We start from the raw sequence: 72,089 nt of genomic DNA on the forward strand, positions 1-72,089 counted from the left end.
CCGCTGAATGGTCCCAATTAAGGCTACATAAGTAGAAACTATACCATAGGCAAGCGTCCAATGGAATGCAACGATCGAGTCCATTTTGGTCGAACCAACGTCCGTGGGAAATTGTTCAAGTGAAGACCATCTGAGTGACCCGAAGGATCATTGACTCTTTATGTCTCGATCACTCGCAAGACACTCAGCGGTTGTTCCACTCAGTGACAGGTTCACTCTACCACCGAGCAGTACCGATCATAATCCAGGGAAAAGCATCCACAAAGTGGACCCGACAAAGTCCATGTCAATAGATGCCAAACCATAATCCAATGAATGCAGCAATCGAGACCATTTCAGCAGACTTAAATCTGTGGAGTGGAGATGCCAAACCACATCAGTAGAAGCCAGACCCAGAATAAATACGTAGATCATAATACAATGATGATATATTCTTCATATATGAATAACAGAAAAGTGTATCACCGCATTAAAATACTCTGGATTAAATAGAGATATTCAAAGTTCTTTTTTTTTATTTGTTACAAAGTAAATTGAATTTACCAAGAATATTTGTTTAGCTTTCCAACTAATCCACATCCAGCCTTTTCTATGCTCCCTCCCCAATATTAACTATTATACTCTTTTCCTCTTGATGATATGCCATGAGAAATCGATTGTTCAATAACTCAAACTACTTTATCTTCTGCAGAAGTCACTATGATCGTCATCTGTACCAATCGAAGATATTTTTCCATTATGCATTTGCTCTTTACCAACAAAGTGACGAAAGAGCTCCTTCTTAAGATTTCTTTTGAAATCACTCATAATACTGTTTCGCATTCCTTCTCATAATTTTGACCAGTCTATTAAATTTCATATTTTCTTTGCGTTTTTGGTTTATACCTTCTCTACATTCATAACTCAGATTAGTTTATACATCTTCTTCTTCTGTACATGCAGTCCACCATTGCTCGTTTCAAATAGCCTTTGATTGCTGAGCAACAACCAAAGGCTTTGATATCGCTTCAGGTTGCTTTCTAAGTTTGGTAAATTTGCAATGAATTCCTATTTATCTGCAGTTTTTTCGTGCATTATTTCCTAAGAAATATAATAATATCAAGGATCACCTCTTTGTAGAGACTGCGTAGTCGCTTTCCCGAAATCAAAGTAGGATTATAACCACATTTTAGTCACATCATTTCGTGCTATTTCAAGCTTCAGCAACCCCGATATTCGAGTCCTCTCTTTTAAAAGTTGTCGGATTCATATCGCGAGTATTTTTTCTCTCACTAAAGGACAACGTTTATATTGACTGGGATAAGAATGGTTTTCTTCATCAGTGAAAATATAATAGAATATTCTAATATGCCATATCTGTCTTCTAATTTCTGCACATCGTTTCATAGAGTTCGATGAAATTGATTCCTAGTGTATGTATGAATATACAAAGATAGAACTATGCATCAAGTTATATTATAAATAAGTAATAATCGTGTCGGATATTATAATTTAATATGGAGGATTACGATCTCGCGTTATATAGGTTCTTTCTGCCATACATAGGATTCGAATCCTGGTGGTTCCGAATATTACGAATGTATAATATTACTTCGTATGACAATTCGATGAACATTTCTCATGAGAGTATATTAAAATTTGTCACCAATCATTTGAAATCCGCAGAGTCAAACAAACGAATATGCCTTTATAACGAGCTTCGTTTGAAGAAAATTCTATAAAGATATTCAAAATTAAAAGGATATTGAATACCACATTATTTCTTAGCCGAATAAGAAACTCAAAGATAGGAAATCTAATCTAAGAGTTTCATGCCGAATATAGAAAATAGAAAACTATATAAAGTTCGTCGAGTCCAAGCGTAAGCCAACACCTGGTAGTACAAATCGAGCAAGCTCCGATCACTGTTTTTAGTATTTTCCCATAATGTAAAACACAGCTCCTAGGAGATGTATTACTGTTCTACGTTATGAGAGAGGGTCATTACCCAGGCCATTTCGACCTTTGTATAGGTGAAGCGGGCTCTAAAAATAAGACGATCCCGAAAGATCGCCCAACTCAGCGTTGTTCCACTCAGTGACAGGCTCACCCCGTCACCGAGAAGAACTTCTCAGCATTGTCTCTACCCAGTAACAGGCTCACCTCCACCACCAGACAGAGCCATAATCTCAGCGGTGGTCCTACTCAGAGACAAGCAAAAGCCTACCCCCCCCCCCCAAGTAGAACCTTTCATATATCTAGTATCCAACCCTCATCAGCGAGTTGGTAGACCTAGATCTAATATTAAGGTTTCAATAGTCAGAGCTTATTTGTTTAATGTACGAGTTGCCAAAAGGTGCATAAATACAATTACTGAAAATAAAAGCCAACAGGCTTCACTTCGACGAAATAAAATTATTCAAAATTAAGTGGATATTGAATACCACATTATTTCTTAGCCGAATAAGAATTCTATAAAGATTTTTTCACAACGTTTTTATAATGGCTTTTCACAGAAGTGTATTAAAAAGAAAATAGATTTGATATGCTTGCGTACACTTTCATATCCTAGTTTGTTGTGATTCCTAGTGGACAGGGGTATTAATTTGTATACCAAGATACATGCAATGTACTAATTATGGACAGCGTAAATGTTTGGTACAGGTAGCGCCTCGTTGCTAGTAAATGAAATAAATTGGCCGAGGTGAATTTTGTTAGCTTTCCTTCCTCACTGAAATAAAAAAATATTACTGAAAAAGTATTTGAACAATGCCAAAACTACCTCAGTACTAACAAAACTACCTACATTCATCAGCAACTGAATTTATAATTTCTTTGTACTCCCCATTTTTTATACATCTAGTATCAATTACTGGATTCAACTAATCAAGAACATTTTATTTATTTTTTCTTTCACGGCAGATTGATAAACATTCCCAAATATATTTTATATAATTTAAGTGATATATTTTAGACGAATCCACTCATTCATCCATGCAATCAATTGAGAGATCTCCTAAGAGACTAAAGTGCAATTTACATGCGACTTCACCTTCCGAGGATAGTTCAAAAGAAACATTACACATCATATGTGCTTTTCTTCCTTGTTTCTGTTCACTAGTAAATTCTTCTCTCTCTCTCCCTCCCTCCCTGCATACCTCTTTCCATCGCGCGAGCACACAGCTATAGCCACAATATCTTACCTCCGAAACAGTCATCTGTTTTTTCATCCCTCTTCAAAGTATCTCTATTTTCCGAGTAATAATTTTCAACCTATCTCTTTGTGGATTTCTCTAGTGTCCCAGAATTCTTCTCTCTTCCCTATATATTACCATTAATGCTATAAGCAAACTCATTTCCTGACATTTATTCTCGACATAAATTTTTATTTTTATTTTTTTAAATTCTCACTTGTCAATTGTGATAATGAATTATAGATAAATCAGTGATGATATTCCATGTATCAACAAACTCGATGCAATTACCCTTCTTGTTCTGCGATTTTATTCTTTTCACATATCCACTAGATTATTCTCAGCTCTTCTTCATATTGTTCGCGAGGTTTTCTCAATTTAATGCATTTTCCCCGAACAACCTATTACATAATTCACGAAGATTCAAATGATACGCAACACAACAAAGAAAATTAAGTATGAAACAGGCAATCACGTAAAACATGATCTTATTAGTCTGGAGGCTGTATAAAACCTGAGGTGTTTTTATAAAATACACAAACGGATACTGTCTTGGAATGCAACTTTCTAGTCTTGGAGTTCTACCCAAGCAAAATTCGAGAAATATTTATTCCTAAATTAAAACTCGCTACACTGCCATATTTTATTAAATTTTCTTTAAGTATTTGCTACACAGAATTACATTTTATATTCACATTTTAAAATAATCGAGTTTCGAAATAAACGAATCGAAAAATTATTATTCCTTCTTGGAAAGAGAATCATCCTGTCTATTATTAATTGCTTTTGAATAAGTAATAAGAATAAATCCGTCTGCTTGATACAAATATCATTTTTCTTTCAAAACCTACATCAATTACATCATTAGATCACTATTACTAATACATCATTATCATCAACATTGTTATCTCTTACAAACCTTTGATCATTTAGAGACAGACTTTAGCTAATCACAGATTGACTTCATAGTTAAGCTATATTAAATAACTATAAATCTCATCTCATTATGTTCAGAAAACTCTGAATGTAATAGATCTCTTATACGTTTGCCATACTTCGTACTGCCAGAAGAGGACAAAAATATATCTTCTTTTTTGACAATCCTGAAAGTAACGCAACTCAAATATTTAGGCCTGTACTTTGAATACACACTCGCATTTACTACATATGAAACAAAACAACGTACATCACTGGACAAAAATTACTATCCACATGACGTATTGCCGTAAAATAATTGGAAAATCATTTATAAATCTCTGAATGTTTCCTAATTATATATAATATATCATGCTTTGTTGGCCTAGTTAACCGAGTGTTTAGCATCCGCTCTCCACCCAAAAAAAAACAAAAAACTGTGGATTCGAATCTCGTTGTTATTATGGATTTTTATGATGTCCTTAATTTATTCATACGCATTCATAGAAACAAAATACATACAGTAGCGAACAAATTAATCCGAACAAATCAAGGTTTTGGTTTGGTTTTTGTTTCCATTTACTATTTTCTGTTTTTGTTTTAGTATAATATTTAGGTGTTGAGTACTGCATGTTTAACTGTCTCTACGATGTTTATTAATAGCATTGTGAGATTTTAATAGTATAAACAAATTGACATTCGAGTGTTTTATTCATTTTTGAAGCATACATAGATGACTCAAATACAAATTACCAGTGAGTGTGGTATTGGTTTCGGTACTGTTAATGCGATTTTAAAGACGTTTATGGAGACAGGCGCATTTTCTCCTGACAGAAAAGGAAAATAAAAGCAAAAAAAGGAAAAATGCACTTACTCAAGATCGTTTCCAATTCCTATTCAAGTGCCATCTCTTGTCTAGGAGGTTGAGTGCCATGATTTGAATTATGGTTAACTACGAACGTTACGACATATGGAGAGGATTCTATCTCTTTCACATATTGTTCTAAGTATTCATTGCTGTAAATTCGTGTGTTCACGGGGGCGGTTTGGCTGTTCTGGTGGACGAAAAATCCTCTTGTTACCATTGTTATCTTCATTAGATTCGTCTAGTTTTCGATACTAGATTATCTGGATTTTTCCTGTATTGAGTTGTTTAATTCGTCGTCAAGAACCTTAGCATATCGCTACAGAATTAAAATATCAAGGGAACTATGGCAGAAATGTTATTTTCTAAGTAACTCAAGAAATCTGGTGACGCATAACATCGTGACGAAATGTGATTGACAGAGAGTGGTTTTGGACAGTTAAGTACACTTTCACTTTGCTTACTGAAGTAGTTCATGTCTGGAAAGTTGCCAATGAAAACCTCACTTGAAAGACTGCGTTTAAATATTCTCTCTCTCTCTCTCCTCTCTCTCTCTCTCTCTCGCTCTCTCTCTCTCTTGTGTGTGTGTGTAACTGAGTGACAGAGAAAGAGAGAGCTAATTCGAGCAACTCATTTATGATCGGTGTCTTTTATTTTACCAAGAGAATTTAATGACGTCTTACATATAAAACGACATATTTTAACATCCGTTTGCTTGTTATTATCAAACGGGTGGAATTCTTGTTTTTAAAAATTCCTCCTTAAGGATACTTCGTTCTATATCTTTAACATAATGCATTCCTAAGTTTTAATAAACCATACAGTTCATAAACTCCCAAAGCTATAAGCAGAAGAGATATTACAACGTAAAATATTCTCTGACATCGCTAAGAGACTTGAAACGATGGTGCAGTCATTAAAGGAAATTACTGAATATTAAATGACGTGAAGATGAAACAGGTTCAACAACAGATTTAATTTCCTGCAATATTTTTTGACGGATAAATAAACCATATTGTTTATTTACTTTGTTGTGTGCTTATGTTTAAATCTTTATGAACAAATACATATATTAGATTTCAGTTTGAAATTTAATTCAGTAGAATCGTGGTTTCCAAAACGTCTGTTGGGATCTTTTTGGACTTAAAGTAATTTTAAGTAAATAGATAATAAATTGCCAGATAAATATGCAATCATCCTTCTTATACTAATAGGCTATGAATTTTTATACATGTATTCTGTTTCTGGAAACTTCTTATTCTTATATTGTGAATCATCTCATAAGTCAATCAGGATATTATTCTGAGATTATTAGGAAAATTACGAAGAAAAATATTCCTCCTTCTCTGTTTTATGTCAAAGGCGATTATAGCTTTATCCTTCAAGATACGGTATTCATGATAAATAATTCCACACTTGACGTGCGGAATTTTCGAAAAATGTGCTTAATATTTATACGCTCGTATAAGCGGATAACATTTTTCCTGATGTGATGCTGGAGATTAACTGCGCAGGCGTTATTGAAATTGGTTTCGTATGAAAGATAATTGCCTATACGTCACAAGACCTAATCGAAAGTTTTATAACGGCTTTCTAACCTCTTTGCAGTTATACATATAAGACACCACTACTGGTAATTGTAGTCTAACGTCTGGTTATTATTTTATTGTACGCTATTCCTGACGAAGACCATCAATCAATACTCATTTTGATATATTAATATGGATAATGAAATCTTTCCTGACAATGTTCTGAATATTGGCTTAGCTGACTTTTATTGGAAGTGATTTCATATGTAAATTTGAGTTGACTGTGTTTGTCTAGACATGAAAAATAAGTATGATGTATCCTTGAGGATCTGTCATAAAATGGCTATGAAGGATGCGTAAGGTTGTTTATGTATTAGCTCAGACAGAAGGCCATTCACACTTCATGATCAAATTGCATGTTCAATTCAGATAATGTTCAGTAATAATTTATTTAATAAAAAGTAGATTAAAGGTATACTTATCCAAATAAATATTGTAATTTTTATATTTAGTAGTTTATGAAATGTGGTCTCCAAAATTGCTACTCCAAGTCATCCATTGTGTCTGTATTGTGATTTTTATCTGTCACTGTTTTGAATATCAGTACACCAAAAGTCCAATACAGCATGTATCATCAGTTTGGTATCTTTTAAGTTCAGTCGAATTTCTTCGAGTAGCTGAGAGTATATTGGTAAGCATTATTCATGTAAGTACATTGTCGGAAATTGCCAATAAGTGTTTTCAAATGAAAGTGAGTTGGTTTCAAATGAGACAGTCGTATCTTTCCCCTCGTAGAAATAGGATTGTAGGAGGAATAATAATGCTAACTGAGAAATGACTGCTGGTTGGTGATTAAGTCACGATATCCAAATGCCTCTGTATAGTACGCCCACACTTTTCAGAGCTTCGCTTGGCGACTTGCCAAGAATAGTCGATTCATGCTGAAGGGGAGAAAGAAATAAAGGATGTACGAATTGGTCGCTAACACGCGAAATCACGTGCTTTATAGGTAAAAGTTTCCATCTGTTATACAAGCAAAATAGTTGCCACCTTAAAAACAACAATGATCATAAAAGAGAAGTTACTTTTCCGACATGTAATAATAAACAACTCATCCCACAATACGGATTGATTACCCTATTATTGGAATGGATTCTCCTTCTGTTGACATGCGCAGAAGTGTCGAAGGGTCTCGTATCTGTGGGCATACTTGTAGTTGGTTGATTTATAGTTTATTTGGCACAAAAACTACAAAAGTCATACTGTGCCATACTAAATGTTACAACATTAGCATTTACAGAGAAAATTGTAAACAATATGTCTGTACAAGAATCTAGTTTCACAAAGCAGCATCTCTAGGTAAACAGAGTTTCTGCAGAGGGCACAGCAACACACAAGGTCAGAGGTTATTACAGTAGTGCAAAAATCATTAACAGTATGAGTTAATACATAATATATAAACCACTAAGCCAAGGAATGCAGTATCTACATATATGTAAAATTATAATAGATGCCTTTATAGCAGTACAAAAATAGGCAAAAAGGGGATTATTACACAATATGCATCAATGAAAATGAAATTTAGCAGTGCAGTAGAAACAGAATTTAGAATACATATAAACAGAATTACTAGAAAGTACACAAATAGGTAAGATGTCCTACAGCACTACATGATTATTCGAGAAATAAAATAGTAAATAAAATGCATACAAAAAATGTATGTAAATGATGCAGTATCTACATATAAACAAAATTACTGCAGAGATTTCAGCAGTACATAAATAGATAACTGTAGGTCAACATATGTATATGCAAAACAAGTCAAGGAAAGCAGTGTCTACATCTAGTAAGATTACAACAAACATTATTATACTAATACTTAAAGAGTCAGAAAGGAATTATTATACAACACTGATGCATAAAATTTAAGTTTGGCATTATGGTATTTACATGTTAACAAAATTACAGCAGGGTGATACAAATATACAAGATCAAGGCCCATGGTAATACATAATTGATCAGAGTTAACCTAATTAATAATACATAGATATAAAAGTTAAGCAAAAAAAGGTATTTACATATAAACAAATTTATGGTCAAATGTGTTTGTACAAATTAATTCTTTGCAAAAAATTAAAAACATCATTCAGTTTGCCTGAGTCGGCTCGGCTAGCATTTCCCTGAGTGTATATGGCTTGGTTAGATAGGTGAAAATTTCATTCCTCTCTCGTGTAAAGTTTTATCAGTCTATCAGAATATGATGAATAGTGAGAAGTGTGTTGCATTTTTCACATATGGGAGGGTCATCAGCTCTCAGTAAATGAGAATGCGTAAGGTGACTGTGACCTATGCGGAGCCTAGCAAGGACAACCTCCTCCCTTCCCTTTGTACGTTGACTAGAATGCCAGTGTTTAATTTCAGGTTTAATGTTAAGTAATTTGTTTGTTGATGTTTCTTGCCATGTTAATTTCCACTGAGAAATTAGCTTTGATCTTAGAAGTTGTCTGTAGTCTGTATATAGAACTGTCAAATAGTATGTGGAGAAGGTATGCGCTGATTTAGCAGTTGCAGTCTCATTTCCTTCGATTCCAATGTGGCTGGGAATCCAGCAGAACTGAACATTATACCAAAAAAAACTTAATTATACCAAAAGTGTATAATTAAGTATTTTCATTTTGTGAAGCAGGTGTAGCACTTAATAAAGTACTGGATGAGGATTATACATAGGAGAGGAGATAGTCTGTAAAGAGCTCAATAAGTCTATATGAATTATACACTTTTGGTAGCAGTTTTCTTTTATATGCGCAAGTGCAAGCTGAATGGCATGTAACTCTGCTGTGTAATTACTGCAGTTTGGTGGGATCTGATTTGAGATAATAATGTCAGGAAACACAGCAGCACAGCAAAACAGAGGTGTTAGTTCTTGAACCATCAGTATAGATGGGTAAGAAATCAACATGTGCTCCTCTGTGTGCATTAAACAATTGCAGGTAAATGGATGATGGGGTATAAGATTTCTGTAGCTGACAAAGTGAAAGGTTGCAGGATGGTGTGCAAACCTGCCATGGAGGAATGCTGTTATGCTTAGTGTAGCTAATGTTGTCAACATTTATACTAACAGCTTGCGCAGTTTCTTTAATACGCATACCAAAAGGATGTATAGCAGTTTGATGTGTGTGATATTGAGCTTCCCAATGCAGAGAGAAGGTACTATTCCATGTAGGGTGATCTGGGAGAGATTTTATTTTTAGGGCTTAATTAAGAGACAACTGTTTCCGTCGAAGTGATAGAGCCGGTTCATTTGCTTCTACATAGAGACTTGGAGTGGGTGAGGTGCGAAAAGCACCAGTAGCTATCCGTATACCCTGATGATGGATGAATCCAACCATCGTAGGTTACTCTGTCTTGCCGAACCATAGACGTGGGACCTATAATCCAGATTTGAACGTATAAGTGCACGATAAAGATGGAGCAATGAAGCTCGATCAGCACCTCAACCAGTAGAGGATAGAGTGCGAAGGAGGTTCAAAGTTCTTTTGCACTTCTCTCTTAGTTGACGAATATGTGCTAGAAATGTGTTTTCTGTCAAAGATGAGTCCCAAGAACTTGGTTTCTGTAGTTGCTGGAATAACAGTAGGTCCCATTCTTAGTTCAGGATCTGGGCGATGAGTGCGTTTTCGACAGAAGTGTACACAGACACTTTTTCTGTTGAAAACCTAAACCCATTATTAAAAGCCCACAGAGCGACATGATGAATTGCTTGCTGAAGGTCTTTCAATTTCCCTCATGTTACGTGAGTGACAGTAAATTGTGAAGTCATCAACATATGAACATTGTCTACAGTGGGAGGAAGCTGTTCAATGATTGAGTTGATTTTAATAGCAAAAAGGGTTACACTTAAGACAGAGCCTTGTGGAACACCTTGTCCTTGAGGATATGGTGGAGATAGCGTACTTCCCACTCTGACTTGGAAAGTTCTGGACAGAAAGTTTTTGATAAATATAGGGAGGTGTCCTTTGAGACGAAGGTTATAGAGGTCTTTTAATATGCCATATCTCCAGGTTGTGTCATAAACTTTTTCCATGTCAAAAAAAAAAAAACGAGACAAGATGTTCTCGCTTCAGACATGCATCTCTTATACAAGTTTATAACCGAACTAAATGGTCTAAAGTTGATCGATGTCTACGGAAACCACATTGTGTATTGGAAATAAGACTGTTACTTTCTAAATACCAGAGAAGTCTGGCATTAACCATTTTCTCCAGTATCTTAGAAAGACAGCTGGTCAGAGCAATGGGTCAATAATTATTTGCTTGCGTTGGAGCTTTTCTTGGTTTTGGGATAGCAATGATAATTGACTTTTGCCAAGAATTTGGAAACTATTCCTCTGCGAGTATTCTATTGTATAATAAGAGAAGAGGATCCATAGAAGATGATGGTAGATGTTTTATCATTTCATAAAGGATGTCATCAGGTCCTACTGCACTAGGGTGAGATTGTAGGAGAGCTCTTTTTAGTTCCTCCTTGACAAATAGCTGACTATATGTCTGAAGAATGTTGGTAGAAAATTGCTGCTCTTTCAGTATTAAAAATTCCGGAGAATATGAAGCTGTTGCTGAGATTTTAGCAAACGTTTCTCCCAAAGTATCTGCAATAGCTTTGGGGTCAGCAAGAACACTTCCATTATAGTCTAAGGTGGACGAACAATGTGTACTATATCTGCCTTTCATTTTCCGGATTTTATCCATACAATTTTTGGACTGGTCATTTGATTAATTGATGTAGTAAATTGGATCCATGATTGTTTTTGACTATGACGTCTTACAAAACGTACTTTGGCTCGAGCACGCTTGAAAGTTATTACATATGATGTGGTGGGGTATCTACGAAATATGCTCCATGCGCTATGTTGATCTATTTTGGCTTCCTGCCATCGAGATGATGTTTTTGGGATGGAGGTTGTTGCTGCCTGGACAACGCATTCTGTTATATATTTTACAGCTTCATTGATAGGTGTTTGACTGATGGCATCAGCAGCATTAAAGTTTGCAAGATGAGAGAAAGTGTTCCAGTTAGCCTAGTCCATTTTCCATATAGGTATCCGTGTGGGTGAACATGGTTCCTGTGAAGACATTGTACAAAGAACAGGAAAGTGATCACTTCCATATATGTTCTCTTCAACGTCCCACGTGAGCAGTGGAAGTATGGAAGGGGAACAGATTGTAATATCAATTGCAGGATATGAGCGGGTAGGCATATGGAAGAAAGTATTGAGTTTATTATTTAGAAGGGAAAGGTTATTATTATCAAGAATTTTTTTCAATCATTCACCCTCGTTTATTAGTGTTGGCACTACGTCATAGAGTATTGTGACCGTTAAAATCACCCATCAAAAGTATGGGTTCAGGCAGTTGCGAGATAAGGTTATCAAGATCAATTTCATTTAACTCAGCATTTTGTGGTAAATAACTTGAACATACTGTAATAAGTAATCCCACAGAGTAGCAATCGCTACCGCTTCCAGAGAAGTATTAAGTTGGACCTGATGGAAAGGAGTATGACTTCCCACTAGGATAACAACTCCTCCATGAGCAGGACCATCTCCATTTCTATCCTTACGTACAACAATGAAATTCCTAAAGGTACTAATTGGTGGTATTAAGTAAGTTTCTTGTAGTCAGAAACAGAAAGGTTTGTGTTTCTGCAACAACAACATCTTGATATCATCAGTATTCTGGCGGATCCCACGACAGTTCTATTGTAAACAGTTTCCTATTGTTTTGATTTTATTGACTTGTCTGGTTTTCGAGAGGTTGAGGGCTTACCTTTGTCAGATTTATATTTATCCACTGTTTTAGGGAGGTATGGACGGCCAGTGTCTATCTCTTCCTCTGGTAGAGTATTCAAAACATCAAATGTGTTAGGGTCAGTTGGTATGCTTAGTTTGCTTTCAGTGGGTATCGAGGCATCCATTTTTTCTGTGCGAGTGTCTGGTGGTTTATCTTTGAGTGAAGTCTCCACCATAATTTTTTGACAGGTGAGTTTTCATCAGATGTGATCATTTTTGAAGTTGTCTCTGGAGTAAGGCCATAGGTCTTGTGATTAATGCGCTCAACAGAGAAGCACTTGCAATCGTAAAGTTCAGATATGGTGAAATTATCAAATGGTGGAATAGACATCCATGTTTGAGATGCTGTTGGCACTTATTTAATTGTAACTTATTCAGCATAAGGGGATCGTAGAACAGGTGTAATGGTGGCTAGCTTTCTTTTTGCATCCTGATATGTCATGTTTTATTCTAAGTTTTTGTATCTTTCCATTTCTGACATGCACGAGAGTATGCTGGATGATCTCCCTGACAGTTGACACGTGTAGCTTTTTTTTTTTCACAGCAAGATTTATTTTCATGTTCTTTACTACCACATCGGGAGCAGGTAGTAGAACCGCGACAGGAAGTTTGGGCGTGTCCATATCTTTGACATTTAAAGCATCTCAGCTGGTTTGGGATGTACATTCTAACAGGACAGCTGAGATACCCTGCTTTTACAGATGTCGGAGACTTAGGTGTATCAAACGTAAAGATGATGTTCTTGGTTGAGACCAGGCGACCATGCCTGCATATCAGGATGCGTCTCACACCCGTCACTCCTTGATCTTTAAGCTCTGATCATATCTCCTTATCAGGAACATCAAGGAGATCCCATTCTGATATCACTCCTCTACTGGAATTGAGTGTTCTATGAGGTGTTACTGCAATTTGTATTCCACCCATTGTCGTTGCTCTCAGTAGTTTCTCGGAATGTTGTTTGCACATTGTTTCCACGAGGATATCACCAGAACAATTTCCTGACAGTTTTGGAAGGTCCTGCCAGTTCTTCTAAAACTTTTTGGATAAAGAAGGGTGACATTTTCCCAACTACTATTGCATGAATGATTAAGTTTGGTACATTTATGTTGGTACATTTATGTTGGTACATTTAAAGGTTGGTACATTTATGTTAGTATCCGATATCTTTTGTTTCTTACTTCTGTTTCCATATGTTGTGTCTATATTATCAGTATACTTGGTTGGGACTTTGTTAGGGTCTCTGAAACATTTTAGGATGAAGAATTCATATTTAAGGAATTTTTAATTCGGTGCCATAGCTCCCCACCCACCACGGAGCCACACATGGACGCCCACTACCCGGCAAGCAAAGACTGCGCTCAAGAGTGGAACGCCAGGGCTATCCTGGCTGGGCCATCCAGGACCACTGGTCTTGCCGAAGCAGGGGCCAAAGTAGTGCAAGATTACCAGGATCCCCCTTTCCGGATGTCCACGGGTCGCACCGCACGGCAAACACGGCGGCAGGGCGTTGGATCCCTGTGATGGTGGTCTGGAAAAAAGATAGTGAAAAAAGAACTCAGGATAAGTAGAGCAAAGAATACGGGAAGAAAAGCAAAGAAAAAGAGGAAGAATGAAAAGGGCCAGTACCATCACTGGGAGGTCCCCTCCACCACGAACAGGTGCTCCACATGGAGGGTTGAGCGTACTAGTGTGGTGACGGAAAATGCTAAGGATGGTGAAGAGCTGAAACTTCCCCCTTTTGATATTCTGAGTGTATCGCTGCAGAATAGATTCTGAGGATGATATACATATGGTATCGAAATGTATAAAATTTAATTTGAAAAAGACATTCTCTGATACTTTAACTGAATGCATACTTAGATTGTCTTGTGCGGGTGTGATAGAACACTCTGTGATAATTAATTCAGAGAAACCTATTTTTATAAAGCAGTACCACATAGCAGTTTCTCCAGTAAAAGAAATGGAGAATAGCATTAAGTTGGCTTCCATAGAAACCAATTTAATGCTATGCAGGGAAGTTCATTTTATTTTACTAGTTTGTTCCATCTTAGTTGTGTATATTCTTTGGCTAGTTTGCTTGTCTTGCAGAAAGAAAAGTCCGCATTTACGAGAGGGGAGACCGGAAAACTCACGTTCAATTGAAAAGCTCTTATAATGGTTCTTCGAACTTCATAAGAAATTTTCAGCGAAGATTTGGAAGAGATGCGATTCGAACCCAGGTTCTTCCAACCCAAGGAATTGCTGTTATTATTGACTGAAGAACGAAGGGTCGTTGAATTAATCATGAAAAATATCAATTAGAAAGCCGTTTAAAGATTCTTGGCTTTCAAGACGCGATTCAAACCTGAATCTTTCCAGAAAATGTCCTTCTTGGGTTCTCGGAGAGATAAAGGTTTGAAATATTTATAAAATCAGTATTATTAAGATGTTTTTTGTCCAGATCAGCATATAATAAAACGGATTGGAACAACAAAATTGCTGTTATGAAGTTAGTAATGAATTGTTGAAGATATTCTAAGAAATCCCAAAATACTATAGTGAAGATCAAAACTCGTTAATTCCTCTCAGTTCCTAACAAAATTCCTCTCTCTCTCTCTCTGACACAGAGCAAGTTCATTTGGTCTTCAATACCGGTCTCAAAGCGGGGATTTACGTGAAAAGCAACATTGGAAAGCAGAGAGATATGTCGTTGCCGAACATTCGGTAACTCTCCGGAAGCCATTTGTTCCAACAACGTCTGTCTCTCCTGGAAGTCGACAGCTTTATTCCGTAAAAAGACAGAGAGGAAAGTCTGCTATAATTTAATGCGGTGGAAATTTGGTGCGGATTACCTGGAACGAGGATTTTTAAGGGATACTGGGAAAGGCAACGTAGTGGATGCGAAGGTAACAGTGGACGTGACGCAAGTGATAAAATCACGTCCCGTTTCTCATCCCTCTTCACGTGTGAAAGGAGCATTTTGGTCTTAGTAGATCTTGAACAGATTACGTTTCGATAAGGAGTTGCGCGATGAATTTAATCTCCTTAAGCTCATCACATCACTCGATGTTTGCCCCAGTTGAGATGGACGTAAGCCATGGTGTTTTCTTTTGCTCTCTCTCTCTTTCTCTCTCTCGCTGCAATTTTATTACGTCTTTAAAATACAATTTGTAAAGGACGCTTAAGTATGACGTTTTTGAATAGCTCACGGAACTTTTCTAATTCTCATACTTAAATCCTGTATTTTTTTAAAAAGTAATGATTGTAGATAGTTTCAACATATTTATTGTTGCAAAAAGATTAAGTATAAATGGAAAATTAATATAAAAATATTGAACTAATCTACAAAGCTTTATTTGTTTCCAACTGCTGATTGTTAAATAACTCTATAAAAATTGTAAACAATGAAAATGTATCGAATCAAATTTGCGCATGCGTTATGGACTACTTCTTACACTGAATTAAAATAGTGACAGAACAAAACAGACTTTATTCAAAAGAGTTTCAGTTTAGTGAATAAAGCCTACTGCTCATTAAAGTGGGTTATTTTGAACGAATTTTGCTTCAATTCCTTATAGGAAGTGACGCAGATACTAAAAATATATTCAAACAGTTTTGAATTAAATCCGCATATATATACAGAGAAAATATTGTTTTTTTTTTTTTTTTCAGAGTTTTCAGATTTTTTATTTTGTTTGTGTTCTTGACTCAGCATTCTTCACAACAAAACACTTAGATTAATATTTTCTTTTCAGTTCATTCCCATATTTTTCATCTAGACAAAGTGTGCATGACTTGTTTGTAGTGGCGTTTCAAGATGTAATAAAATAATAAGAATTGCAATAAAATATTTACTCAAGAAAAAATCTGCTAGCTGAGTATTCTTAAAATATTCTTTTCCTTACTACTCTTCGTTTAATACAGTGCTGTTACAATGATTTTTTTTTCTCTCTCTCTGCATGAAGGCTTTTACTTTTGAGTAGAAGAGAAAAAGATAGAACGTTTTCTCTTCTACTCAAACAAATGTTATTTTCTACCCTTGGAATATAAAATTAATTGCCACATTGTTTATATATATATATATAATGTATAAAAATCATTTTCATGTTTATCCACTTTTCGAAGCAATAATTTCGCTAAGATGGATTTCCTCAACGTTTTTTTCCCTTGCGGTAACTCTGCCAAAACTTGCCTATGTGCAAAACAAGAGAGTCTTTAATGACTTTCCCAATGGAAGTCACTAAAATCTCCCTCCTCCTATGGCATTTATGCAAAATTGACAGACGATCAGTGATTATCCAGAGTGAGTATAACCAAAGTGATATGATTTCTGAAAGTTATTCAAAGACTATCATCTTTGAGTAACTTTTTCAATTTTTATTCCGTGTCTGTGCAATGCATATTATCATCGAAAATTGATATTTCCGATGATAATATGCTTCTTTATATGGCAGGAAATATATGCGAATTCATTTCTTTTAACTATAAATTTTGCTCTTATTTTTCTAAAAAATTGCAAATAAGAAGGAATGGGCATATAATATTTTTGTGTTCAATAGAAACATTTACTGACGTTATGACATGTTTATACCTGGAATAATTATTCGTATTAATTTTATTAGGCTTTTACTACTATCCTCCATTAGTAGAAAGGAAATCAATAAATTTTTATGACATTGGAAATGTCATGCAACACGTATATAAGAAACAGTTAAGTTTTGCTGCTATAAAAAAGAGGAACAGAAAGGCAAAGATACAGCACGATGCAGTCTTCGCTAATTTAGGAGTGTAACGAAAATTGTAAGAACATTATTATTATTATTGGCTAGTACATGGAGGCCTTAGACTCATTGAACTCATTCACAGTCCTTGCACCCGCAACAGACTCTGGCAACCTATTCCCCTCATTCACCATTCTCCAAGCAAAAAATCTAGGCCTGACATCCCTGCTAACTATGCTGATCAATTTCCAAGGATGGGCCCATTCTCTCACCACCAGACCTGTTCTGAAAACGTTTCTCTGTATTAATCTTGTAAAATCCCTTCAGTAATTTGAATGTCTCAATCATATCACCCTTTTCAGCCTATTCAACCAATTTCTGTAAGTGACAAATCTTCAACCTGTTCTCATAAGGTTTATTCCATAGACCTGATACCATCCTGTGGATCCTCTCCACCTCTTCCTCATTACCAAGGCTCTATAAAGAAGAATAATAACCTACTTGTTTCTGGTCGTCAGGATATTCGTTAGAACTCTCTATCCATTAACATCCCCCAAATATCTGGCTTCATCAATTTACTGGAGAGCTAGTAATCTTTTCACCCCACAATGCATAACCATACACTTTACCACATTAAACTGATATCTATTCTCCTTTGCCCAGACTGCCAGTCTATCTAAATCATCCTGCAAAATTTTCACATCATCTGTGTTAACTATTGCTCTACCCAAGAACCGAACAGAACTCTGTGTCACTCTCTTTAGTGACTGGTTTCATACTGGATTCTACTGCTTAATAATCTATTCTCTGATATCTATCCATCAACCATCCACTTCTCCAGCTTTATATATATCCCCATGTGTGCACTTTACTGATTAGAATTCCATGTGGTATCCTGTCAGAGGCTTTTGCAAAATCCAGCAGTATCACTGTAAACTGATTACCTTTATCCAACTCAGCTGTCACTGTATTATAAAACATGAGCAAATTACTGAGGCACGACCTACCCTTCGCAAAACGATGTTGCCCCATATACAACCTCCCATTTCTGTCTATCCACTCGTACATTTTGCTCTTAACCAACTTCTCCAGTACCTTGACAACGACTCCTGCTATGCTGAACGGTCAGTAATTTATTACATCATTCATGGAGCCTCCTTTATTTCCCCCTTCTTTCCATCCTTTTAGTACCAATCTCGAACCGAGATTTAAGTTATAAAGCGTTTTCAAAAGAACTTCTGCCTTCCCTAGCACTTTCTCGTAACATTCGAGCTTGTATACCATCTAATCCCATAGCTGTATTCGAACATCAAGGTTTTTAATATTCATTGCATCTCCAGTTCATTTGCCTCAGTTTCCATATAAGCCTTTGCCTCTCTTGTTACGGCAATATCGCTACCTGGATGATATATTCTTGCAAAGTGTTCACTTAGTAATTCTATTCTTTCGCCCGATTCAGTTACCTCCTTACCATCGGCATTCATTAAAATAATTCTGCCATAAACATTCTTCCTTTTACTTGTAACATACCGAAAGAAGTCTTTAGGGTTATCTTTGGCCTACACTTTTAATTTCTTTTCATACTCTGCATTTTCCTTTCTTGCCACACTAGTTATTTTTCTGGCCTGTGCTTTGTACTGCGTGTAACTGCTGGTCACCTTTTTCCTTGAATTTCCTCCATAATGTTTTGTAGCTCCAGCTTAATTATGGTATTCATCCATTTAACTCCCACTTGATTTATTTTCCTTATTCTCGCTATGCAGTCTGCTATTACTTTCTTCAAACACTCCTTTCAGTATCAACATTAAGCCCTTGAAGTTTCACGTGCCACGGCAGTGACTCAAGCAAGCTTGTTATATTTATCAGCCTTGTAATACCACATATATCCCCTCTTAAGTGAAAATTCCACACATTAACCACTTCCCAGGTCAAGACCATATGATCACTCTCACCATTTGGTAGCAATGTGATCATATTGGTTAGAGAGAAATTCTCAGATGCAGTTACTAGGTGTAGCACTCTCAAATCCCTAGTGTATTCCATCACATGCTGCATCATGTAATTATTCCTTAGTAACTATATAAATTCCATTTCCTTCCTCCCAAGTGTCTTCTCCTCTTTCCAATCTGTTCCCATAATTGAAGTCCCCCATAATAATTTCCCGCTCCCCACTGATTGAGCTTACTTGCCGATGCACACTGTCCCCATCATCCTTTGCATCTCTTGGTATATAGAGGCGTCCAATGGTATATTTTATTGTGTTGGCCACTATCACACATCATGTGACCTCAGATGTGCTATTTTCACTGGCCTGCTGTTGAAAGTCTACTCTCTTCGGTTGAAGTTCATTGGCTATCATCAGTAACACTCCTCCCCAGCCCCAGTCTTTTCTGTTTATCTTCCCTGAACTCCATACCCTTCACATTCCATCCCACTAATTATATTATCTTGTGTCATCATGTCTCACTAATGCCAGTAACCTTTGGCCAGGATGAAATAACCAATGCGAATAACTTTTCTCCTTTGTTCCGAATGCTCCTGACGTTAGTGGACCTAAAGTGCAAAAGCCCACTAGGGTCGCCGCTGTCGTGAAGCTTTATGCTAACTCTCCCATTCTGGTTTGTTACCCGCATCACTAAAGTAGGCATTTTATGCAAATCCGTACACTCAGCTGTTCAGTTGTCTCGCTGTGTACCCGCTCAACAGCTTTCTCCCTTAAAAGCTCTAGTGAAACAATTTACTGCTCACTTTCATAAAAAAAATAGAACACGATGAAAATTCCCTCCTCTCTTTCCCCAAAAGACAGTGAAAATAAATAAATATTTATGATATTTGCCTTAATCATTCTACAGATTGACAATGAATAGTTAATATGACAATGAATAATTAACTATATTGCAAAACTATGCAATATAGTTAATTTTCAAAATTGGTTTGCAAAATTCTATGCAGGAATTGTTTTGCAAAGAAATTTGTATAAGAACAAAAGAGTTTTTATACAAAATTCTTCATGGAACTGCTTTTCAGTTTTATTATTATTGTGATGCCATTACTTAGCAATGTTTTTTGACAGCCATACCTGAGAACAGTTCTGATAAGTTCAAAGGAAAATTATAGTAATCTGGTACAGGAGAAAATCATATTTCTTTGGTTGGCTGTTTTGGCGCACTTTTTGGATACAAAAAGACCCTAAGAAACCTTTATAACAAATGAAAATGCATTTATAAACGTTTCACATGTCATAAAGATAATGAAAAAGCAGGTTGGTTTCGATATTGAAAATGGAAAGAATCATGCTATGCGACAATTTCTTACATAAAATATTTTTAGAAGAAGAGCAAAATAGGAAATATGAACGAAGGTTTGGCACAATTAATTCGCTCTTTATAAGACAAACTTAATTACTACTGCAATTATATCAAATAGTAATGAATGGTGATGTTCATATACTGTCCAGATTAATTAGAAGCGAATTCTTGGCCTTTTGGAATGATTTAAAATTAGGAAACTGAAAAAAATATAATGTTTTCTATTTAATTAACAAGTCTGCCTTTCTGCTGTGATGAATATGGAGAGTCCAAAAATGAATAAATAAATAAATAAATAAAATAATCATCAGCTGTGGCTATCTTCCTACACTATGTTCCATTAACTACCATGCTACTCTCCATCACAGTTAATTCACTCGCCACATGTTATCTTAAGTACAAGAGACACGTTGCCTAATTACCTAACGTAACTAGCATTCCATTTGTCCAATAAATCTATCTGCGAACTTCTCCATTTACCCTGAGAAGTGCCATAGGCATGCGTGCATTTTACAAAATGACACATCAAAAACTACTTTAATGAAATTTTCATTTTCTTTTGAATTCATATCTTTGTTTCATTCAAATAGAGGGATATACTACGTCCGGTTTTTGCTACTTTAAACCCTTTGTTTTTCTCTCTCTAAGTATCGTTCACCTTTGTCCAGATGGTGCCTTTTGTATGTTCTTCCATTAAGGAGTTAAAGAACAAACAGATGCCGCTAGGAACATCATTAATGTTTCAGCGTGTCTCGTGCATTTAATCAGTGCACGAGGAGTGTTGTTTCACACGCAGCTAGCGGTATAATTCCATTAGAGACAGTTATTGTTTTTTGTCGGTCTTTTGTAATCCTTTTTTTTTTACTATGCCAAAGATATTTGATATATCCTTCCGTTACTTTCCAAGTGTTTATAACTATTTTTTACCATTTGAATTTCAAAGTTTTTATGATTTGTAGTTTAAAAAATGGCTGAAATAAGTGAGCTAGTTAACAATGGTATCAAAAATTGTGATTATCTTCTTTTAAAGTTTAGAATTAAAGTGTTTTTGTTTTTCATATTCTTCCCATTGTTATCATCTTTTTTTTTTTTATAAATGCACAAAACATTCACGTCTTCTCACATGAATATTTTTTTCGTAAATGTCATTGCATAATCTTTTTTTACATTTCATTTACACTTAAGAATATTGCAGCTATACGAATGAATTGATAGTGTTTTAATAGGCAGTAACGTTTTATAAACATTACCCATCTACTTGCTTCTCAGAAGATGTTTATTTTTATGTAAAAAAAAAAGTTTGCGATTTGGAAGGAACAAAGAAGCCTCGTCTGTTGTTTGGAATTAATCACGCCTTGAACTACTGCATTGTGAATTATATCATTGAAAATTTTTTAAACCATTAAATCTAAGTAAATAACTTCAAGAACAACAAGAACTTTATTCATTGCGGCAGTCAACTGTTCTTTTATTTCAGAAATGTGAAATATCTGAAGCAAATTGGAAATAAAAGTGAATATTTCTGGAACTGTAATAACCAGTGAAATTACTTTGTAATGACTGCGTAAAATGGATAATTTTTACTATGGTGTTAATTCTTAAGCAGAAATTTGTCCCTTTTCATTTGTAACCTGCATTCTCTCTCTACGTTGCATCCACTTTTCTAATTATTATCGGCGGTAATCGCATATTTTTCATTCGGAAATAAGAGACTATTTCTCTATACAACTGCTGTCACATTTAAGATCACTTTATGGATAAGGAAATGAAAGATAAAAAAGCAGAACTGATATACTCGTATAGACTTGAAAACGCATAAAAATGAAACCCTACCACCAAATTGCAAAAGTATATTGATTAAATGATGCAAGAGTATTGTACGAGTAAAGATTTTAAATCCTACATAGAATTGTAAAAGTATAGAGTTAAAATCCAACCATTGGCCTGCCAAAGTATAAAGACGAGATCCTACCATAGAAGTATAAAAGAACAGAGATGAAATTCTATCAGAGAATTGTAGAATTACATAAATGAAATCCTACCACAGAACTGAAATAGTATTGAGATGAGATACTACCATAGAAATGTAGAAATATACAGTTACAATCCTACCCTCAGAACTGTAAAGCCATAGAGACGAGATCCTACCACAGATTTATAAAAGTGTAGATATGAAATTCTACCAGAGAACAGTAGAAGTGTCGAGATGAAATCCTACGACAGAATTTTAGAAGTTGACGAAATACAACGTACAGAGGTGAAATCTTACTACTACTACTACTACTACTACTATTATTATTATTATTATTATTATTTATTTATTTTTAGATATGCTTGATTATTATCGTAAAATACATCAACAAGGAATTTCTCTCTCTCTCTCTCTCTCTCTCTCTCTCTCTCTCTCTCTCTCTCTCTCTCTCTCTCTCTCTCTCTCTCTTTCGATATATATTAGCACATTAGTTCTCTGTGAAAGCTATATATATATATATATATATATATATATATATATATATATATATATATATATATATATATATATATATACTGAAAAATACGTAATAATTATATACCAATTAATATTATATTATGAAAATGATTCCGCGTGATTGCCGTTGGCTGTTAATATTAATATTACATTAATTTTAGGGCACATTTATTTCAGTATTAGAAATACTTAACGATGTTACCAAAACAATGGTAGATAATAACGAGCTATATTTCAAAACCTATCCAGGAGTCTTAACGCGTTCTTTAAACTTCTTCTGGGAAGGTAAGTTTCCTGGTCCACTTACTTTCTATGAATTTTACTGTCTAATTGAAAACGTGCGGCGGGCGAAATCGAACGTCATTCAGAAGATAAGGAAAAAAATTCGATGATTTCAAACTCACAGTGGCGCACGTTTTTGCCTAATCAGGTTAGTTTACTAGCGACGATGGGAATTGGTAGATGAGGTCCCAGTCTCCATTTTTCCCCTCTCTGTCTGCTATTCTGACTTAGATTTGTCCCTGCTTACATTTTCCTTCCAGTACTTCGTATTTAGTTTCTTTTATTTGGAAATTTATTTGATCTCGAATTTCCAAATCTTTTGGTGAAATCTCCGATGATATTAGAAATCCATCTGCGCTGATACAGAGCATAGAATTACGAGTAACAGAAAATCATTACAGATATCTAGATAACGTAATCATTAGTCTTTCTTCACCCACCACGAGCATGTCAGGATAAATCTCCACACTTTTGCGACTATATAAACCAGCAGGTTTTGTAACTAAGCGGGAAATGCTTTTTCTTTTGTTTTCATTGAAGTGCATATTCTGCACCATTATTTGGAAGCATCCTTTATATTAACTGATTTGATGTAAATGGCTATCAGAATCAGAGTATTTAAATCATTGTACTAAGTTTTGGGCTTTCAAGGTGACAGAGAGAGAGAGAGAGAAGTTTATCTTTAAGCATTTCAAAGTACGTCTGGAAAATATCGAGGACACTTCTCAGTGTGAAGTGAGTCTCTCTCTCTCTCTATCTCTCTCTCTATCTCTCTTTCTATCTCTTGTCTGTCTGTCTGTCTCTCTGCGTACTATACTGCGATGGATTTGCGTAAATTTATGAATCCTTCATATTTAATAAAATATAACTAGCCACGCAGATTACAATAATCAATAAATAGCTAGCAGAAGAATATGATTTGCTGTCATTTCAATTATTATCTGTCAAAATATTTACAATGACATTGTAAATGATAATCATACACTTATTTTCCACTAAAGTATTATTTCCTCTTGGATTTTCAAATAAAGCAGTACTAACGATGCCCTAACAAAAACAGCAATTTGAATTACAAGCCATGTGTTAAAATAAGCGTGTTACTAAATACTGACACAATCGATCATGTTGCTGCTAATTAAAGATAATGCATCATGATTACTGACAGAATATACGAAGCTACACTTAGCTGTTATTAAAACAGTGCTAAATTTTAATTATTTAGTAAATTGAATTGGATTTCAAATATATATCTGAAAAAAAAACGCTCTAAATAATTAATCCCGAATTGAAAATAGACTCTTTAATAACTACATCAGCAAAACAACTTATAATTAATGCAATGCGACCAATGAATGATGCAGAATTAGTACACCTGATTGAGAACTTCTTCTTTAGGATATCCTGGAACGTGACATAGGCAAATATGCATTTAAGAAAGAAAAGGCCATAACTATTAAAGATATCATATTCTATAGCCTCATATCCTTAATTTGATCATCGGCACCGACAACCAATAATGATTGAGTTAATAATTATTTTGTATCTTACTAGCGTCCGCGCGGTTATCCTAGTGGCTGTGCGCTTCGCAACCATATGCCTGGCGAAGGAGTATCCTAGACGGAGACGTGAGGAGCTCAAGGATCTTCCTCAGCCATAGCCAAGTTAGCAGGTCTTGGCGCAGGCAGTAGGGTTCCCCCCCCCCAGTGTATCCTGGGGTTTTCATCCCGCAAGCAGGCAAACCGGTCCCGTGAACACGCGCGGACTACAGTAATGAATACTTCCATTAGGGATGCAGCAGAGGAGTAGCGGGCTGGCTGCATTATTTTGCCTTGACTCCTCATCAGGAGGAGACCCAACCCGTCTGTAACAGATGGAAGGGAGAGATAGATAGATCCTACTAGTGTATTGAAACATTCTCTGATGATATGAGTTGCTATCTCTTCGATACTTACTATCTACGTAACCTGTTGTCGTACCAAACACATATTAAATACTTCCGTATGATGCTTGAGGTTCTTTGTATCTACCAATCACCAGAATCGCTTCTGCCTGAAAGAAATGACAAAATCTTTGTGAATGCTAAATCTACAGAAAAAGTATCTTTGTGATTCTTTATGGATTTCCATTGTTTTAAAGGCTTGCCTAATCTCATTGTGTAGGGTTTGATTTCGTTCTTTTCTCTAATAGTATTTATCCATTAACTGGTCATTTATTTCAAACCTAACTTGTTAATAAGAGAGGCGACAAATCGTTACAGTCGTATGATTTTCCCATGGCGTTATTTTCAATCAAAATAAAAATCTGTTTAACAGTCACTTTTTACTTTACCTGCTAATTCTCAAATATTTTAACTAATGCTGGTATTTATTTCTGTTACGTACATTTCTAACCTGAGTTTACAGTTTTTTGCTTCAGAATTTCTTCTGAATAGATTCAATTCTCTGGAAATCCCAAATTCTTCCAGCCATATAATACTTTTTTCTTTCCCCATTGTGTGATGTGCACATCTAAAAGCTTCCTTAGAAGTCTTCACTCTGCACTGAGGATAGCAAACAGGTTGATTAATGATCTTTTTTCGCGCCAATTCACTTAGTTCCTAACTTCCTATCTTGCAGTAAAGTAAAATAAAAAAAAAGCATGATAGTAATCATGAGTCACGGCAGTCACTCTTTAGCCAAATGCCTCAGAGTCACTAATGTATTCATTAGAAGAATTATTTAAGCTTAGATTAGACCTGCCGTAACTTCAGTTCCATGTTGAATATGACTGAATATTCAAGCTTATTTAGACAAAGTCTAAATAATTTTAACGGAAAGCTAATTATTTAAAAACCTGATCTGTAGAACTATGGGAAAAACATGGTATCGGGATAGTATCAATACAAGGTCAATAAGCTTCCTATTTCTTCTATTCCTCCTCCTACTTCTTTACCGTCGACCCCCCCCCCCTATAGACCATATCGTTCAACGAATGTCGATTAAATTTGGAAAATACTCACTTTTTAGGTTGCTTAAGATTTCTTAAAAATTTAGCACAAACAAACCAAAATGGAAATAATGTTGAGTTGTTGAACTTTGGAATTTCTCTCCTCTAGTGGTATTCTTCCTTGAGCAATTCCATTCCCCTAAAACGTTTTAGGGATGCCAGTAAAGATTTCGTCTTTCAAACAAATCACTGATTTTATTTTTTCGTCTAAGTGATGTCGCCTAAAAATTATATGCAAACAATAATCACCGTAGCTCTGATATGGAAATAACTTATTGGATGATATTTAATTAAGTGTCAGCCAAGTAGTCACTTAATTTAATTAGTTATATTTTAATTCCCTGAAATTGTAGCAATGCATCAGCAGAAACAGCTGTCTCACAAAATAACATCAGCCCACATGCCCACATATGCACATCTAAACTGCAGCCAACCCTCCCGTTTCTCTCCAAACGGCTTTTATATAAAAGTTTGCTTTTTGGAGATATCTGTACTATGAAAAGATATTTATATTTGTATTGCGCACCTTAATATCTGCAATTATTATCTTCTCTACACTTGTTGGGACAAAACTTAAAGGATCCAATCTTAAAGAATCAATCTTAAATCTTAAAGGATCCAATCTTAAATCTTAAAGGATCCAATCTTAAAGAATCAATTTTAAATCTTAAGGGATCCAATCTTAAAGAATCAATTTTAAATCTTAAGGGATCCAATCTTAAAGAATCAATTTTAAATCTTAAAGGATCCAATCATACCGCTCTTATTTATTAGTTTCTTTCTCTATTATTTAAATCAAATTCACTTCATATGCGCTCCCTAAAAAAACTCATCTAGGGTTAATATTCAAAAGTGTTTTTCTCATTCTGCCACCCTATGAAACAGAATAATTTTCGTGCTTGAGATCACCATAAAAATTAAGCTATTAAAGTTGATGGCGCTATGTTGAAGGCTATGTGTGGTAAGAGATGCCATAAACATCACTACCTTATCTCGAACATAACAACGAGGGTGGGAATGGATATTTTAGACAAGACATGGGTGGTGCGCTTTTTAAGTAGCTCCCTAAAGGTGGCAGATATTGTAGGTTTGGAACACGCAGTGACAATTAGTACTTCCCTTGTTATTACATAACGTGACTGAGTCTCTATTAAGCGTCACGCCCTGTGGTCGTTGAGGAAACATACCGGGAACTGTATCTTAACATGTGCACGGATTGTGTCAGGGCCACGCGAGAACTTTTCATGTAATAAATTATTGGAGTTCATATAAAAATGCTTCCATTATGTCTAGTGTTCTGTGAAGAGAATAAATGTGGTTGTTAATTGAAAGGTCGTCGTATGAGGGCTGATTTTCATTTTACGAATGGCAAATGCAGTTGCTGGACAATTGGGAATTCGCAGATGGGTGTGCCGGCTTCAGAGGATATACGGACCGCTTTTGCTTTTGTTGAGATTATTCGCTACACATCCCACTGCCAATTAACAAAGCTGGTAAACCTGAAGGACAATCCCGGTCGTATAATGATTATAAGTCTCCATGTCACCTTAAGCAGAGCTTGTAATCAAGACTTATCACACCCACAATATGTTCATGAAGCGTGCCTGTTCGCTTTTAATTAAGGTTCCATAGCAACCGGGAGAAAAAAAAAATCAAATAAATAAATTCTTCGTCCTCAAACTATTTATAAAATGCGGTGATAAGCAAATACTCTTCAAGGACAAATACCTTTCCCATGGCATCTAGTTATTAGATATTTAACTTCTAAACACAAACTCTTTGTACATTGCATGGGATTAAAAAATAGACAAAAATAGCAAAGTAAAAATACAAATCTCAGAAAAGTACTTGTGGTGCGCCCAGTGGTGAGCTTTAAGGGGCTCGCGGGGGCTCGCGCGAGCCCTTTGTTAAATTTTTTTCAAATTTGCGAGCCCCTTGTTCGTCTTGTTTAATAATCTTCTAAAACTAGAAAATACCACCGTGGAATGTATACATGCTACTATAATTACTATAATTGCTACTTTAAATTCATATGGATTTTCTGATAACAATTTAAAAAAATCATTTCATTGCATTTTGTTCTGATGGAGGTAGTGTAATGTTAGGAAACAAATCAGGCGTTGCAATCAAACTTCTACAAACATTTCCCAACGTTGTGATTTGGCATTGCGGTCATCGTTTACACTTAGCATTAGATGATTCGATAAAAACATTAAAGAAATAAATCATTATGAAATATTTATGGATAAATTATATGTTTTTTATCATCAATCACCAAAATATCAATGAGAATTAAATACGATTGCAAAAGACCTTCGTATCGAAATTTTAAAGATCGCCCGTGTGTTTGGACCACGATGGGTAGCTTGCAGTTTACGAACGGCTCTTGCTTTGTGGAGAAATTACCCAGCTTTATGCAAGCATTTGCATTGAACACTAAATATAAGGGCTTTTAAAACCGACTTCTCAATTTGAAATTTTTAATAATGACTGATATCCTACAGGAATTATCATATCTGGCAGAAGCTCTACAAAGTCGCAATATAAGTATTATAAGGCTAAGTTAGGCCTTTTTTTTTTTTTTTTTTTTTTTTACTCGACGATGCGAGCCTTTTGTTAAAATTTCCATAGCTCACTACTGGGTGCGCCCTCTTTTTTTTTTTTTTTTCTTTCTTCGCAGACCTCAGAAATTCAAATCAAATGTAAAAGTTAACGAACTCAACCAGATCAAGGCTTACGTTTGTAACATTTAATTCGTGATTGCATTTCAGCTTTATTTTATTTTTCGATTCTGAATTAATATATTATCCATAGAATTTTGTATTTTTTTAAAACGTTAAATTAAAACATGTTTAATCGAATACTTTCCTTAACGCAATATTTTCTGTTGCAGTTAGAAAACTAATAGGTTTATGTCTTGAATTAAAATTTCCCAGTGAAAAGTATTGGGTGAATGCTACTCAAAATGCAATCTAATGCGTTGCGTAGTTTTTCTCGACAGAGAGCTTATCAACGGCGAAATGACTGCAGCGAGTGTAATATAAAACGCATAAAAACTCGTACATATCCAACTTCCCCCGTCACTGTTTCGAATTGCATTGCCTACAAATAGAACAAAAAACTAATATTTGAAAGACTTCTGAGAGGTAAGTAAATTTATCTCAATCAGTAGCAAATCGAAATATTATCATTCCTAATGCTGCAATAACAGTTTTAAATGGTTATTATATTTTGAAAATCTTCAGTGGCCAAAAATAATGCCAGAATTATCATATTAATGTATTTATTTGGACTAGCATGAATCGTATTCGTTGAAAATATTTGTGTTCACTGTAAAAAAAGTAAAACAAAGAAGAGCAAATATTTCACAATGACGAGTTCTTCAATTGTGCTACAGTTTTCATCATATGGTCCAAGGCATAAATATCTAAGATGTTAGTATACATATCTCCTATTATAATTACTGTCATAGTTCATATAACTTAGAGAAGAAATATATATGCTTCTTTGACTTCGTTTGGTGGGGGTGATGCACATCGGATAGTAATCTTCTCCTGTGGAAAATTACTATTTTAATTCACTAATAATTGTCACCGTTTTGTCAAGTTATTCTGGCATACAATTTTTCGCATCGTCGTATTTTATTTTTTACAAATTGTTGTTTTCAAAACGTTCGAAAGCAAAACACTTCCTAACAAATATTCATAAATCGTCCATATTGTCTTGTCTATCTCGTTGATATTGTGCTGCGACATCTGTTCTTGACTAGCGAATTCTACGCAGCGTCATCTTGATAATTGTGTGTAGAAAAGGGAAAATACTAGGGGCGATGGAAAGAACGTATGGCTAACTTAAAGCTATGTAAGTTAAACAATTATTCCTTAGCGGCTTACGTGTTTTTTTTTTCTTTTTTTTAATTGACTTTCGTTATAACAAACCCTTCGTTACATGCTGAAAAGCGTTTTTCCTATACGGTATATTTTCTTGTTTAAATGTTGCATAATGTGGGCGTAAGTGATAATTAAGTTGTAGACTAGGGAGTTCATGATTGTAAAAAGAACGTTGACTAAAAACAATGGGGGGGGGGACAGCATTAGTATTTTTTTACGAGTAACTTAAAATGACATTAATTAATTTACTATTTCAGAGAAGCATTCAGTTGCTAAATATTTCGTAAGAGTCTGCACACAACGCAACAATTTAAATTTTAAAAAATCAATTTGTATTAAAAAACACTCATCATAAATAACTTGCGCAAAAGCTGTTTGCGCATCTTCCAATGCTCTGCTAATATATTGATAAGCAATTTTCTACGCATTTTCGTCTGGTCTTTGTAGATTTGATGTCATAAGCATCGGGTATTCGTGGTGTATTGCTTCACTAGCCGAAAATAGTGTTTCAGAGTAAGAAAGATTTGCGATTACCACAAGTCTAACGATATGCAGTAAAATATTCAGTCAGGTTTGCAAGATTTTGCTAAAGCGATTAAGGCTTTATATAAAGAATTGTTTTGTTTTTAAGTGAAAAAAAATACGCGTTGCTAATCATGAACTAAAAGCCACAAAGTTCAATCGCTTGTGAAACAATTTTCTATTTTGTTTTTCAGCAAATGTAATTAGAAATGAACCGGAGATGATTATTTTAGTTTCAGAATACTCCATGGTATGTTGCTCTAACTGAAGATAACAAGCTGCAAACTCTAATATCCATTTTGGCAACAAGAACTGAGGAAACGTTGAGGGGAAGGAGGTTAAAATATTTACTTTATCGACAACACAGAAATTAATGTAATTATGATAATTTACTGAGAGGGAGAGCTACTCCTGATGGCAGCCGGTAATTACTTGACAAACATCCTAAATTATGCGTTATGCAAATCAAAATATTTGCACCAGATATTTATTTTGATTTTTCCTAATTACGACGGTAAAAAAAAAACGGATGGCGATCTGAGATTTTAAACTTGTTTCCGTATTAATCCACTTTGCTTTGATTTGCATTTAATTTGTTTCCTAAAAACTATAAACCGCCTAAACGATCATTAAAATTATTGAAGCAACCGAATTTTTACGATACAAAGTAATTTCCAACTAACAAACGTAATTAATCAGAAAAACATCTCCAACGAAGTGGAATTAGAAATAAACCAGGACAGCAATAGACGAACTTCCTATGCTACTATTTAAATTTGAATAACTGAAAGTTGAATTTTGTTTGAATTTACTATTGCTCAGAGTTGATCAGATGTAAGATTTCTACAGGGAATGATATTAAAAAGAAATAATGAAGAAAAGTCCTGATTAAGGATCACGAATTAATGCAGCCGTTATACCACTGCCTCATCCCCTAAGGGGAAATATTTGACCTCAATCTGTGTGTTCACGAGGCCTGTTTTGAGGGATGAAAAACCCGAGTTTCCGGCAGAAAAAAACATCCACCACGTACGAGACCGGCTAAATCACCATATTAAAGGACCAGAAAGGTTTTCATAGAAAGTCGAATCCGGATCTTGCTATATCAAGTGAGTTTGTGGAGGTTTTACGAAATCTAGCTCTCCAATAACTCGCAAATCAACGAAACCTCGTAACTTCTGTGGCATGTGAAAGACTCCAGGAAGAGATGTACATCATTTGACTCTATATGGAGATACATCAAACATAATCCACAGAAAAGATTAAATTATAAATTATAAAAATTATAAATTATAATTTATAAATTATAAATTAAATTATAAAAAGTAAATTATAAATACTTTGCTCATTTTTAACAGACCATCATAAGAAATAATATAAAGCAAACACTGGAGCAAATATTACCTATAACGCTACCCCCCCGGTATAAAAAACAACTAACGCAGAAATCTCTTGAATATAATTGTTTTCTGCTGAGACAGGTAAAATTTCAAGAGAACGGAATCAGAAGCGAAGGAATATCCAAAGATAACGTTAAATGCCAATAATATCAGCAATAATCCCAACACAAACATAAAGGGAAAGAAAACAAACGAACTCCAACAACAATGGGGGAAAAACGTCAATGTAATCATCATTAATAGTAATAACACTTACCATTGCTTAATCCTGATAGTAAAGTATACGCAATAACAAAAAAAACGAGTTTTCAGACTTCATCGTAACAACTTTGGGTTATGCAAATATCAGAAAGGATGAACATATTTTTTAACTACAATTCCAAGTAAATATTATGGGAAATTAGACATCAAAAATATAAAATGAAACATTCAACTTATCAAAAGATCACAAAAAAGATCACAATGACACAGATAACTAGAAATAGACTACGAAAACACCTCGATGCAACGCTATTCATTTAAAACGCAGCAAAATCAAAATACAACCCTCTCAGAAATAGAAACTCCTACTGAAAAACTAAAAAGCTATTAACAAAACTCCGGTGGTTGCTAAAAACCAACAATACACCACTAAACATTTCTGGTTTGAGTTTCTCGAATGCTGACTGACCTCTTTAATCCCGTAAAGTGAAAATATCACCACCTCTACGAAAACAAACAAATATCATAAAAGCTGGCCCTACCTATTAAACAATTATAAACTCATTGGTCATGTTAGTTTCTCAGCTATTGGAAATTCTACTTTCAAGTTCAGGAAAACTTTGCTTAACGCGATTAATTAATCCATCAATGCGCGCTAAGCGAAATCGCGTTAAGCGAATACAATAAACAATAGGAATTATAATTCATCCATTAGTTAGTGTAAATTTGGAAAACAAAATTCATTATAAGCTATATTAGAGGATAAATCGAAGTTAATAAAAATTAAATTGCTTAAATTTTATTTAATGTCTAAACATTTGATTCAGATACTTTTTTACCTAAAATAAAATAAAGATGCTTGACTCGTGCTCTACCTTTTCATCTTCTCATGCAATTTGCGATAGCTGGCGATCATTTTGTCAAGATTTAGACGGACTTCGAATCTTCATTCCATATCAGGATCAACATCAAACAAAATTTCTTTAGCATACTCAATGTGATTGAAAACTAGCTCAAGTTCTTTTGCAATTAGCTTCTTTGTCGTAACATTCTCTTCTTGTTCGCACACCTTATCTTCTTCTTTATGTGCATGCTGTTCTTCTAGTTGAAGGAGATCATTCTCGCTTAACTGTTCTAAATGGGAATCGAGCAAGTTTCTCACTTATTCATCATCCAAGGTCTAACATCATTGATCAGCATAATTGGAAAATAACTTGAATTCATTAAATCCAAGTTCTTTTCCAATTGTGCTGATCAATGTTTGATCTTGGATTTTGCGCACGATAAATTAACATAGGCTTGAGTTTAAAGTTGCCTTCTGCATTGCCTCCTAATAAAAGCGTAAGACGATCTTTAGATACTTCTGTATCCTGATTGAGATACTTCTGTTTTATCTAAGAAAGTTTTTGTTGGCATACGCTTCCAAAAGAGACCAATTTCGTCGACGTTGAGTATTTGCCGATTGTCATAATCACCTTCCTGAAATATCCTTTGCAATTCTTCAGGAAACATGGCTGCAGAATCTTTATCATGACTAACAGATTCTCCCAGTTATTCTTACTGGGGGAATTTGCTCGCTCTTTAAAACGGTCAAGCCATTCTAAACTCGCACTAAAGCTTTGAGATTCCTCTTGAAATTTGGTCTCTTTCAATGGGGTAAAAATATTGAGAGCTTTTGCCTGAATATTTATTAAGAGACATTCTTTTTTTTTTGGTCATAATCCTCAATCCAGAGTGATAGAAGACACTCCATCTTGATCATTAAATGGCCTCTATTTCGGGTGATCTGCATGCATAAAGTAACAGTAGCAACTTTTCTTTGTTCTTAGTATTCTTTGCTATTATTTAATATAGTTCAAACTGTAGACTCGCTGTATCCCAGATCTCGCACAATTATTATATTACTACTAGCGCCCACTTCCAAGTCTCTTAATGATTTCCAGCTTTTCCACACGCTGCAGATTGGCAACAAAAAATTTCGCGTAACGTAAAAAAATCTCGTTAACTGATTAATCACTCGCTTAAAGCGGGAAATAGTATCATTTTACTCAATCGCGCTAACTAATTATCGCGCATATTGAATTCGCGTTAAGCGAGATTTTCCTGTAATACTATATCACAAGTTTCGTTATAATTATATAATACACGTATATAATTGAGATTAAATATTCTGTTTAACCACCTAACATTTTGTCTTCGTTTCCATACAATTTTAAAGTTCATATTTAAAATCAAATAACAGATAAGACAATTGACGATTTTTAGAAGTATATATTTGATGAGCAGTGTAAGTAAAACAAAATCTTACATTTTTCGGTATATAATTTAAATAGAAATTCTAAAAATGAGGTAATGAAACATTCTATCACTATGTTTCAAGAAAATTGGATTTGGCGAGATCTAACTCGAACTTCCATGAAATGTTCTGATCATGGCATGAAGAGAATGATGGTTTAAACTAACAAACGTGACATAGACTGCAAAACTTTATTCGGGAACTAGACACAAATATCTAGAAACCAACGATGTTAATGCCGATTGTTGAAATGTCTTCACGTCGTCGTTCATTTTTAATGCTTTTGTGATTGATTGTTTTCTTGCACTTTTTCTCTTTCAGAAACTCGCTAAAATATCAACAGATCAGCCCCACCCATGTCTCCACAGACCGCTGTTTCCGTCTTGTTGAAAACAGTTGTCATCAAGTTCAATCTTTTTCCATTCACTTCAGCAATTTAATGATAGTGAGATTCGAAAATTTTTCTAACTCATTGAAGTTGTTCCTTCTTAAATTTTAAATGGTTAAAAGTATTTTCTATAGTAATAAAATGCGAAGCGAATAAAATACATTACAGTTTAGCTACTTCTATTTCTTATGTAAGCACTTCATAATCTAATTGATATTATTGAAGAAACATATTACATGCAATATAATTTAAAAAAATAACAAATCATTACAATAATATTCCGAAATATATTCTTTGTTGATTTAACCAAAGCAGTTGATAGAATATTGTTAAAAGGTAAAATAACCATGTTAAAATACGCAAAAAGAAATGGTAGAGTTAATTATAACTAAAGAGAGATATAGGTTTTATAATAAATGCAGAAAAAGACCATTAAAATAATCAAAGGGATTAGGACACTCAGTGTAACTTAGCGGAAATTAAAAATGGAATTGAAATTAAAAATGCAAAACTAAGAATAGTGGGATGCGATGACATTGCTTTAGTAGCCGAAGAGGGCTTAGGAAAATTACTCAAGACATTTATTAGTGAAACACACAATTAAGAAAGGTTCCCCCAACCAAAAATAAGCTTCTTACATATATGTAGGTGATTAACATTGTACAGATTACAAATATTACGACATTTACTGAAGACAGCGATCTTTTTTTCTTTCCTTAAAATTTCAACTGAATACCTCTTTAAAAAAATAAATCTTTGTGCTTTCTTCACTCATTACACTTAGGAGTTCTCTACGAACAAAATTGTGTAGTTAAAAAAATAAATAAAAACTCCATGCATAATAAACGCACAAAGCATCAATTAATGTATTTTAATTTCCAGTTATGGAAAATTTCTAATTGGAAGTGAACGGAATACAAGAAGTTACATTTTTAATTGAATATTGTGGTTAGAGGCATTTTTCTATATGAACCATTTGTTGCGAAAATATAAGACTTTTATCAGAGAAGTCAGGTTTGTGGTGGAGCATAAAGGAACATAATCCTTTGATGTTCCTTTATGCTTAAAGGATTATGTTACATTATGCTTTACAATGATATGATTAGAATTCGAGTGCTTTTGGTAGATTTTAATAATGAAACATATGTCAGAATTGTGCAGTTTTTGAAAAACGTAAGAATTACTCTAGTAAGGAATATAGTAAACCTATTACCATATAAAGAAACAAATGAAGAAACTTACAAAAATGCAGTCGAAGAAAACATTTTCTTGAGAAAATGAGATAGATGAAAGATAAACTGCTTTGGAAGGTTTGCAATCGAAACACTGACGGATTATGACGAACAGGCTCTTTCTTTAATAGGATTAAAAGAAAGACATGTCAGTTCGGTAAAAAAAAAGCGTTGTGAAAGAATCTGAGGGGAAAACACAATTTTGAGATTTTTCGGAACATGTTAGAGACGGGATCATCATTTAGCCGGATCACCGTTTTATGAATAGTTTAGAGCTTTTTTATGGGCACACGTGACAACATCATTACAAAAATAGAACGAGTTCTCATGCAGAGTTAGAAGTTGTACTTAACTACAATATAAAAATGCGAAATATTTTGTTTCACTCACCACTTAAAATCAACATTTTTCCTAAAATAAACTAAAGCAATCCAAGTAAAAATACCAACCCCATGGATAGAAAGAAGGAATGATAATCATTGCTCGTTAGGCGTGTATGATCTTACTATAATGAGCAGCAAAATGGAATGCGATTTGTTTCTGAACTGGTTATTCATACAAGTATTTATTATGAATATATGGGGGAGGAAGGGAGGGACTAGCTGAAAGGAAACTAGCTACACTTTATCTGTCGTGTATTAACAATAACAAAGGTATACGTTTTTGCTATTATTGATTGTACTGCACACATTTCAAAGGGAAAGATTTGTATCCTCAAAATAAAATGGCGTTTTCCGAACTAGATAATACAGCCAAGGATTCAGTCAGTTGATTGAATGATATCTGTAGCTGTGTCTGCAGTATTTTACTCTGTTCTCCCTCCAGCGTCCTCCATTTTATACCTATTATGCAAAGATTGTCAGTCGATTTTAGCAAAGTAAGAAGAAACACGTTAATTTTGTTCGAAAGGAGTCGATACAACCTGTAGAAGTGTCTACAAATAAATTATCCTCTACTCAACCTCGTCGTTTTATACTTGCTGGACTGAACGTTTAGAGAAACATATCTCCGAGGAGAATTGGGTTTATTTGAATTTATGGCCGAAACGACTTTGGTACTATAATTGGGGTGTATTGTTTCAAATTACAAAATAGTCTCTTATTAAAAATATTGCAAAGTAAACACTGTTCTCATGTATCTTTCTTTGATATGCTTCTGTAAGCAATTCATTCCGATGCGGGATTGAGAGTTACAAATGAGCGTAAAATTTGACTCGCTACTTGTTGAATCCAACCATCGATTTAAGGGAAGAATAGATTTTTCCCTAATGATTCTTATAATATGAGCAGTCAATGCCTTGCTTGCTTGCGGCACTTTGACATGTTACCAGCGTGGTCATCTTGATTATGCGTTTTCGCTTCGTAATCAGAGTTGTTTTTTGGAAATTGGTTAATACGATATATTCTCCATTCATATAGAGAACTGCCTGTGATTAACAGGAGAACAGTTTTTACTTAACATCTTTTAAATTAGTGACTTTTCTAATATGCAACAAATCCTATTTAAAATTCGTATTGAAAACTAAAAATCTTGATGCGCTTTTAAGCACTTCGAAATTTTATTTGTGAAAAATTTCATAATTCTGCAAGGAATTAAAGTACTTCAATTAAGTTTTTATTTTATTTAATGAGAAATAAACGAAACGTGTAATCACCAAAGGGTTAAAACTTCAAAGAAAGTAGAAAGAACATTCTTTGGATATTGGGGTTTGCAACTAACCGTATCTTTAAAACTGGAGCGCAATATATATGTCTAATCCGTTTTAGTGACTGATTGGAAAAAAATTCGTGATGCCGATCTATCTATACAGTCCCCCTTTTTTTTTCGGTTGCCAGCAATTTTTGTATTACCGGTTTGAAGGTGCGAACTTCAAACCAGTAACTTCAAAATACAATATATTAATAACATGGTCCTTTTAACTGCATTTAATCTTCCAGTTCTCTTGGTGTGAACATTTTCTTTTCACAATCAGTTTTGTGAATTAATTTACTAACATCCTCTCTTAAACGATATTTATATCAATCTCGCCGAGAAAATGTAATAATGTTATAAGTATCCTGAATGGGGACGAAGGTGGTAAAACAATTCGAATTGACTTACTATGAGCTTTTTTATATTTTTAAAGATGCAGTCTCATTCATCGATAAAATAAATTTCCGATCTAAAACTGTAAATGAAACATTTAATAGTTTACATTTTTTAAGTGCTGTTTGTTATTGATTCTGAAGTGTAAAATTCAGTGAAATTTCAGTGATTAATATCAGGAAGTGTTAAAAGAAGTGTTGTTGATTTTATAAATTGATCTCTTATATATAAAAATATTGCCCTTGTAAATCTTAGACAGTGCTATCATATAAATAACCACGCAAAAATTGTACTGTTTCCTTTCTAGCAAAAACATCAAAATTACCGACAAGTCGCATTCCTAGCCTTGTGGCAGGCCTTTCTCTTGTTTAACAAGAAATATGACATTACTGATTTCTTGTTGTTCCATAGAGACCGTACTGATGCTCATGTTGTGCCAATCAAAATTACGATGTAGGATCTGGGCTTGTCAATCAAAGAGCAGTCCCCCCCCACCCAATGAACTAATTTTCTGGTAACATACTCGTATTTGATGAGTGTCACAATCAGTAAACAGTATTATCAATTTCCAGATTCGCTACATTTTTTATGCTGTTCATCCGCAGTTATTAATATTGGCCCAATACAATGTGAATGCAGTAGGTTCTTAGTAATAAACATATTGCAGAATGTTATTTGTATGTGAATCCCACTCACGAACATACTGTAGATAGGTTAAGTGTTAGATAACCGAGATCCTTCTCCAGACACAAATATTGAATTTAAGCCATTTCAATCCTTCAGTAAGCAGGGTTATGGGAACACATCAGGTGATGAAATTCATCTATATCCAAAAGACATTCGCCATACATGCATGTCCACAATAAAAGTGTTAACGCCGACATTAAGTTATAGCTATTCGTTAAAGCAAAGAATGTGTAGTTATCCCAAGTATTACTATTTCATATCCATATTTGTTGAAATATTCTGTTTCAGTATTCGAGTTTTATATAATGAGTCAATTAAATAAGATTTTCGCTAACAGTTCAATTTTAAAAAGCATTACACTCGATTTTTTTTTAAATTCCAGCTCTTTATTAAACGCCACAGTATTAGAGTGCATAGCCATAAACTTCTCATCTGGCCTTACGATGAGCTCGCATGCCAGTGTGAAAATTTCGTTAAGATATGTCCTGAATTCTTAAAACTTCTCCGTTCTTGCTGCAATTCTCATAACTCTGCCAACGTGCGTGGAATGAAATACTTCCTGTTGGTTGATGCTCTCATTTTAAGCAAGTAGCTTCGATAATTTCTGTTCCTTGAAGCAAAAGCAGGTTCGGTGTATTGGTTTCTTGTGTTCTGTGCCTCCTAGCTTCGGTTTTGCAGAGAAAAATATCCTTCAAAAATCCATCTCAGATTAACTTTTATCCTTGACGGAAGAGTGAAAGATTTTTGATGGTCTTGGCACAATCTCTTGAAAAACCTCATTCTTTAGTTTATTTTATTTTTGGGAAGAAAATATTTTTGTCTGCCCCAAATTAGTCCAACAAAACGCACTGTACAGCGACTTACTTTTGAATTCTTTTAATGTCACCAAATGCTATACATTTACTACGAAACCTGAGTTAGCCAATTGCACATGACAATCTGGGCTTATCAAAACTATTAGCCCCCCCGTATGCATATGTATACACACAGTTAGCTTTACATTTGGATTAACTAAGTACCACGTGATATCAACGTCACTTGCTGCTACTATAAATGGACACAGCTATCCTATGTACGTAATCAGCAAACATTTGCCAATAATTGAAGAAACGTGGCGACGTAAGTCAATTTTGACATGAGCAATAATTGGGCTCTGAAGGACAGGTGCCGTATTTCGGAAACGGCCGCACTTGTTGGTTTCTCTCGTACTACAATATCAAGAGTGTACCAGGACTGAATTAACCATGGAAAGATATCCAGCAGAAGGGCTAATATTCGTTAGCCACGTGTGGTTGATCCTAAGGTGAGCGTCGAGTGTCATGACTGGTATCTCAGCAACTTCATGCCATAGTCGCATAGCTCATCCACTAGAACAACAACGGTACAGTTTGACCCACTTCCGCATGAACCGTAGCTTGCTTTGCCTGGGGTTCCACAGCCGGAGACCAACGAAGATACCCATGATGATTGCCAGCCATCGCAAACAACGCATCGCATGGACCAAGGGACGTCGCCAATGGACTCTCGACAGATGGAAGAAGGTTGTCTGGAGTGATGCGTTCCATTTCATGCTGGGTTCGCATTTGGCGTAAACAGCCTGAAGCTCTATCCCCTGGATTTTTCTTGTCAACAGGCCGGTGGAGAGGTGTAGTGTAATGATCTGGGGAGATTTTGCCTGGCACGCCGGTTATCATCCCACAAACACTGATTGTTGAAGACTACAGGGACCTGTTAGCTAACCATCTCCATCCATATCTGCAGAAGGTCTACGCCAACCACAACGCCATCTTTCAATAGGACAATGCACTATGTCATCTGGCTCGCACATCTACTTAGTTGGAGGAACATGACAACGAATTTGCCACATTGCGTTGGTCCCCAAACTTTCCTGACTGTCACCACGTTGAATATGCTAGAATGGAATGCGATATATAATAGCAATCCCCTCTTATGACTAATTATTACTAAATAAGTTGAATCCATGACTGATAAGGATCCCGTACGAAGGACTTGCTCGATGTGAGAACATCACCTCGCTTATAAATTAGATGGTTTCTGCTTCCCGTTTCATGAGGAGGCTTTAAATGACTAAAGAAAAATTTCGTATTTGATTGTAATGTAGGGTTATCTACCTCTTAGCTCAACCAGGATTATCAATCTCTTAGCTCACCCTCCTCCACGCGACTAATAAAAATGTAATATAGGCTGAGTGTTTCCTATGGAATCTCTAAAATTCTAATGAAATAAATTTAATAAGCGAATTCTATTAAATGAGCTGTATATTGATTGCTCTATTTTTTTATAAAGAAACAACGATTCAGAAAATTAGGTTTATGTTTTTGATATTGATTGAAACTTCTAAAATAGAGGCATGGATAGCTACGTATTAGAAATAATATTTGAAACAGAATCTGATTTGGATATGTATTCGATTGTTAGGTGGAATATAAATTTAGAGGTAATTAATTAAAATTAGAAACAATAATAAACATACTGCTATTTTACCTTTATTCTAATTAAAAAAATGGTGAATTTTGAAAAGTGCCCAAAATGTCAAAAAAAAAAAAAAATTATCTGTAATCTCTGTAATAGCAGTAAACAAATTCAGCAGTGTTCCCAAATCATCCCTGACGTTCTATATTCTACACACACAGACACATACACACGCACAGCGAATGTCCCGATTTGAAAATTGTATATCTTTGCAACCACGAACCTCAGATGAATACGACTTGTACCATGTTAATGGTCTTGGCCCAGAGTTTGATATGACGACCGCTAGATGCCACTACGAGCGCCCAAATAGCCGCTATGCTTAGTTAATGAGAAGATGGCGTCGTCAACAGAAGGCGTTTTGTGTTCTCGAATTTAGCAAGACTGAGTCCGTGATTACTGTGCAGCGTGCGTTTAGACGACGTTACGGAATTGATCCACCACTGGACAAAAACATTCATCGTTGGTATCGACAATTTCAAAAAACAGGGTGTTTATATAAGGAAAAGAGTCCTGGACGACCACGCACCTCAGAGGGGAATGTGCAACGAATTCAAGAGGCTTTTTCAGCGCAAGTCCACTCGTGCTAGCCGAGAAGTTACCATCCATCATGTGACTGTTTGGCGTGTGTTACGACGACGTTTGCTTATGAAGCCATACAGATTGCAACTGGTGCAAGCTCTTCGTGTAGGTGACAAAAAAAAAGAAAAGATTTTTGTGCTAATCTGTTAGAGGACATGGAGGAAGACATCTTCCTACAAAGGTTGATTTTTAGTGATGAAGCAACCTTTCATCTAAGCGGTAAAGTTTCGCGCCGCAAAAACTTAATATTTTTTGCGCAGTTTCTGTTAGAAAGGTGTATGGCCCTTTCTTTTTTGAGAAAAACACTGTTACGGGAGAAATGCTGCAGGACTGGCTACTTCCACTGCTGAATCTGAAGATTACATTTTTCAGCAAGACGGAGCACCGCCACATTGGAACCTTCAAGTTCGTTGGTTTTTAAACGAAACATTGCCTAACCGTTGGATTGGATGCACGGGACCCCACAACTTGGCACTAGACTCTTGGCCTCCAAGATCTCCAGACATCACACCTTGTGACTTCTTTTAATGAGGATACGTAAAAGACTGTGTTTATGTTCCTCCATTACCCGCTGACTTGGATGAGCCCAGAACCAGAATCACGGCTGCAGTAAATTCTGACAGAAGACACTCTCAGATGCGTTTGGGATGAATTCAGCTATCGGCTTGATGTTGTCCGTGCAGCAGGTGGAGGGCACATTGAGCATTTGTAATTGTGGTGAGTGAAACGTTAGGCCTTAATTCATACTTTGTAATTTATTTTGTTACTGTCCCACATTTTCATTATTAAATATAATTATTTGAAATCGGGTCATTCTGTTTGAAACACCCTGTATATATATTGTTGGAATTTATCACTGGAAATGCTTATTTAGTTTTCCATTCAGTATCACCTTTTGTGTGTTTCATTTATATAAAATAAGTATTATGTAACTGCATAATAATAAAGTTGGCTCTGTATATAATACCCTAACTCGGCATAGAACTTTGGAGTAAGAGACTGGGATTTAAATTTCGTACCTTTTACCCGAATATCGAAGTAACTCTTCAACATTACAGTATATCACATTAGTAGCAAGTTGTGACATAATAATAATATCCTAATAAATATTTGTAAAATTACCATATAAGAAATGTCAAACCAGTGGCGGCTCGTGTCTTTAAATCTTGGGGGTGCTGCAACTTTCGAAATATACATACACACTGTAAGTACAGTGTATACGTGTTTGAATAAAATATCAAAATTATGGTAAAAAAATAATAAATATGAAACAATATTGTTTATTATCGATAAAATTATACAGTTTGGTACAATTCAAAATTACTTAAAAAAAAATTCGTTTTGTTTAATGAAAAATATTGTTTATTATCGATAAAATGATAGTTTAATATAATTCAAAATTACTTAAAAATAAAATCCATTATCATAATCCCAATAATGTTCTAAAATAAAAACTATAACAAATGTTATGTCTTTAATTGTAATGTCCAAATATTTAAAGAGACGGAGTAAACACGATAAACACTACGAACACTCTACTACTGGCGCAAACTGCATATAAACAACAGTGGAACTGTGCGACTGACAGTGTTGCGTTACGCTAATAGCTGCATCTCACTATGACGTGCTATTGTTTGCGCGAGTAGCAATATGACACTGTGGTAAACACAGCGCTGATAGTGTCGTTCGCCCTCCTAAGTGCTGCAAGATGGATTTTTATTATTTTTTATACAAAATAAGAGAATTGTATCGAAAACTATTGGGGATGCTGCACTTCCCAGTACCCATGCACGAGCCCCTGGTCAAACCTTCAATTTGAGGAAAAAGCTACCAATTATTCAAATTTTGTCTTATACGCGAGGTGAGATTAAGTTATTCCTATTTGTAACCATTTTGGAAAACCTTCAGCACGTTATTGCTAGTAACTAAGCATTTCTTAAATGTCCAACTTTCACTGTCAGTTATCTATATGCTAAAGGAACGAAAGTTCCCCAGATGGCACTGAGTCCAACATAAGACCAGTAAGCCTAAAAGACTGGCTGACAGATGCCTATGCGTCTTCAGAAGACTGTTATTTCATCTCTCCATCAGACCCTAGTTCTTCCTTTTAAACTGCAGCAAACATGTCATTGTCAACAACAAGGGATACGCATCATCCATTGGACTACGACAAAACTGCTTTAGAACAATATAAATCGGTTTCTGTATCAAAATATTACGCTATTCCTTCTTCCAGCTTGAACGTATTTGTGAATAAATGTCTAGACGTCTTATCCAAGTGTATTTGTATCAACTGATTGTCTGGAAGTGATTGTAATTTGTTACTCGTGAAAGAGACTAGACCCGACGCAATACATGGATTGGCAGATCCTGCTGACGCCCAATTGCTCGTATCCTGTATCGTTTCCCATTGTGAGAGGAACTAGAGAACAGAACGAGCATGATGCTAACATATCCCTCTTCCTTAGTAGAACTTCGAATGATTTACAGCAGGAGTGAATTTCCATACCTCTGACTTTGTTCTTATAGCTAGTAAGTATTTCATGACGCATGTCAAAGCATGGAAATGATTGATTTCTGTAAATTAAGTACTTTTTATGTTATATTTTTACACATTCCTATTTCCTACGTTTGGTTAAATAATTTTGCAGACTCATTAAACTGCCACGGAAGAATGTTTTGTAACATTATTTTATCCCTTTAAAATGTACAAAAGGAAATATCAAAATTTGTTTTTGATCTTCTCTTCGTCGTTGCATACTTATGGACAATGTAGCTGCGTCAGCCTTGAGCACGACTAGACACCATTGAAAACGTCACAGAGACGTTTTCAATTTCTGGACATATTATGCAAGAACTTTGTTAGTAATAGCATTATTGCTCAAGGACGTAATTATTACCGCCGTCGTTTCAACTGTTTGGCTGACAGCTCTTCAGATATTTTACAATATTCTTAAAGGCATGCAGAATTTCATCAATCTGTCTAGTTAAATTGTCACATAACGAAGCAGATCCATCCATCCATCCTTTTTCTGTTTTATTCATTTATAAATAAAATAGCACTGAATAACTACATATTCATTGAAGTACTTACGGTTTGTACATAGTAAATACTTTATCAATTTGTTAGACGAGTTATGTTTAAATAAGAGCGAGTTGTTGGCTTTGTTAAATGTATCCTCCATACATCTATCAAGCAAGATATATTTGTAATTTATTTACTTTAAGTTCTAAGTCTTTTAATGTAATGTAGAAGTCTACATTGAGTTGTCGGTAGAGTAAACATTTGATCAACATTAGAATTCATGATCAAAGGCAACTAGAATTTTTGATTGATACTGTTGTACCACTAATGTACTCTTTTCCTAATATTATTGACTTATATTTAATATTGATTTCATAGTAAGCAATGCATTTAATATACATGTTGACATAACTGTGATTAGGTAGAAAATTAAAATGAGTGAATTATTTTCTAGGAGTAAGATGGATGTCGAAAAAGATATTCCAAATGGTATTTGCATCTATATGTTTGCTTTTCTGCAAGATGTCTTTTCAAGAAGCTCTTTCTTTATAGTAAGATCAAGTAAGCGTAAAAATTTCAGATCCTGTATATTGGTTAGTAGATTAAAAGCTCGATCTAGATGAGTGGTAGTTAAATGCACTGTACCTAATCGTGCAGTTCAGATTGATGTCTAGCTAGTTAACAAGAATGGTAATGTAAATGTTGCTCAGGAGAGTTAATCGGTTTTTCAATTGAATAGATAATTTTACATTGCTTTTTAAGAAGATTGATGTCTTTAGGGCATGTTATATGAAATACATTTTGTGACCATGCAAGTTTTTTGTTTATTAAAACCATTCTTTATTCGATATTACATTACTAGAAATACCATTATAAGAGTGATTAAAATATTAAGCAGTACATTTATCTTCATATTCAAATAAATATATGGTATTGTTATATATGAATTGAAAGAAAATTGTTATTTAATAGCTCTATTGCCTTGTTAAATTGTCTGAAGAATCAATTTTAGATCTAAACTAAGTCATCGAAAGAAATACTGTCATACAGTAACGGGATGTACACATCAAAAACGCATGAATCAAACATTGAAGTCAGTCTCCAAACACTACATAAGAAATAAAAATAATCTACAACTTCCTTGGTTCTTTTTAAGACTTAATAGAAATATTTTTTGCTACCGATGAATGTGAATAATATGATTGCGTTCAATCTACTTATTTGTTATTCTTTCTTTCAGACTGAAATATTGGGACAGTATATCTCCAAATGATTATTTAAGTATCTTCTGTCTGCCGCTAAATCCGTAATGCTCTCAGCAATCTATAATGGCTGAAACATTTATTTCGACATCAGAGAATCTATGCTGATCTAACCATCCTAAATGCTTGAAAAGGAGACATGAATTGTTGGATTTGTTCTTTGCGTGTCCAAAAGGAAAAAAAAAACATGTCGTTGGTGAAGTTTCATACAATCTTCAGTGGCAATATATATTTTAAGATTTCCAGCTTTCAGAATTTGCGTCTGTGTATAATCTATTTAATTTTCTTTTCTTTTTTTTTTTTCAGGTGTCACCCCTGTTAATTAGCTTTTGACATTTCTTATGGATAGAACGGATGTTTCCTTGCTCGTAAGCACATAATCGTAGAAATGTTTGAGTTCTTGCATTTCGTTCAAAGGATTGTAGGATAATTTTTGAAATAACGTGACGTTCCCTTCTTTGGCATAAACTTAAATTTTTCAATATAATTAATGTACACTTAATGTAATGTGATATGTAAAATTAATATTTCAGAAAATATTATATATTTAAGATTGTTTTTTATTAGTTTAAAACTGCCTTAACATCATGAGTTTTGTTTCTTTAAAATTTAGCTTTTAAAAATTTTGAAATTTAAAAAATTATTCTAATTGTAATTCAATTATAGATTGATTTCAGCAGAGAAATTTGTTCTTCGTATACGAAACTCTCTTTTGAGAGAGAGGACTCACATGGATATTGGTTATGAAAACATGAAATGTAAGTACACGAAACTGCCATATCAATTTTACTAATTGTTGAATATAAACGTGGGAATATGTGTAATATTTGCATATTTATATTCATTCTGTTCGTACGATATATATATATATATATATATATATATATATATATATATATATCGTGCCATGCATAAGCCATTATAAATAATTACTCATCCATGGCAATCCTCTTGTTTTCTTTTGCATCAAAACTTCAGATAGGATTTAAAGGTAACGGATACGTCATTGATTACATGGAAGTAAAACTAGTAGTTGAAAGGGAAGCCTTACGTACACATTTCGAAAATTGGAGGATAAAGAGTATCGTCTATAAGGCAGAGACTGAAAATCAATCCATCCAACTACGCAGTGGCAAAATGATATCCTATAAGATGGGACTCGCACAAAATGGCTCCATTTGGATAACTTGCATCCTGATGAATTACCTTTAAGATCAATAGAAATCTTCTTGGTGGAGAGCTTCGCCAAGCATCATTTATCTGAGAAAGAGAACAAAATTAAAAGTCTGGGATTTTTTTTTATCAAGCCTTTAGCAGATACGACTGAATGTCAGTTGTATACAAGGTAGTTTTTTTTCTTATTTTTGTATTTATTCATAACTCGCAGTAGGTGTGAAATCGATGTGTAGAAGTGTATGCTAACTGACTGTTCGCACGCACACTCTCTTCGACACACCATTATTTGAATTGGACTTAGTGCTTCGTCTCTATAAAACCAGGTAGACGCACGATTTTGAGTGGATATTAAGAGGACCAAGTGCTTGCTTGTTGAACTTTCCTATATTTTTAGACGAGAGTTTATAAATCTTGAATGGTAGCATAACTATTAATTGTGAATAATCTCTGGTGATAATTAAATCAGATTTCAAACTAGTGCAAACTTTACTCTTAATTGATATCAATTCTACAGAGAAACAATTTAAGGAATGAAATGTAAAAAATGTGACAATTAACTGAAGCACAGATTTTAAGAAAAGTAGGACAACTTAGAAATATCATTAAGACCTTGCTCTCATCAAAATGATCTTTTCATTTGCTTCAGAAGTCTCAGACATGTGACCCTCGAGGGTCGTTTAGAGACATATTCCATATTTAACCTGTCGATGCATTATTTGATTTGCAACTGTTCTTAATCGGAGATTTCTGCTCTAGAGGAACCGAACTAAATGAAAGGAGATATTGAGCAAAGTGTTTGATGACATAGATGCAAAGAGAAGTTTGTATAACTCCAACTGCCAGATTGTAGAGAAATATATTCAAATTTTATTGTCAAGTTTTTTGGTAATCACAACCTACGATAAAACGCAGGCTGTGATTACCAGCAAATTATGTGACAATTTTGAAAAATTGTCACAATTTTTCAAAATTTTCATGAGGTGCTTACAATTTTGAAAAATTATGAGCACCTCATAATTTTTCAGTGGAACATAACGCACGGTACAAAACCGAGTAATAAGTGATTAGTAAGGCAATGCACAGTTAATATAACGTACGACCAAAATGGAATAAATATGGTTTGCAAACAAGTCAGCTCAGTTAAATTTAAAAGAGTGAGTGTTAGCCTAGCATAATACATAAAAATATTCGGGTCTCTTATATGAGCTCAGAGTTTGAAATCTGACATATGTCCTGTCTAGATTTCTTGTTATTTTTACAAACTTTTAAGAGTTTGTTCGCTAGTGCAAAAGATGAAATGCGTAAGGATATTCAGATTGGAGATCATTATCATTCAATTAATAGCAACTCAAAGCTTTATGTAAATTAACACTTACACGTTTTAATTCATTTCAAATACATATTTTTCAAGTAATGTTTATACTGAATCTGTACACTTTATTTCAAAATTTAGCGCTGTGATAGAAGTAATTTATAAAATTAGACACAAAAAAAGCTTTCTTGTATGCCATGTTATACTATTTAAAATGCTACTAACAAGTAAACCAACTCAGCATAAGTTGTAGTTCATATTTCTATACGATAAATCGATATCAGTTTTCTCGGTTCATACAAAGTTTGAAATAAATAAATATGCAATTGAGTTATGAAGAACGAAATAGGCACAGTCGATATGTTTGTCTTGATTACATAACACAAATGCGATGAAGGTGTAGTTTTCCCAATTTCTATTTAGTTCGAAATATTAGGATAACTTGTCAAACTTTTCAACAACCACTGAGGTTCTTTAGCTGTGGACTTCACAACCATCTCGAGGAGAAGTTTCATGGTCCTATGCCTCCCGGTGCATTTACGGGGCTGGTTTTCCTATTCTGGGGAACAGGAAACCAGTTTCCGGGTGAAAAAAAACCCTGTCTCCGTATGAGACGGCTAACTCACCGTTCGTCGAAAGAGACTAGATAAAGTCTCTTTCGACTAACATCACTGACGGAAATCGAATCCAGGTTTTTCCGACCAAAGGGCTTCGTCTATACCGACTGAGCTGCGGAGTTATGTGACACTGAAAAATTATGAGGTGCTCATAATTTTTCAAAATTGTAAGCACCTCATGAAAATTTTGAAAAATTGTGACAATTTTTCAAATATTTCATCAGAACATGTGTTTATTAAACTGAGTTCTAACTCTCTAGCACTGAGATAGAGAGAAAGAGCACTTCTCAAGCCATGTAACAGGAACCAACAGTTCGTGAAACGTTATGCTCCTAAAATATGGATCAAAAAATTAAACTTATGGATATTACGAGTGCCAAGCTGCTTTCAAGCTCCATGTACTTAAAAGTTAAATTATTAGCTTGCTTCTAATAAAAATAAATAAAAAACATTATGAATTGAATATAAACCTAGCACTATTTACAAACATTAGTAGTATTAAGGGAGGATAAGAAAGTGTATCTAAAGTGCTTAATTTTCCAGAATTTTCATTTCAGGAGATTAACTTCTTACGAACTGAAAGGGGATTTGCACATGTTCTCTGGAAAGCCATTAATATCCAAAAAAACAGTAACTTAATGGAAGAAAAATAAGACAGCAATTGCCCACAGACCTTTGAATCCAGCCACTGATCTCAGTTTTTTTTTTTCCAAGTATTAATTTATTTTTCATTTTTATATTAGATTCAGTTTGTAGAGAGTTAATTCTCAGTAATTTCAGAGGCTTTAAGAATTTGTTTTCATATTCTGAAGTCGATTCCAGAGAAATCAATAATAATCAGGCAAAATAGCAGGATTTCAGCCTTGAAGATGTTTCTCGTGAAATCTTTTGTTGCTGTTTAATATAAAATTTTTTGAATGAAAAACGACAAACTTAGGAAGAAATGTATAATTAAATTTTGTATGATTTTATTTTCTCCATCGATTCCAATTTTTGGCTTTACTTGGTATTTAGTATTTTGTTTTTTATTAACCTGTATGTAGAATCTTTCATTATCGTCTGAACTCTGCTCTTTCAAATTCAATAAGAAAGCAAATAAGAATGTGGGATTTGTGATTATCTCTGGTTACATGTAAGAGATATGATTAACAGTGTTCCTTTATCAGTGGCTTAATTTAGGATTCAATTTTATAATTCTATTATGTTGGTTATTCTGGATTTATTCTAGCTTTGTGGATTTAATTCCAATTTCGTATTTGGAATCTTTTTAAAAAAAATTTGGTCACATTAATATACGATTTTTAAGATAAGTGAAAATGTTTGATTTTAATTTTTTACTCAGTTCATGCATTTTAAAAATTTATATTAATTTGACGGTTTGTTGGCCACGTAGTTAACGTATCCGCTCTCCATCTAACAAGCAGTGGATTCAAAATCCTCTGTGGATGTCTGTGATCGTCTTCAGATGGAAGATGAATTTCATTGTCCGTTTGGAGCACCGCGCTGCTATTTGGAGAACTTAAAGTGGCTTGAAAACGTTACACATGTTTGGGCTCTAGAGCAGACTTTCCGGACAATGCATGAAATGGAATACGAAAAAAATATAAAAAATAATAAAAAATAGAATGAAACCTCCTTATCTTACTTGCGGTATTAATGTACTAGAGGCTGACAACCCTTCGTGAGTGGGAACCACATAAATTCCTCGCTGGGTGGAATAAACTTAATAAAAAAAAATCAATATATTGTCCAGTTCTAACTGGACTATTTGAGCAAAATTAAGCAAAGCAATAAGTCAAGAAGGTTACAGGAAAAAAAACTTTGAGTACGAAACGCGTTTATTTGCTTTTCATGATGTGATGGAATAAATAATTTTAAAATTCATTAGATCTTTGAGAAATTTAATCCACGAGCATTTGACGAGAAGGCGTAGGAGGCGGAAATTTCTGTCCCTATAAATTGTATAGTTTAGGTTAGTGCTAAATAGCTGTTCACTAAATATCTTATTTTCAAATTAGCGTAAAAATTTAGTTCACACTCCCATTGTTTTCTTTTCCAATGTTTACATAATTCAATTATGTAAACATTGGAAAAGTTTCAGTCCAAACAAATTCTATATTATTCGCAATTATTTTTTTTTCTGAAAAGGAAGGGTATTCAAGTATTTATAGATGAAAGCCTTTTAATCCATTCGCGCTATTATATTTCTTGTTCGCATAGAAACTGTCTACCTTTCAATGCAAGTAATCGGCGATACTTTTTTTTCCAGTAAAGCCATTGAGCTAACTTCATTAGTGGCTGCTTGAGTCAACATGAAAAACGGGTTATGCCTTTGTGTTTGCTCATTTCATCATTAATACGTACAAAGAAACTAGTATTTCATTTTTATCTGCTTAAATACAAGTACACGGAATTTGTTCGTTTTTGTGGTATTAAAAGTACGTTTTCATACGACAGCTACGCTCTAGTTGAAGAAATGCTAAAGAAATTTTGAGGATAGCGAAATGACTTCAAGGTTTTTATTTTAGTTGAGCTATTTTTAATGAAAAATTACTCGAGGATTAGATCTCAACTAAGAAGTGAAATAAATATGTATTCTCAATGAATATATCAAAAAGTCTTTAATTTCAATAAATATATGAAGTTATTCTACATGATTTACGAAATGAACTTTATGGTTGTTTCAGCCTTTGGTTACAATTAGAGAATCGAAATTATTGGTTTCGCTTTCAAGTAAAAATTGCTTCATGGTTCTGTGTATAAGATATCGTATTTAATAACTTTCCATTATTGAAAATTTGACGTTGAGTTGTGACTTAATCTATGTGTACACGGTTGTCAATATAATCACGTTCATATATTGATTGATTATCAACAAATGAAAGACTGATCGCAGCAACCAAAACAAATCTCTCTAAGAGCGTTTATAAAACAATACCCATTTGAGATGGATTTTGATACTGAATATTTCTTTCAAACATGTGTGTGTTCAAAAGAGAAAAAAATAAAACACAAAACTGACATTTTTTCTTACCGAAAATGCAAATTTACGCCTTTAAAATTATTACAGCGACTATATTTTGCATGATTTTACCATTTGTTTCGAAGAAGACCGAAACAGATTCACTGGATTTTTATCCTGTTTGTAGTTATTAGCGAGAATTCTCTGCAGAATTTCTTTGTCATTTTGTTCAGTTGACAATGATAAAAAATAAGGTATATTGTTGCTATTTAAATGATCATATTGCCTAATCTTTGGTAGAAACGATGGACGTTATTTAAAAATAAAAACTCAAGAGATTTAAGAATTTTTTTTTTTTTAAGAAAATATTACAAACAATGGAACTCATTTATTCATATGCATTTCCCCACCCCCCCTTAAAATTCGAAAATTCTTACGAAAGCGTTCTCTGAAATTTAAATTAGTCAAATTGGTCCCAGTGAGGACTTTTAGTGTCACATTTTAAGATTTTCAGACAGCTGGATAGACCTCAGAAAATACATTGAGATAAAAAAAGTAAAATTTAAACACATAGCCTTAAAAGCGGCATACTATTCGTTGCATCCATAACGAAGTTGAATGGAGAAAATGATATTCGCCATTAGGAAAACACCTTTGTTTTAGACGTGAGGAGTAGATCTCTTTCCAAAGATAGTGACCAATTGAGCTGCGATGGCTATATCTGATCTCGCTAAACAGATAAGCGAATCTGAAAATATGTCGGTGTTGGTTAGGAGTCTGTATAATAGCGATCCGGGATTGTCACAGCAGCCAACGTAAGCTATGCAGTTATAGGCTAATAAAACCTGATGTATGGGTAATATAATCTGAAACTGGATCAAAGGGTAATAATAAAGGGATGTGAAATTGGAAGTTACATAGACAGCGGATCTGGAGTTAAACCGAGGACTTTATATGAATGACCATCATCGTTACTACCACCAGGAACCAACCACCGTACGAGGTTTCCACAAATAAAGATAATCTTATTTGAAAACTCATTGGCAAGTATATAAAAATATCCTACTCCAAGGGCCTTTAACGCATCTGAGTCAGGAAACTTTGTAATAAGAATAATCATGCTAATATAACTCTAATCTATCTTCGCAGATTGCAAAGTCTTCGTAGCACAGCTGAAAGGAAGATGCAACAAATGCTGTTTGGTTGGACAGATCTCGTGTTCGTATCTCATCATGACGTCAGGAACCGAAGTAAGAATTTTCATTTCAAGATAAATTAGTCGATGGTGTGTCGTACTGAGGCGATACATTATTTGTGCTTGCAAACGATGATCCGAGAACGTGAGCAATTAACAGACGTAAATGTGGAAAGGGAACTGAAGGAGAGAGTAGAATGACGAGTCCCAGAAATACATGGAGGTGTTCTATTAATAATAAATTAGGAATTATTTCTTAGAAATCAACCGATAAAGGAAATAACTAAAAGATGACAAATTTATGAACTCATAAAATCTGTAATATAAAGATTTTAATTTAAAATTTTAAATGTACCGATGCAAACGACGTTGATGTTCTGTGCTTAAAAACGAATATTTGTGGAATAGTGTTTTGTGTTGCTTATTTCCACAACAGAAAAATAGTTTAGAAATTATTTGTAAACTTAATTCATCTCAAACAAGGAAGTGGCTAAATTGATAATCAAATTTACATAGCATTTAATATAGTCTACCTGCATGAATTGTATATAATTAAATGCCTTATGAAGACGAACTCCTAATGTAAAGTAAACTTTCGTAAGTATTGTAGATAAGCTATATGTTAGACTATCCGGAGACCACGCCATAGACCAATCATGAGAATTTTTTCAAGCCAGTTTAGTCCTTTAATAAAAGGACAATGGTCTCACAATGGGGTGAACAAATTGATCGACCACCTAATGGCCTCAAACCCATGTCTGCAGCCTGTTTTTAAGAGAGTGGAAGTTCCATTCAACTCACCAGGCTGGCACTTGTTTGTCCGTTTTAGCATGTGAACAGGAAGATGTCCTGATTTTTTTCAAAGTAAAGTCGCACAATATTGTTCAGATAATTTAACAAGCAAACAAATGATTTTTGGTGGCTTCTCAGGCTTTGTTATTACATACAATCTTCTTATGTATTGCTGTAAATAGCGTGATTTTTGCAGCCCTTACTTCACTAGAAAGTAAACAGCATTAACTATTCAGCTGTTTGTTTAGGATCTCAAATATTTTTGCTGTTCCGATAACAATAATGTGATACAACCTATTCATACTGTGAGGCAGTTTTTACAAAATCACTTCGAACAAAATGATATATTTAGGAATATACATTTGATGTGTAAATAATGATGAATTTGATTGTGATTTGATTGTGAGGTTTTAGAAAATAGACAAAGGGAACTTATTGTATAATGCCAACCTTTCTTTGGAACAATCAACACATAAGTAGCTTACAGCGAATATTAAGCATATCTTTGAAAATCATTATTACGAAAACACAGAGGAAACGATATTCATTTTTATAAATTTAACAGCAACAGAATCCGATCAAAATCTATTAAGGCTTAGGTCACCACAAGCTGCATTAAAAATTATAAATGATTTAGCAAACCCATCCCGTTTCTCTAATGAAAGATGTTTTTTTTCTGAATATAAAGCGGATGAATTTATGAATAATTAGAAGACTTAATAAACAAGAAACGATTTCATTAAGTGGACTTTTTTTCTAGACATATTCCTGGAATTTAATTAATGATAACAGAACAATAACAAGCAACAATTTCTGGAGAAAAATAAAATCGAAGCAGTAAGAAAATATTTATATTATCCAGCAGGTCACCAAGAAAAACATGCCGTCATTAATAATAATGTCTTAAACTATTATAAAGAAATTGCAAGAATTTTGTTATCATAAAAGGGATTTTTCTAAAGAGAAATTTAAAGTTTAGAGAATTTTAATTAATTAAAAAAATAAAATTCTTTAGAATTTTAATTCATTTCTTACTGTTATCTCACTCACTTAAGATTTTTTGGTTTTTAGTAGTTTGCTAAATTATTGAATATTTTTGATTTCTGTAGACACCGAACTGCAGCGATTAGAAATGCATTTAAAGGAAGAAAACATCAACTGCTCGAGTCCTTAATTCAACTTTGTTTTTCATTTATAGTTTTTCAATCTGACTCTTAAGAAATTAATTCTTATTCTCATTTTATTTATTAATTTCCAGCATCATATATTTATACTTATTTTAAATGTTAAACTTCGAAATGGCAATTTGCTACACATTTTTCAAAGTTTTGTCTTGTCTTTTATCTTAGATGTGGAACAGCACAACCTCGACCGTTAATCTAACGGATGCGTTATGCAGTTGCTGTTCTTGAATTCGCTGCACTGTTTCCATAAAAAAAAAAAAAAACTGGTTACATGAGTTGTTCTGTGGACCGCTGGTGTATTTGATTTGTAGGTTTCTCAGATCATTATTCAAGAATAGTTAAATAGTTGTATGCCATCTGAAGACTTGAAGGAAGATGGTTATAGAAATGTAATCTTAGTTTCACGGATTTGGTTTTCATTTGTTTCCTTTTCCATGAACTTTCTGGAAACGTGTATTTTCTCTAAACCTCCTAACCCGATTAGAATATGTAGATTGAAATATTAACTAACACCTAGATATATTTTTTTCTTGATTGACCAGATGTATGTAATTGGAGTCGGTTTCAATTTTCCATTGGTTTAAACTTTTCCAGAGGTTTCTGTGTACACAATTTGCGATCTAAATGGTTTTCATTTCTTACCCTTAACGTAATATACCAGTGACGACCTCGGTGCCTACTCGTACGAAGTCCGTTTTTCGATGTTCATTCCCTTGCTTAACTCAGCTTGGACGGTTTGCTTTTTTAGTCTAGAAGGTGCCGCATCCCAGAACATAGACAATGTTTCATCCCTCGCAAACAAAAGGATTAAACTGAGGAGCTTCTCTTTCGTTTTAATTTCATACCGCAGTTATTCCTAATATAGGGGGTAGACTGTTTTAGCGGTGTAAAGGATATTCAGATGTCCTCAAGTATTCAAACAGTTACTGATACTGATTCAGTCTCTAAAAACCGCATTGTTGCTATGGGTGGGTTAGTGGCAGGCTCTCAATTTGAATGGTGATATGAATTAGGTTCCTAATTAAGAGCACGTCATTGTAAATTTGATATTCTTGGTACGGATGAGTTTGAGGGTCGATAAATTCAGAAAGTGGGCTTTATGGAAGTTTTCGAATCTTCAATAACACGTTTTCAATCCATGATGATTGTAAATAGTGCTTTTATAATATTTTCCCTTTACAAATGAAATGTGCTACTGAAATTGACACTCGAAATCGGGGAAACTTCTAAATATTTGAAGAGAGAGTGGCCCAAATTGATTCTAAGGTAATTAAACTAAGGGTAACATCCTTAGTTTAATTTTCTTTGAAATCTCAGTACTTTTTCGTGGAAAGAAAACCCACAACCAGGTGGAAAGTCAATTGATTGGTTTCCTTTTGACACCACTGTCCTTTAACTGTCATGGAACATTTGGAAGAGCGCCTCTTGACTGATATCCTTGATTGCTTTTGCAATTTTGATGTGCTTACTATTTGGCTATATTCAAATGAAAAATTATGTATCCCTGTTCACGTTAATATTTTTTTAGCATAAACATTTCATTACAAATCAAATGAAAGTTTTTCAAATCTCTATTTCTTGCGATCTTTCCAGTTTTGGCCAGACGTGTCTTACCGTAATATTCGCGGATCAGAGTTATATGGATTACATACGTTATCAACAAGTTGAGAAATTGTGGCTTGCTAAACATGGAGCTATTACTGTTCACAGAATTGTAATAACATTCATCATAAATGGCCTTTTAAATCTAATAGATACTTTCAAGAATACGTTATGACCCTTCGCAGGTCAATTTAATTGGAATCGAAATGGTTGAAGATATTCGAAATTTTGGGAAATGATCTCGAACTCCAGTTATCTTGGGAATACTTTTAATCTATTTATTATTATATTTGTAGCCAATTTTGACTTACACCGCAACAAGCCTTTGCACTCCATTTTGTTCAATATTGATACTATTCACTAAACCATTGCTCGCCAGCCATTATTATTCGATTGCGAAGTAGTCGACAACAGCTCTGTACGGACGTCACAGAGCCAGTGACCTTCCCTCTTTGTGTTTTGATGTGATGAGAGATAGCCCTAAGGAAATGTGCTTTTATATAAAATTTAATTTATCTTTAAGCTATTTAGGCATCTGGTATTCCTCACAGATGCAGTGACGAAACATGAATGTCCTGAGCTCAGTATAGTACAAGATAAATTTACTAATAAGTCAGTATACTGAGCTCAGCACATTCATGTTATTCAGGACATCCAGGAATCGCCCGTCACTCGTAAGAAATACTCACGAATCCAGGGCGTCTTATGTATTTGTCTTTTCTAAGATTACCATACGTAGTCAAGTTCTTTCGTCGAATTTTTGCATATTAAAACGAAGTATTTCGTTGTTTAACTGTAGGTGTATTGATGAGATGAATGCAATATACCTTAAGTGAATTTAATCCGCGGTGCTGATGTATGGAAGGTTAATCTTACATGGGCGTCAATCACATAAAATCGTTGATATAAATGTATTATGAATTGGTTTGTAATGAATTAGTTAATAATAGTAGGCACCGGTCGTTAGCCAACACTATTTTGCAGGAAGTTATTCGGTGTTATTGATTCTCCTCATAGTGGATTGTTATTAACTACAGAGGAGCTATATCTATCTATTCATTTGAGCAAGTGGGAGGGGGGGAAAACAATTCGAAATATATATTTTTTTCTATAATGCATCCATATCATAATATTCTCTTTTTACGAAAATATTTTGTTGACCACTGCATTATTCATTATCGACATATACATGAACTCATAAATTATTCATCGCTATAATCATGAAGAAAGAATTTTTTAAAAAAAAAATTGGAAGTACATTTAAATTAGAAAAGAGTCCTGGTATAATAATCTTAATAAAACCGCACTGATAATGGTCACTCGTTTACCGCATACTGACTTGGATGCTTGCATCAGCCATTCCAAATGCATAATGGGTGCTAAGCATTGTTTTTATTCTTAGTCCAACGCCCCTTTCTTTACTATCACGTAAGTTAAAAGCAAATGGTAACAAGCATGATTAATTTGTTACGCATATCTCCTAATATCTTCTTTAGAAATGAACCAAATGACAGACATTTGTTGTCTCATAAAAAGAGGGGGGTTCGATATTTTTAATTATGGAATATATAAAATAAACTTCATTTATGGCACTCTAAGTATTTCATATCAAAGTGAAGGCTAAGTATTAGAAAGGAATAAACAGAATGTAAATAAAATATCCTATGAAGAAAAACAGAGTAAATAAGACGAAATACTACTTTTATAATGGATTAGAAAATAATTGGTTTTTTTAGACATTTTAAGAGTGAATAGACGATGTTCTTAAGTGAAAATGTTAGTGCTTTTAGTGAACTGACGGAAGAAAATAAAAGAAATATTTTGCTGAACAATAAATGAATACATTAAGTTTATTAATTGAAAGGTGATGAATTAAAGTGACTGAAATATCAGTGCTGACTACCTGTTGTGCATATTTATGAATGTCATTTCCCTTTTTAGAAGGTTCATTTTTCAACAAAAATCGATGCTGGTTTTTATTTATCATTCACAGCAAGGAATAGTGGAGAATTCGTTTCACTCCTGTTTTTGGAATAGAGCAAACGATATTAAAGAAATAAAGAGTGGGTGTGTGGGGGGAACTCGGTGTAATGTACTGTGTTTGGGTTCAACTTAGAAAACAATTTCCAATGAGTGCCATTAATGATAGGCTTAATTATTGACGACTGCTAAATCTTAAGGTAAATTAATATGGAATGACTGCAATAAAATATTAAATAACTCCGCTTATTTTGTGCAAGAGTTCATTTTACATTGTAAAATTTGAATGAAATAGAAGAAATTGTTGAAATTTATTAATGTGCAAGCATCGAATGAGAGCTGAATCGATTCATCTAATAACCGTGAAACCTAATGAGGAGATCGAATTTCTCTCTTGTGTTCCGCAGCTATTAGATTAATCGGTTTAGCTAATTGAGCAAACGTTTATTTGCTCTGTGATTGACTCCAATCAGATAAGTATAATTCAAGCCACCACAGTATGTATATATAATACTACTACTATTATTATTGTTCCTTGCATTGAACATTTTTGTATCTTCAGCAGACAGTTTACTAATTCCAGTGTATCCTTTCGCCAAAAAGCGATCAGCAGAACTTTTCTCAAATTGTATGTCAAAAAAGTCTCCTAACCCGGATGGCATTCCTCCATTTTTCCTAAAGATCTGTGCTCCAGAGTTGAATCCCATTCTGTGTTGTCGTTTCACACCCAATCCACAGGTATCAATATGGAAATTAGCTCATATTCAATTATCCCAAAAATGGGAACAAATCTGTACCCTCCCTCAGACTGCCGTCCAATTTTTCTTACTCCAGCTCTTTCCAAAGTAATGGAAAGATCTATCGACACTCAACTGCTATTCTATCTCGAACACATACTCAACTAATAAATGACCGCCAGTATAAGTTCCATCATTATCGGTCAGCAGGTGATCTACTCACTTATGTCACCTCCCACCCCCTCAGGTAGGACACATACCATGAAAAAAGTTTAGCGAGTCCCAAGTGGTTGCCCTTGATATCTCCAAGGTATTTGACTGAATGTGGCACAAAGGCCTGTTAAGTAAACCCATCATTTTTTCTATCCATTGACTTCTGCAGTTGGACGTCCAGCGTCTTCTGGACGCTCACTTCGGGTGATTTTTGGTGGGTTATTTTTCTTCAAGGTATGAAACCAATGCAGGGGTCGTAGATTGCTCTGCACGCACCCTATTCTTTCTATATATATGTGTGACTTACTCCAGCATACTTCAAACTAATACATAGTTTTCGCTGATGACAGCACATTGCATTCCCCCTCTCATTTGACAAACCTGTCAATGCAAAAATAACCACACTATTCAGAACTCTAACCGCCACCACTTTAAATACAAATCTCCAAAACATTCAACAGTGGTGGTTTGGATAATCTGGTCAATTTCATTGCAAAGCAAAATAACTGTCTTTTATCAGACAAAAAAGAACCTTTCTTTTCCAGCCTATTTTACAACATCCAAATCCCCATGAATGATGAGATTTATCTTCTTGGGATAACACTAACCTCAAATCTCTCTTGGCTGAAACAAATTACAAATATATTGCCACTTCTGCCTCCAAAACGTTAAGTTTCTGGAGGCAGAAGTGGCATTTTCCGCTCGAAGCGTTACTTTAATTCGAAACAATTAACGTTATAAAAATGAAAAATCCATCCGATGATTCAATATTGATCCCATATCTGGGGTGGTGCCCTAAGAGCTCCTAAAGATACTTAGCTCTATACAAAAAAAGGTTCAGTGTATCAGTGTTCCTTCCCCCAATTCACTGATACACTACATTCACTTTAATCAAAGGAGCTCAGTTTTCGTTGATGGTACCGTTTACAAATACTTCTACCACTACTGTTCATCATAATTAGCATCAATAACCCCTTACGTTCTGTCAAATCCGCACAAACGCGTGCCGTAACTAACCAACACTCGCTCAGAGTGCATCTCCAAACTCACAGAACAAATTTCTCCTCATCGTTCATCCCTTCCACTGCTGCCATCCTATGTGTTTCGCAAGGAATATAATTCACAGCTTTTCAAGATAAATGCGAACAAGTTCCTTCTCGCCTATCCACCCTTCTGAAAATTATTTGTTATGCATGTCAGTTACATATGTGCACGGACTGGGTTTTGTTTTTTTAAACAATATTCACAAGCTTTAGAGAAAAGAATTAAAAAAAAGAAACTTAATATCTCTTGGGCTTACCTCATTTCATCTACTGCTTCAACTGAAAATGTCAGCATATGTTTAACCTCCTTGGTCCATTCAGTAACAATTAAGCAATTTGGTTTGGAAGGGTCTGGGTTAGAATTGTGTGTAGGATGCGAAAATCTTCTATATAAGATCTATAACTAAAGGTAGGAGAGAGATACTTTTTCGGAGAGAATCTGAATTCGCCCACCTCCTTTCCTAGAAGCCAGGGAACAATTTCGTTCCAAAAAATAGCCAAACTGGCCAGAGGAACACACGCAATAAATAGACATAACCCACTAGTCTTAGACTTCGTTGTTTCGACCATAACTTAAAAGACAACCAATCCAGCCAGTATGTTCTTTGAGTACTTTCTTGATGGGATTTGAATTCAGAAGATTTTAAACTAATTATTTATTTATGCATCGAAAATATGATTGGTATTCTGAAAAATCACTTCCACTAAACGTTTTGTTCAGTGCTTGTGACTGTTCAAAAAATGTCTAAATGTAGAAGGTTTAAGTAGTAGAAAAACTTGAGAATCGTCTCCAGTCTAAAGACAAACCATCTCATGAAATTATAAAGATATTTCCGTGCAACACAGCGCACTTAAGAGAAAATCATTGAATTGCAAATCATAAGATTCTAATGCGCTAAGCACTGAGAAATTAATTTGCCGACCACGTTGGCAGAGTCGTTCGTGTACCCACTCTCCGAACTGCATGATACGGGCTTTAGTTCGTACCATCGGAATTTAATGTTTGTCATTCTGTTTAGATAGATGGATTTTATCTCGCCGCTTATTTGAGGTCTGAAGTGGCTTGAAAATATTGCTTACTTTGGTCGGTCTCTATAGCACACTCACGGTTACCGGATTGTGTAATCTGAGCCTCGAGTAATAGTAAGTGATAACATAATCACTATTGGTAGTAAGTACTTTAGGTTTGCAGCCGTCTATGAGTAAGATTCCCGTTAAAAAGCAGAGTATAAGCCATTAGTGTATACAAAACTTAGTGTTCACATTTGTTATATTGATTTTCAAACTCTGTAATAAATACTTTTGTATATTTTTCAGACTTGCTGTTCCATATTCTACACATACTGATTAAAATATCTACAAGCTGATAGAAATAAAGACACAGGTAAGCAATTTACTATATTCTGTGAATTCAGTTATGCAGCATCCTGAAAAGAAAACTTTATTGCATTTTACTTATAGAACAGCTCATAGACACAACTCTTCTCGGATTTTCCAAGATAAAGAATATTTTTTGTTGGCAGAATTATTTAACAAACAATATGAGTCATTAGTACAGAATACTTAATATATTACACTGAAAACGCTTACGTGCTGCTCAAATACCGCCTTAAGGATAAACAATCTGACTTTGTGTCCCTAAGTATAAATCGTTTGTTTTCTACAAATCAAATAGTTGAAACATCACGGAAAACTACTTCAATATATTTATATAATGGCCAAGTTGAAGGGATTACTGTTATCTTTGTTTACAGATACTTTGCAATCTTTGATATCCGTTTAAAGAATTTATTTTATTTAAAAAAAAGTGTATATTACTAATAATGTAGCAAAATTCTTCATTTAAATTAATTATTAGAAGAGTTTTAATATTTTTTTATCTTTTTCTTATACACCTTTCTATATTATTGATAACAAAATTATAAATTTAAGAAGGCCAAGTTTTTTAAAAAAAAAAAAGAAATATAAAGAACCCATTAATTTTGGGTTGTCACTACAAATTCTAGTAGTCGTAACGACGAATCGGAAATGAAAACCTTTTTTTTTTGTTCCGGTATTCATCAAGTAGCGAAAGACGTAAATTAACAAGCGTTTAAAATGCTATTTTCAAACAAATTATTTGATTTAAAAAAAACCCCATAAAACTGCGATAAGATTCTTTCGCTTGATATTAATTATCTCTTCATTTTAATGTTATTTTCCTCAAATTTTAGTCCTGTTAAAAGTTTAATTTAAATTCATAAGGGAAAGACTATTTTTGTAACAAAAGAAAATGGCTGTTAATTTGAGCGGACAATTACTTTACGTTTTCTCAATTTTATCAACTAACAGAAATGAAGATGTTTTAAGGACTTTGCGTCACGTTTTTGTATCTTTGTAACCCGTCGCTAATATGATGAGATTGGTGCGTTTGTTCTTTTGTACTTAGGAAAATATTTTAATTAAGTGATATCCTATTGAATAACTGCACACAACGATGAGAAATGAAGACAAAAAAAGCCACCAAATGAATTAGATTCTTGCTTCTTTTATTCTTTCGAGGAAATGAGTTGCACCTTGCTTAGGTATTAAATTTTATTTGCCTTCATTACAGCTTTCATCATTATCTAATTCGGAATTTAAATATATAAAATTCTAATGCAAAAACAGACACATACAAAGAGGTAAGTTATAGATCATATAAAAATTTAGAAAAGTAACTGGAATATTTACAAACACAATTGAAATTTTAGGATATTAAAATAATTAACAAAAAGGGATTAAGATGTACATTGGCAATTATAATGTCACAAAAATTAGGTGAGTGGAAAATTGCAGATCAATCCATATGCATGACAGATAAAGCAATCACCCACTAGCTGAGAGTGGCTGGCAACCGAAGGATGAGTATTATTTTTAAAGGCTAAAAAAACGTAAAACTAGTCAGTATATCTTATGCATTTCTGAAATGCATAGCCACTGGATATTATAATATAAAAATGACATCCATACAGGTAACTACGTTAAGCAGTTCTTAAAAATTATGGCCATGCTAAACTAAAGCTGAGCAAAATGAAAAAAGTAATGTTTAAAATATTAAGCGAACTTGTAATTACTTTGATCATTTCATAGTAGCAGATTGCAATGGCTTAGTGCAGAATACATATTTTGACTGGTGGGTTTCCAGTAGCCCTAAGGAAACCAATTGTGCCCCTACCCTTTTTTAATTGCATTCATATCTGAGAACGTTTTTATAAGGTGTTTTCTTTAAAGGGTAAATTGTTGTTGTATTTATTGTGTCAATGCTGTAGAGATATAACGTACAATAACACATATGAACAGGGATTTAAATAACTTATGTATGTTTAAAAATAGCGGGCCAAATGACACTTTTTTGTGAAATTAGCTGTTAAGATGAAGATTTTAGATACCCATCCTCGAGTTAAAATCATGTTTGTAAAATAATTTCTGTGTTGTAGTTTGTGGGATATGCCAAGTAAAATATTAGACATACTACCTTTGGATTAGTTTGGATGTAGGTGGTAAACTTAATAGCATATCAGACTCAAATAGAAGACTGAAAACCCCAAACTTTTTTAAAACTGACACTGGTAGTATTACTAAGCACAACTGCTAATAGGATATCCCTATTAGCAGTTGTGCACATGCCTACCATACAATTCGTCAATTACAAGATAAATATTATTGGTTCTAATAAAATGCGTGTACTAAAATATTTTTATTTTTGAAGAAAATTATGGTAAGGCAATATTTTAATTTTTGAAGAAAATTATGGTAAGGCAATATTTTAATTTTCGTCATTTTTTCATGCAACCCATTCTGGGAACAAATACAGTTGCCATATCTTGTTGGCAAACAGTTGCTTCATCCAGAACATAACCATTAATTTTGATTATAAAGGCAATGAACTTAGTTTTGTCTGATTTGTTTTTAATAAAGAAATTTTTTTGTTTACAGTTTTTTTTTGGGGGGGGGTATTTAATTGTTATCTACTCCTAATACAGAAAATACGCGACTTCCCAATAAATTCCAGACAAAAACAGTTTGATATCCGCAATTTTTGCTACAGAATGCTTTTTTCCCTGCTTATTTTACCAGATTTATATTTGCCAAAGAAAATAACTTTTTTTTCCTAACACCGGCATCGGGAAATTAATCGTTTGCTTTGAAATTTATATGATGTTAAAAAAGTACGTTCATTCATTTTGTTCTCAATATCTTGTTTCCGGTGTATCGACTTACCAGAGAAATATTTACGGCATCGCATATTTTTGTATCATATTTCTAAGTTTAGAATTTTTAAAGAAGCGCAGTATACCTTCAGCCGTAGGTATATTAAGTCTTACACCTTTGCTCTGTTTTACCGCGGACAAGACAGCAGCTCCCTCTCGTGTTACGGCGACGAAGCTCAATATCAATACAAAAGGCGGAGACTCGGGCTGTGAGTGAGGTTTCTACAGAAACGGTGCACAACGTGGAGTCTTATCTCATTATCAGGACACTGGGATCTGCGTTTGTCGTGGTGCTGGGAAGAAGTGCACACGCAGTATGGACTGCGAAGGTTAACGGTCGACGGCAGTACGATAGAGTGGCTCTCGCTGACAGGATTTACGACGGCGGTGACGACGGAGTCTCTGCCACTTTCGAAGGCTCAGCTGAAAATAGTTGTTTGCCCCTGTGTGTTTGTGTTTGTGTATGACTTTGTTGTGGTGCGGTGATGTGGCTTACAACACGATGGTTACTTCTTCTGCTGTCGGTGATGAGGATGGACCGTGGCAACGGTAAGCTTCTTGCTTCTCCCACCAAATTTTCGTGCCTTATATAGAAATATTTCTCACATGCCCAGATGAGTGTAGACAACTCACCTGGGGAAATTGCTCCATGACGGATGTAACCGTACTGAAAGGTAAGCTCTTGCCTGATCATTAGGGGTCGCTGTTCTCGGTTTAGAGAAGCCAGTTGATGCTCACCACACAAACTTTTACGATAGTGAGGTTTTCTTGTTATATTGTTTTAAATTTATATGAATAAATTCTTTAAATCACAATAGGTAATTTAAAGATTATTAGATCCTATTATACAAAAATATATGAACTTAGGCATCAAACCCAACATCGCAAAAATAAGATAGTGTGAAATACTTCTCCAAACTGGTTTCTGTATCACACCTACAACTTGTTTATATAAATATATAAACGTCCTCCATTTTACCCAAATTATATTAATTATTTAAATATACCGATAAATAGTTACATGTATTCATGATGACATAATATTACTTATATTGAAAGAGAAATCAACATTGTGTTTCAGGTATGAAAATGTAGTTTCTATTTTTTGATTATGTTAACTACATGTGCGAAATCAGATTTTTAAACACCGTAGAATATTCAAAATTTAAATTTAAAATACCTCAAGTTTGTGAAGCAGTGATATTAAATATAATAGACTGGTATTTTCGGAATACGACTTCCATGAACCTGGTTATGTAAAACCATTCATGTTAACATTCGATTATGTGTAAACATAAGCATATACTTATTAAGATATAAATATTTTTTTCAATTTGAATAACATTTTGTACCTTCTTGTATGTACACAGGAATATGCGTGCACTCATAAAACAATATTATTCTAAACAAAAATCCTAAAGTTCCTATACAAAGCAAGAATATTTGAGAAAAAACTTCATTGCTTTTTAGGTTTAAATTATGAGAGGAATAATGTTAATCATTTTGGGGCATATTTTATTAGTTTTACCCTCTTCACTATTCATTCGTTATCACCATGCTGTACTTTGCGAACAGTAATTAACTTTTCTCTACAAGAACCACAAAAATTGGACATTAAATACTCTTTTGCATCATTTAAGCTCATGTGAATAAATATTCCAAATAACTGGTGTTTTGATGTATAATTAATACATGAAAATTAATTTCTCTGATATATGAATATCCCTATAATAAACTATACTGACTTTTCCCCTTAAAACACTTATAAAATTTCTATTATGCTCAGGTATGTAGAATAATTAGATGTTCATGTAATCGAAAATCTTTGGTTTACGTGCATATCGTCTGCATATTTAAACATAAGTTAGGTACATTAACGATCAGTTAAATTTGACTTTGAATGGTGTCCTTCCTTATCGATTTTAATTATTGTATATTTAATTATTGAACAGTGAGATATGCCGCATAATGTAATTGATAACAAAATCTGCAACAGCCTCCGACTATTTTTGATGTGCATCAGGTGAGCATTCGATTTGTGGATATCAACAGTTTAGTAGGAAATGTTCATCGAAAGAAATCAGACTTTCCAGTATTTGAATTTAACTTTTAAAGCCCATTGTGTCATGAGTACTTAAGAATAAAATATAGTTTCGTTTGTTATATTTCGTCAATAGCGTTTTATAACAGTGATAGTCAATCGGTTGTAGATACGATGCATTTTGACTTATTTCGTTTTGGTTTCGACACATAACTTTTAACTCAGAAGCTAATATCATTTATTAGGTAATCAGCAATGTGGTGGTTATTAGACAAAAATTCATTTACCCTTGAAACGGAAGTATTCAATAAATAGATGTTGGTTTAAACTATACGCTATAATTTAGCAGAAGTAAAAATTATAATGGGGAATTGAAATTTAACGTACTTCTGTATAGTAAGCCAGGAGAAGCGTGCTATAGAAGATAGACCAATTACTGCTTATTCGAATTAGAGTTGAGAAAATCCAGGATGTGTTTTTCTCGGAACTTAATTGTAACTGGAATTTTAGAACTTTATTTTAAGAAACATCTGGTTTTACAGATAAGATTCATACTATATTTTAGGGAATAAGACGTTATCCATCATATAACTTTGACAGATCTATCTAATGCAATAAACCATTGTTGAAATTCCCTCAATAGAAACTCAATATTCTAAGTATGCTGTTCGAAGTTTTGAGTCTCCGCGCAGTTAAAATATTTGTTCCAGATTAGTATTATAAAATGCCCAAATAACAACAAAAATAACAATTACGTATGTAATTGTTATTTTTGTTGTAATGAGATATTGTAAACAATGTCGTTTTAAACAGAGTTCGATATTGCTATCTGCATTTCCAAACCAAATTTCGATTGGACTTCTTGCTGTTTTAGGTGATATTTATTTAGCAATATAAAATAGTATAAAGTTTGTATGAAATTATCCTTATGTTTATTGAATTGTCTAGAATATCTGTCCTTGGCGGAAAGGACGGAAGAAATCAATATACTTTCCACGCATGCATTCACAGGCTACTGAAAGAATTCCAAGTTGCAAGAATATGGTTGAGATTTTACGGAAACAGACAGGTGACAATGTCTTTGTTTAACAGATTCCCACACTATATATATCGGGAGGGAGAAAACAAAACGAGAATGGGTTTTCTCTCCTCTCCACTCTGATATTCGATTAATGAACTGTACAGAAAGGGGTGTGTTCTGAGCATTTGCAATTCCCTTCCTTTCTAGGTTAATTATCATAGCTGTAGAAAGAATCGTAAATGTGATAGAGACCGCGAGTCGCTGCCGCTTGTTGGATGGATTTTCATATCTTTACGATCTCGGTGTATAGCGCAATCTACCTGCCCGTTTAACCCTATGATGTTGTGGAGGCCAGCTATATACTGCTTAATTTTTTTTAATAAACCAAATGGATTTCCTCTAGCTTTCCAATTATAGAAGAGCACATTAACGCTACGAACTTCAGATGGGGTAAAATGGAAAGCGGGGTTGATCTAAATGACTAGAACACGATTCTATTAATATCTTTTCTACAATCACTGAACTCATCAGTGGAGAGATACCGATAAGTATGTACGCGTTATATTTTAGTACATCGCTTTGATTTGATCATGGTAATTTAGAAGGAAAAACGAATGTTTACGAAGATGTAACCAGCTATTTTCATTCCTGAGTTCATGATAATGTAATGTTGCTATAGGGAATGAATAAATATCTTAATTATAAAATATTCTTAAAATAGAACATAAGTTTAGATAAAATCATTTGAAATAAAACCTAACATTATTCTAAAAATATTAGAAATTGAAAATTTCTTTAAAATCCAGCGGAAAAAATGAATACGTTTTAAAGTAGTTTGTAGAGAATAAAACGATACTAATTATTCAATCGATTGACCACTGGCTAAAAATTTCCCGGTCATGTTAGGATTATTTAGCCATGTAACATTCATTCTGTACTGCAACCTTTTTTATCACTGTTTGTAAAAGAATGTGATATTTTAAAACCCGGACCGATTGTATTTTATTTTTAAAAGGAAACTGGCATAAAATAGTACCGCTAATTTAAACAAAAAATATATGATGTTCGATAAAAACGTAAATGTCTAGCTTAGAATAAGGTCTTTCTGTGCAAGGTCAGTTTAACATTTCTAGGCTGTTCGTATTCCTGATGGTAACAAGTGTTGTGAGTGCAATACGTTTATATTCTATGACTTGAAATATTTTTCGAGATTGCCATTAACGTTAATACATGGTCCTTCATATGTGCATTCCCAATATGTTGCCTTTGCACAAAGTTAAACCTGTGTAATAAGTGGTATATCATAATTTATCCGACATTACTTTTAATAAATTAGAAACTCCACAATGTAACAGATCCAAGTATATTTGCAGCTTTTAGACATGAATTTGAATCGGGAGAGAGAAATCGTAACTGGAATATTTCGCATTGTGAATGTACTACTTTGTAAATAGTCGACTCTAATCTATCATAATTTGAATAGCTTCATCCTTCTATTTTTAGATTTTTTTTGCTTTGTCTGTCGTATATGAGGAGCCCACTCCGAGTTTTCATTTACCAGTAACATTTTGATTTTATTTAGAGCGCTGTTAATAAATGGTTTTTAAAACAACAGTAATTCATAAAAGAAAATTACAGCAAATTCTCGTGTCGTTTTTTGTGAGGAAAAACACATTTGTAACTGTAGCAAGACTTAACTATGTGCTTACAGCATTCTAATAAAAATAATAGAAACATTTTCTGAAATACGTGAAATTTACGGTATATGCAGTCCTAAAATTCCTGAGAAAGTGTTGATACACCTGTCAAGTACTTTATTCGAAACTCATCACGTTTCTCCAGGTTGAACGATGTTTAGTGATTAATACTTTCCATAATAAGTGCCTAGAATATTTTCTTAATATAGGTAGGCTTCAGAACTTTAAATTTCTGGAAAGTTTAGATAGGGAACTTTGCTGTACTCGCAAGATTATGCAAACGACAGATGTTAATGAAGACAACACAAAACAGGCTGACGAACTAATCCTCAAATATCGATGTGTTGTGTAGCAGCTGTTTCTGTGAGAGTATCCATAGAGTGGTGACCATGAAACAGGAGAGCGTTGATAACCTTCGCTATTATAAAAATTTGGCGCTATATAAGTAGGCTTCACATATTATTAAAAGAATAATAAATAAAGTAAGAAATGACTTCTTTTCAGAAAAATAACAATCATCAAAAATATTTTATTTCTAAAAGTGTCAAATATGCTGGATGTACGAAAGTCATCTTATTGTAGATTTATTCAAAAGTGGAATCATAACATTGTAGAAATATATTGAACTCAAAGGGGAAAAAATGAATTTGAAATGGTGATACGTTAGATATGCTTCTCAATGGTAATACTGTAAACCGCAAACTGGTCTGAAATATTCGCAGCCCATTTGAGCAAATCGAAAAGACCATTCTCGCTCATTTTCGAACCTTTACACGATCAAATTTCTTCCCTTGGGCTCTAGGAAAGAAGATCTCTACAGAAAACACTCCAGAAAAGGAAAATATCATGCAAAATGACGTTCCTAGTGGCTGCATAACAATGACAATTTTTACCTTGACTGCCTATTGCCCTCCCCCGGACTGAGTTTACCAAAATGACCACGTCGAAATAGAAACCGCGCGAAAAAAAAAAACGGCATTTCTTTAAAAGGTGCCTACAATTACAATTTAGTTAATGATGATAAATGATCGCTCATTTCATGGTCGTATATCATGATAAATTTCTGCAGGAAATTATGAGAAGTTTATTCTTAGCCTAGAAATTGATGGGGTTTAATTTTTTGAATCATTAATTAATAATTTAATTAATGTTCAAGTTTCTTACCTATTGTGAATATTTTAATATACATTGACTAAATAGAAAATCTCAGTTTACACATTCTCCGAACTTTATATTAAACTTGGGTGGCTATTTTCTAATAAATATTGGATTAAGGAGGTTTCTGTTGTAATGAGGCAACATTATTTGTTGTCATCTGATGCTGCTTTTATGGTTTTCTGTTGTCTGAATTTAAAATTGTCTTAACATTTCAGATGGTCTTTTAATTCCTTTCAGGTTTCTATTTTCACGTGGGTGTCTGAAGTAGAAAGTAAAGAACCCATTAGCGCTTATAAGAGAATAAATGCGCGATCTTTAATGGAGGGATCTATTTTTTCATCATTTTAATCATTTCTTGAGGAGAGAATAGTATCTAAAGAGATTCCGCAGTCACAACATATGAGTTACTGAAAGGAGGCTCATTAGTGATGCGAGTTGCATTTTGTACATCGAAAAGGAGGATAAATACTGTACTTGAAAGTATAGAGCCCAGAATATGGCTGCTTTTGTGATGTTTGTTGAAGTCACTTTTACTCATCAGAATGCAAGATTTAAAAAAATAAATAAACTTTACTTCTTATAGTGTTTTTTCCCCTGATATTTTCTTTATTACGACTTTGCATGTACCGAACAAAAACAATATTTCTTTGAGCTGTTTTATTTATTGATTTGAACGTAAGACCATTTTTGAATTTTTAATCGAAGTTGGTTAATTAAAAAAAAAAAGCCAAAGTGCAACATAGAAAAGTACAAAATAGTTAAAAACTCAGTTATATCTTCATCAGAAACACCAGTCTCTTTCTGCATTGCTAAATAATTTTCAATATCGGGATAGAATTGTATACACATAGTTTGCAACTTAAACTTTAGGCTGGGGATGCATTTTGTACTCATTCTCAGTACTTTACTTTTAATGCAGACATTGTGAACTGAAAAAGCTTAAGTATCATTCCACTACTTCATACACAATG

This window comes from Typopeltis vanoorti, chromosome 4, assembly GCF_054136105.1.
Source record: "Typopeltis vanoorti isolate ZY-2024b chromosome 4, IOZ_Tvanoo_1.0, whole genome shotgun sequence".
NCBI lineage: Eukaryota > Metazoa > Arthropoda > Arachnida > Uropygi > Thelyphonidae > Typopeltis > Typopeltis vanoorti.